Here is a 72,089-nt window from a genome sequence, read left to right on the forward strand (position 1 = left end):
AGAAAGTTTAGTGTAGTGACAAAATGGGATCCCAGAAAGGGGCTTTCTTTCTTTCTTTCTTTCTTTCATTCTCTTTGGAATTGTTTTTCTGCAGTGGACACTCTACTTAGGTTATAAACACACAAAGCCCAGGTACACATTTTAAAATTATTTCTTCACACCTTCCATTATTGACCAGCCCTGTAATAGCTAAGAATCTGCTGTTAAAATACTCTGTCACAGCTTCTTAAAAAGCTCTGAACTAGTTTTCCAGATTTCACTCTGGACGTGGGATTGGTGAGAATTCAGCACCCTGGCAATGGTGAAGGCTATATGTGATGATTCTTGTCAGGTTATACATAGAACCAACACTCCTGAGTCTCTCAGAAGAGTGCCATGCTGGCATTTGCTTTCATGCAGACAGCAGGAGTCCTGGCCCACAAGTCAGAAAGAAGACAAGAAACAGGCTTCCCTGGCTGTTAAATGTGCAGGGCTTTTCTTCTCAGCAGATGCAAACTCCCCATTTTAGAGGGGGTTTGCAGCTCTGGTTGTTTGGAGTATCTCTGTGGATTGTGGTGTCAATACAGTGCTTTGTGGAAGAACCACAGCAAAGGTTCCAGCATTTCAGACTGCATCATTCTGGCCACCAACATGTTATTTTCCCCTAGAATTTGTCTCAGCATTTTCATTAATTATCAAGAGCATTTGGTCTTAAACCTGAAATAAAAGGTCTGCTCTGCTCAGTGGAACAGAAACAAACATCTAAATCTCTTTGAAACATGAAATGATGAAAGATAAATAAGTTTATACCAAATCATTTGACTCTATCATTTCCTGCATATTCTGTGACCTATGAGGTTACTAGGGTAAATACATGTTTTGATTAAACTCCTCCTTTGTTTCAGGCAAGGCATGTTTGAAAATATGCCAGGACCAATTTGCCCAACTGTTGAGAATTAACAGTTCAGCATGAGCTGTGCCAGGGTTCCAATATCAGAACCAAATTTACCAGGTAGGAAACCACAGGAAAGCTACCTAACCTCTCTGAGCTTCAACTGTGACATCTGTATAATGGGGAGAATAAACCATACCTACATTACATGTTTTCTGGGAAGTGTAAATTGAATGATCCATCTAAACCTTGTAGAAGTATCCAGCACACAGGAATGTTGAACAAGTCATAGCAACTACACTCACACCTAGTGCTTAGTAAATGTGTTTGAATGAATAAATGAATCAGTAATTAAGCATGGACCTTAATTCCTCTGTATTTCATCTGTTTTACATCTATTTATAGGTAAGAGTCTCAACTGTGTATTGAGAAGTACTTAATGCTGTGAAACAGATGGACAGAACTGAATTTACTGTGCTTTCAGGCTCAAATCCACAGGCTCAGGTGATCCAAGAACTAGTATTTGCATATTACTTCAGTGCCAGGTTCCAACCACAGTATGTTATGTTAACATTTAACAACCAGGGATTTGGAGTCTCTTGGTTCATCTATCAAGGAAGGCTTCTCAAAGTCTAAAAAGATAGTCCTCAGCTTGTCAGGGTAGTGCCCATGCCTGTAATCTCAGTGACCTGGGAGGTTGAGGCAGTGGGCTCACAATATTGAGGCCAATCTCTGAAATTTAGCAGTTCCATAAGCAATTTAGTGAGACCCTGTATCAATACTACCACTACTCTTACTACAACAAATAACAATAATAATAATAGTAATAATAATAACAAAAATAAAAATAATGATCAAGGGATTTAGTTCTCAGTGTTAAAGTGCCCTGGGTTCAATGCCCAATATCAAAAGAAGTTTTCAAAAGCACAAAACAGCTAATGTTCTCTCAAACAAGATCAGAAATACACACCTATTCCTCTCTAATCCTCAAGGTGATAATTTAGAGTAAGGATTCTGATTTCCATTGTCTAAAATCAGTACCTACAACTGTCTGGACATAAGATGCTGCACATTGCTGTCCAAGGGATAAATACCTCAGAATTCACCTCCTTGTGCAATATGTTTGAAATGCCTTCTACAAATAAACTTTCACATATAATCCTCACTTGACATCTTTTTTTAAAAATAGCATTTATTTTTAAAAAAGTTAATATGTAAATTACAGAAAAATTAAAAATGCAAGAAAAGAACAAAGTTATTCATTTGCAAACTGCTTAGTTGGGCATGCCTTCCAGGTCATGAGTATGCATATCCAACATCCAATTTTGTGTGATTGAGATCAACATGAGTATCATGTTTTCCACATTTGAATATTCAGAAAAACAAAATTCAAAACCTATGCCATTTGACCTCTTACACTCACATAATATTGTAACTCTGACCCAAAAATCTCACATAATGCTCCTCACTCTGGTCTCTGACACTCACAGAATGTTCACACTTGGCCTCTGTCACCAACACAATATCCTCACTTGGCCTCTAACTCTCATATAATATCCTTACTATGGAACCTGACACTCACATAATACACTCATTGTGACTGAAAACACTAATTATTCCCTTATTGTGGCTGCTGACACTCATATATATCTTTAGTATGCACTGTGTCCTTTAGTAGTAACACAATATTCATACATTAGCATTTATAACTAATATAGTAGTTGCCCTGTGGTTTTCATACTGACATATTATCAATCATTTTGCATCCAAAATTAAAAGTTTTCCTGAGTCCTTTCAAATTTGTGTAATATGGAAAATGGTCTCTGAAACTAATATAAAAACGGTCCTTCTGGGCTGAAGTTGTGGGTTATTATTAGAGCTCTTGCCTAGCACATTTGAGGCACTGGGTTCAATAATCAGCAACACATAAAAAATAATGTCCCTTGGTCTTTCAATACTGACATTGTATTCATACTATAGCATCAAAACTGCTGTAATCACTGGACTCTGCCTGTTCAAACTAAAATGTATCCCATTCTATAAAACCTAAACCTAAAAGAATAGCTCCCTGACTTGGGGCCCTTAATATGAAAATGTTAAATTTGTTGTACCCTCTAAAGCTAATAGTTGCCATGTGGTCTTTAATGCTAAATAAATATTCTTACTATTCCACATTAAAGTAATATAATAGATTCCCTGGGATTTTAAAGATGATTATAATATTCATAGTGGCCATCTAAAACACATATAATAGCTCCCCTGTAGGCTTCAATATTAATACAAATATTCCTATTATGGTCTCCAAATGTTATAGAATAGCTGTCCCATGACGTCTTTTTTTTTTTTTTTTTTAACCAATACATCCTTACAATAACATGGAAAACTGACAAAAGAGCTGTTTTGTGGTCTTTACTATTAATATAACTTGCCTGATATTACAACATCAGAAATGGATATCAGAGCCATTCAGATGACTCAGATACTAATATTATATCCAAACTAGAATATCAGATATGAATACAGAAGCTGTGCTGTGATCACTAAATATAATGTGTTATCCCTAGCCTAGCATCTACAACAAATATACTAGATTCCCTCTCCCTTGAAATACTAATATGACATCCATATGATGGCCTATAAAACCAATGAAATATATTACCTGTGGCCTTTAATATTACTATATAGCATCCTTTCCATAAATCCTGATACCAAAATAATAACTTTCTTGTGGCTTTTAACATTCATTAATATCCTTGATATAACAGCTAAAACTAGCAAACAGTTGCGCTTTTTAGCTTCTAACATTAGCATATTTATATTATACAACCTTATGCTAATAAAATATCTGCATTTTTTGCATTAAATGATAAGATTTATGGAATATCATTAAAATTAATGTGTTAAATAACATGTTGATTTTAATCTTAACATGATATGCATACTTGAGCTTCTAAAAATGAACTAAAGGTTTACCTATGAATTTTCATAATACTATGATATCCGGGCTATGACATATCAAACTGATATGATAGCTGCCTTTCAATATTGATGTAATATTCATACTATAGAAAGTACGACTAGTATAATAACTGCCCTAAAGTTTTGATACTATTACATTATCCATAGTACATCATTTAATATGAATGTAATGGCTTCTATAAACCTTGGATATTGATAGATGTGTGCTATAGCATCCATAACAAATATAATAGCTGTCCTGTAGTCTATTATACAAAACTATTATCCATAAAACACCCCAAGATAATACAATATCCATCCTTAGTTATTAATAGTAATGTAATATCCATACTACACCATCCCAAAGTGATATAATCATTTTCCTGTAACCTGTAGTTCTATTATAGAATCCATACTATTATAGAATCCTCATGTCTAGGACTGCTCTTAGTGAGCTTCACTGGAAGCAAGCAGAAAGGTAAGCACAGAGCAATGCCTGGAACCAGAATGCAAGTTCTCAGCATGCTCCATTAGAACCAAGCCATGTCCAGTAGCTGAAATAGTTCAGAAAGCAGCTGGTCAAGCCACATAAAAACATGGTCTTTGTCCCATTTCTTTGTGAGGATCCTGTCACCAATATTGCAAAAGAAATGAACTATCCCTCATCATACACAGGGTTCCAAGCCACCCAGGATTTGGTCCTTTGGATCTTAGGTGCAGCTTTGCAACTGAGACAAGCCAAGTGGCACATACGTCTCACGGTCTCTTTATCAGGATCATCATACCCTGAGTACTCAGCAGCAGATGTGAGGGCATGAGGAGGGACAGATGTAGCCTATACTGCCTTGCTGCCCCTTACTGACCCAAGATCAGAGGGCAAAGTCTGTGGGCTGTGTTTCCAGGGTGTCTCAATCTCACAATGCCATTGATTTTTCTGGGTTCCACACTGTACCTTTAATCATTGCATTTGTTTAATTAGGAATTCAGTAGGGAAACTGGTGTCATAAACATATTGTAAAAAGGACTAATTTTTTAGGTGGGTCTATCTGTCAGAAAAATCATAATTTTAAAGAATTCATGTTCTCGTGACTTTATATTGACAGTTTGGCACACTATACATTTGTCTTGGATGCTCTCCTTAGAAAGGAAATAGTACAGCCCTCAGAGCTTAGTTAGGTACAGGACAACTAGGTACAGATCAATGTTGAGGATATTGGTTGAAAGATGTATTGGAGGCAAGGGACTAACACTCAGGCAGGCTTTATTGATGTGCTTCTTATTATTTAGTTGGCATTAGGGACAAGGGCCCAGATTTCAGCAACTAACCTGGCACCCCAGGTGGGACACAAGAACAGACCCTGCTCCATTTTTTGGAGGCAGACCTGGCACTGTAAGCAACCACACTTCCATGCTGATGATGTAAAGTGAACTTTTTGAAAACTGACTATTGGAGAGTTAGGACATGGTAAGTGTGCCTCAGGTTGAACCAGAGGAGCTATTCATGATTCCCCATCTTGGTCAACTTTGAGTAAAAGAAAACTCAATGCAGTAAAGTGGTTACACCTTGGCCATTTGAGTCTTCCAGGAAAAGAAACAGAACCTGCTTTGCTGGAGGTCTACTAGAAGTGAGTAAGGACTTTTAGGCCAACGGGACCGTCAGAAATGTGATCAATGTTATCTTAACCAAGATTTGTTTTAGGAGAAAATAAATGACTCCAAAACAAACAAACAGACAAAAAATAATAAATAATAACCCCTTATGAAAGAGACATTCATTCTCTTCTATACAGTTGTCTAAATTGTGTGAGTCTGCTTTGCCAGATATCCTACTCTGTCTCTTCTGTCTGTTGAGAAACCTCACACTGATGAATATCAATTTGTGACCAAATTGAGAGTTATAAAACATTAAAATGTGATGTCCATTGCTTTTAAGATATTTTCTTTACCCGAGAAACAGATGACTTAAGATTTTCAACAGGCTTAATTTTCATGAATAATCTAAATATACCTGACTAGAAATATGTACATATCTGAAACTAAATATGTTTGTCTGAGCCTTATCTAACTGTTGTATAAAAGTTTAATAAATGAAAATTCATGTAAGTTCAACTAGTAAGTGCATTCTTTTATATGTTACATCTGGCATAATAGGGCACCACTACCATTTAAAAAACTGTCATGTATCTGTCTGCTTTGACTAAATCTAATTTGAATTATTAACACTCTTCACTGAACATATAAGAGACTTAAGGCTCTCCATGATTTTTGCTAGTACTGCTATACCCTACAAGCCTGTAAATATCTGTAGATTCTGAATATTACTGTAAAAATTAAACCTAGGTAATATGAGGACATCTGTGTTACGGTGACACTCTTAGTTCTTTGTATACTAAGTATACTCATGTTCTTCTAGTATATAAACTTTAAAATATAAAGCTTGGAAGAACATATTACTAAGCTGGTGTTCTCCAAACTAAAATTGTCTACAATGGTAATTTTAAACTTTATAGAAATAATCATTAGGAAATTTATATTATTTAATTTTCTGAAACTGGACCTGTTAAAAGATACATGTAAAATTTGATGTAAATTTTTACACAGGGGTAGAAATTTAAATATATTTTAGAAGATAATGAGAGTCTGATCTATTTAAAGGTCAATATTATGAAACATGCAAACATTTTGCCACTTTCCCACAAAAAAGTGTTAAAATCTCTCTAAGATTTTTTGCTTCATGTTTTAGATATGATGTTGTTATTTACGAAGAGCAACTTTACCTGAGTTGAAGCTTTACCTCCCAGACCTTATTCCATGTTATAATGGCTCCCAAACAGGCTAGAATGAAGCTCATTTAAAGTTACATTCAACACTTTTACTGTGATCTCAAAATAAAAAGGAAATGCAACTGAGTAAGTTTTGGGATTATAAAAAATTATGGTTCTTGAACCATAGCTATGATACAATCTGAATTTGATTTTGCTATTTTAAATTTCATTTTGTATTTCCTTGTAAACTTGTTATCTTTTAGTACCCTACAGAAGTGTAACTTCTAATATAACAACCTGAGTTAACTTGAGATAATAGACCATCATCTACAAAGGACAGACAGGATGTAAGCCTTACTTCCAGTGCTAATACAAATCCCAGTTCAGTAGAAGGGGTAAATTACTATAGAATTATAAATATTGAGGTTATTATCTGTTAGTCCCTCTTTAAGACTGGTGAAACTAGCTTGCTGTGTGTATAAAACTAAAAACTTGGAGACCAAAGTCAAGGAAGTAAAAGGGCTCAGGAAAAAGCAGCCTATGTTTGGCTTTTGTCCCAAAAGGTCAGCTAATACCCAGAGAATTACAGGACCCTTCCAAGGACTCTGAAACTTTGGGGAGTCACCTGATCTGCCAATCAGGAAGACCAAGAAGACCCTAGAGAACAGAAAGCCAGATTGTGGGTTATTGGAGATAAAAATGTCCCTGATGCTTGCAAGAGAAGCCATGCATGGTTATCAAGACCCTGACGTAACCCATCCTGGTGCATGGCACCACTGATAGAGGAAAGGTAAATGAGCTAGGAGACTTCACACGTTCCCAGGTGCAACCTCTGAGAACTCTCAGCTGGTTCTTAAGAATAGATAGGAACAAGGTCAGTTTTGACCAGCTTGGTCTTAAACACCTGAGCATTGCTACATGGACAATTTAAAGGAAAAACAATGTTTTTTTTTAATATAACTTAAGATGTACACTTGTGACAGCCCTACCAAAAGTAAGAAAAACTGGAGGCTGCAAATAAATGGTTCTTATATGAAAACCCTTATTAATTAACTATCACAAAGGACTCTTGAGACAAAACTTTGTCCTATGTTTCAGAAACTGACTGAAATACTAATTTTTATTAATTACTTACAATAGCAGTAATCCTTTACTCCCTTATTTATTGTTATCCTGGCATTGTTGAATCTTGTCCTATGTATACCTTGTATAGTCACATGCCAACTGCTACCATGGAACTCTGGACAGTGATTATGCTGAAAACCCCTAACTGTCCATACCCCACCTGATAGAAGATAAGGACTTTGGATTACTTCCCCTCAACTTCATTCTCTTTCATCAGAAAGCAGTTTGGAGATGTCATCACCAAATTTTCTATAGAAATGGAGTGTAGAAATTGACAGTGGGGAAATGTAACTGTGGTTCCTTTCACCATTTAAATACAGCTCTGAAGCTTATTTTTAAAATGGACATGTTTTCCTTTTCCTCTTCTCCATCTCCCTAACCTGGGGGAAGGGAAGAATTACCTTGAGTTATCTGTGTTTCACAGGAAGGGGGTATCTACCAGGGGATCTAAGAAGTGAATATCTTCCAAATTAACAAGTGAATGTCAACACACCATCAGGGTGACCTGGGAACCCCTCTCAAGGCACACCTGAAATGTAGCCTTTGAAGAGCTCCTTTAGTCTCCCCCTGTTACTCTTGATGGGGGAAGTCATGGCCTTTGGGACAAGAGTACCCTGTGTTTCTTCTTTGATAGCAGGGTGATGGGACTTCTGCTTCCCCCTCACATGTCCTTGTTTTAGAGGTGGCATTGGGAACAAAGTCTAATATTTTGGCAACATGACTAAATGAAATTCCCAGGTGATATCTCAGTGTATAATCTTTAAAGAAACTGCTAAATCTTTTCCACAGAAGATAAACAATTTTTCATTCCCACCAGCAGTTTGAAAGTCTTTTTGCTTTTTCTATAACCTTGACTAATCTTTGTAACTTCTATTTTGAAAATTAATTATTGTAGTAGGTGCAAAATGGTACCTCATTTCAGTGTACATACAATATCATGAAGAACAGGTGTTCTGTGGCCTTTATTATTAATATAATTCACCTATTAGAATATCAGAAATGGATAACAGAGTCATTTGGAAGACTTGAATATTAATATGATATCCAAAGAAGAGTATTCAATAAAAATATAGAAACTTCCTGTGGCCTTTAAATCTGTTATTACTAATTTATCATTAAAAGTAATGTATTGGATTACTCTACCTTTAAATACTAATATAGCATCCATAATATGACCCCTAAAACCAAAGAAATAGATGTCCTGGGGCCATTAATCTTACTATATAGCATACTTTCCACAAACCTTGACACATATACAATATCTTAATTGTGGATTTTAATATTCATTTAATATTCTTGACATAACATCTAAAACTTGTAAACAGATGCTCTTCAGCATTTAGTATTAGCATGATACTATTATACATCCTTAAACTAATAAAATATCTGCATTGTAGTCATTAAATTAATAAGATATTCATGAGATACTATTAAAATTAATATATTAACTTTCATGTTGACATTAATCCTAACATGATATGCATACTTGTGTTTGTAAATATGACATAAAATGTTTATGGTCTTTAATACTAATATGATATGTATAACATTTCCAACTGATAAAAGTATGTGTCCTGTGTTCTTTAGTGTTGATGCAATATTCATATTTAAGAAAGTCCAACTAATATAATTGCCTTGAGGTCTTAATACTATTACATAATCCAGAGTACTGCACTTAATATTAATAAAACAGCTTCCATACAACTAGGATATTTTCAGAAAATGTGTGCTAGAGCATCCATAACAAGTGTAATAGCTACACTGTTGTGTTTTTCACAAAAATGATATCTATGATAAAACATCTCAAGATAATACAATATCTGCACTTAGATGTTAATAGTAATGTAATACTCATGCAACAGAATCCAAAACTGATATAATACCTGCTCTATGGACTACAGTTCTATTATGGAATCCATTCTAGAGCACCTAAAGATGTGCCTTCACTTCCATAGACCTGCAAATGGCTTCCTGTGCAAAGTAGAATTTTTCCAAAATCTCTTCCCATAATATAATGTGGTCACGCTACAAGGAACTCACAGCATACTGTTGCCCAAGGCCTATAGCTCTCTCCCCACTTAGTGAACCTACACCAGCAACTTGTTTCACAGAAACAGAAATCAGCAGGGTTCATAAAATTTTATTTCTAAGGTGGAATAATGGGATGTCTTTTTTCTATCTGCTTCCATATTCTCAGTGCAGAAAGCACTGTTTGGATTCTAGAGCTTTGTGGAAAAATTTGGTGTAGAAGCTGGCAGAGGCCTGAGGACACCATGAAGTGGCAAGGAACTGGAATTGCTGTGATTTATTTCTAAGTGCCTGAGATAGGTGAAAATATTTGGGTTATAAAATTAACTGTTTCACAAATTATCAAGAAGAAAGGATGGTGTAAAATGGCAAAAGAGCTTGTTCAATATCATGGTCAAAACATTGGGAGAGGACTTCATTATCTTCATGTCCTTAGGAAAAGGCTACATTTCTTCTCTCAGGTGACACCAAGACACTTCTTTATTGGAGTGGGTACTGGAGATTGAACTCAGAGGCAACAAACCATTGAACCACATCCTGAGTCCTATTTGTATTTTGTTGAGAGACAGATTCTCACTAAATTGCTTAGAACTTCACAATTTCAAAGGACTGACTTTGAAACTGGGATCTCCTGCCTCAGCCTCCCAAGCTTCTGAAATTACAAGAATGTGCCACCACACCCTGGCCCTTCAAGCCACTTCCTTTTGCTTTATGTGCAGTTGAAGATACATAGTTTTCTCCTATGATTTCAACTAAAATATGGAAACAAGGCACATCTCAGAAAGCAATATTGATTCAATAGCTAAGGCTCCTGGTACAGAGAGAAGGACACACAATTCAGTTTTGAGGACTGGAAAGGGAATAGAAGACCACTCCCTGCAAGGAACAATCACTAACAAAATGCATCTTCACTGAGCTGCCTGTTTTCACTGTTGAATGGAACACAAGGAGGCGATATCTTTCCTTTCCCCTAAGAAAGTTCAGGAATTACCTAACCATCGCAGGATATTAAGAACAATCTTCCTTGTGCACACATAGCTAATTTGCTGGTCATTACCTTCTCACCAAAGGTGGGAGGCAGATGATAGACATCTGGCCTGAAAAAGACTTGAAAATCCACACCCATATACACAATCGCACCTGTGGGATGACTCCCAACATAGGGCATTGCTAACTGCTTTGATGTTCCTTAAAATTTACTGGGGAATGACAAAAATTGGGGGGGGGTGATCACCAAAATAAAAACTGTAACTCTGAATGGTGCTGTACTTCATGCACCCTCAAACTCCAATGAATTTTAAAACTATCCCCAGTTTAAAATTATCCCCAGTTTTTAATCTAATAGAAGTCAAATATATGAAAATTTCTCTCCTTTCATCTCCTGGTCCTAAAGTCATTCATCTTATGGTATTCAGCCAAAGTTAAATCAGTTTCCATGTTATTATACACTACAGTTAATTTAACAAGTGCAGCTGGTGATAGTTTCTCTTTGTTGGGCACTCCTGAATAAGTGCCTCAAAGTTCCAATGCTGGGATCTTTACTTAACTATCCAAAAGAGGAGAAAATAAGAACTCACAGAAAGGGGGTGATGGGTCGTGTTTCCAGTGGGTTTAATTCAGAAGGGGACAGATTCACTGTCTTATCATATAAGTCTCATGAACGAGTATATCAATAAGGCCTCTCTGAATGCTAGTCCTCTGCCTCCAATACATATTTCTACCTATATCCTCAATATCAATCTGTATCATATCAGCCCAGTGCAGGATTTTAAACTCTAAAGGACAGCATCACCAGTTCTAAACACTGAGGCACACCAAGCTCCAAGGTTTTTACTATTCCCTGTGTGACTATAGAATCCAAGACAAAGGTGTAATGTACCAAATTCTCAACAGAAAAAAAACAAGAACAATTTTTTTTAAATAAACAATGATTTCCTCACAGCTAGACCCACCGAGACAAAATAATACATTTTAATAATATATTCATGACCACAGTTTACCTGCAGCAATCCAAATTAAGCAAAAGCAATGTTTAAAGACACAGTACAAAACCCAGGACAGTAAATGGAAGCCCAAGTTTGAGAAATCCTAGAAACAATGCCCACAGACATTACCTTCTGGCCTCAGGTTACCAAGCTGCAGCAAGTCAGTACAGGCTACATCTGTCTCTCCTCAGGTTTTTGCATCTGTACCTGTGCACTCAGGATATGTTGATCATGACAAAAATGCTGAGACTTTGGTGCTACTTGGTTTGTCTCCGGTGCAAGATAGCAATTCAGGTTTGAAGGGTCAAACCCCAAGTGGCATGGAATCCTGTGTATGACTGAGTAATGGTTTCATGAAATTAATTGCTTTATTGGTGATTGGATCCTCCCAGATAAGCAGGACATAGACCATTTTTTTTTATCATGGTTTGATTGGCTACCTCCTGTACTATTTCAGTTATTGGGTGTGTTTGGGTCCTTTTTTTTCATGTGGAGTCTTCTGGGAAACTGCATCTTGGCTTTCAGGCAGTGTTCTGTTTCTTACCTCTCTAATTGCTCCAAAGTGAGGCTCACTAGGAGCAGTCCTGTACAGGAGGAAATTCACTAACACACGCAGATGTATCTTCTTCTTCATGGGCCCTCCACAGAGTCAGCTGTGGCCCCACCACAGTCCAGAACTCTAATGATAACTCAGAACTGAAGTCATGAGGGTCCAGTCTATCCTGTGTCACTGGTAACAGAGTCCCATTCTGACATGTGCTTGGGCGAGAGGTGCTGACCACATACTCACTTGGGGTACAAGTTGAACTTTATTTCCTCTGTGAAGTACTTCATAAAGCAGATCCCCTCTGAGGTGCACAGTATCTTCAAGAGAAAGGTGGATACTTCTATAGATAACAGAACAATATGGCTCTCAGAAAAGCAAAGTGAACCATCTATAGCAGCATACATGTATAGGAATACATCATATTCAGCACTGTGAATATTTTAAAGACATCATGTGAGTTTTCTTTGCTTGCCAATAGTGAGAGAAGTAAAGTCATTACATCCTCACCCACTGTTGTTAGCCTACTATTTTATCTTCGCTGATTACAAAACATGATTTTCTAGTAATGGAATGCTGCACAAGTAGCATTTATGTTCAATTGAAATTCATTTTCATTTCATATGAAATGAAATATATGAAAATTTTTCATATTTTCTATAAAAATATAAAAAAATTCATATTTTTTAAATGGAATATGTGCAGCAAGTGTTCACAAACTATATGGAGTGAAATGAATGTAGACGCAAAATAAAACTCATACCAAAAATAATCCATTATACTCCAAAACTAAAATTTAAGAAAACTAAATATATTACAAAAAAAAAAATGAAAATCTATGTGATTTTAGACTTAATGTTGGGTGTGCATGTGTGTGTGTGTGTGTATTCATGTACTGGGGATCAAACACATGGCCTCACACATAATGGATCATCTCTCTAATACAGAGTGACATATCTGTCCCTTGGTCATTAGTTTTAACACATGCTACCTAAAGCTAATGGGCAGAACAAATATACCAATAACATGGACTTATAAAATTAATATTATTTTCCAACTGAAGTGTTGCATGCCTATGATCTCAATTGCACAAAAGTTGGAGGCAGAAGGATTGCAAATTTTGGACCAGTCTTATGAAGACACTGTGTCAAATAAAAATACCAAAACAAGAACAAAAGAAGATCTAGGGATGAGACTCAGTGATTACTCATCCCTGGGTTCAATCTCCAGTGCTCAAAAGTAGATACCTGAACAAACAACTGAACAAGAAAGTATAAAATCGGAAAATAGTTATACTTGATGATGCCCACTATCTTATCATGCTAGAAAATCATAAATTAAAGCAATAGTGAGGTAGCTTGGCACTGCAATTAGCACTGGTAAACTCTAAGAAGTCATTACACTGAAAAAGTAGAGTATGGAACACCAGCATTTTCAGACATTGCTGGAAAGACACATGATGCAGCCATTTTTGAAGATAGTGTGCCAGTTTCTTCTAAGGCAAAACAAGTTTAATATATGACCCAACTCTGTGCCCATAATTAATCTGCATTTGGAAACGTGCTTTGAAAAACATGTCTACCAAAACTACCATGCAATTATGCCTGTTAGATCTATGATGCTACTTAGATAAGATATTCAAATACCTTTCAGTAGCGGAATGAACAACCAATTCACAATAGAAAGAAATAAACCACAAAGTTACACAGAAACACAGATGCATCCTCTATTGCACTGCTAAGTGCAATAAAACCAACTGAAGAGATAACATGCTGTATGGTCCACCTTTGATGACATTCTAGGAAAGACATAATTATGGTCAGATAAAAAGGTGCACAGGATGAGGCCCAGAAGGGCTCCCAGGGCAACAGACTTTGTCTAAATGGAGTTGGGGTGCAACACTGTCCTTATGCTTGCTTGTGTATAGCAATTCAAAAACTCCTTGACCATTTCTTGTACAGATATTTGTGAAGACTAATTCATTTACCCTGATGGGCATTGATTCAATCTCCAGCTTCTTTCTTCAACTTAGGTGGGAATGGAAAGTTCCAAGATTTTCATCAGGGTTTGATCTTCCTCATGATCACCCTCAGTCTTGAAGCTACAAAGCAGATCCAGTAAGTGTCCTTATTAGAGCAAAAGACGTTCCTATTACCCCAAACATTCTGTAAGATATAGGAGACACTTGCGAGGAATAACTGGTTGGAGCAGATTCCTCAATAATAAATGGTAAGTGTAGCTTATTTGACATCAATGTGATGGAGTAGATTCATCAATATTAATCATTGGTATAGATTTGTTGATATTGGTTTTAGGATAGGTTCATGAATATTAACTTGTTAGAGTAGGTTTGTCAATATTGTCTCATCATGGTGATATCACTCATATCACCTTGATGAGGTAGATTGGTTGAATTGTTTCATTGGTGTACATTTTTTTGATATTGACTATTGGTGTAGATGCTTCAGTGTACATTATCAGTTTTTACTCAACACTGTAGATTCATCAAATTTGAATAAACAGGGAATATTTGTTGGTCCTGACCCACTGCAGTTTCATGAATATCAAATTGTGAAGATTCATCAGTTTGTGACATCATTGTAGATTTGTTGTTTTTGACTCAACTGGGTAGATTCATCATGTGAAAACATCTGTGTAAACCCATCAGTGCAAATTTGTCAATTTCATCACATCACTGTAGATTTGTTGATATCAATTTGTCAATATTGATTCATCAATTTGGATTTTTCAATATCAACTCATTGGTATAGATCCATCCATATTGATTGGTCAGTATAGATTCACCATGACCATGTGGGGTAGATTTATTGATATCAGCTGGTTGGTGTAGTTTTGTTGATATTTTTCCTTTGTGTAGATTCATCAATATCAACTGGTCAGTGTATATTCATTAATATCACCTCTTTGGTGTCAATTCATCATTATCAACTCATTGGAGTAGACATGTTAATATCAACTTGCAGATTCATTAATATTGATTGGTCAATGTAGATTCATCAACAGTTGGGGTATATTTGCCAATATCATCACATCAGGGTGTATTCATAGATATCAACCAATAGAGGTAGATCCACTAGTATCCACCCAGCAGGGTAGATTCATTGATATCCACCCATCAGGTATATTCATTCATATTAACCTATTAGGTAGATTCATCAATATTGTCTCTTCAGGGTAGATTGGTCAATATTGATTGACTCAAAGGGATAGATTTGTCAATATCAACTCTAAGGGTAGATTTGTCCATTTTGATTTGATCGGGGGATTCACCAATATCAACCCATCAGTGTAGATTCATTGATATTCACCCTTAAGACTAGATTCATTGATAGTGATCTGGAGGTGTAGATTCATTTATATTGGTTCTTCAGGGTAGATTTATTAATATCTACTGCAAGGGGTAGATATGTCCATATCAACTTGATGAGATAGATGTGTTGCTACTGACCTGTCATGGTACATTCAATAATATCAACTCATCTAGGCATACTCATCAATATCAACTCATTACTGTAGATTCATAGATAATGACTTAACAGGTTGATTCATTGATACTGTCATTACTGATTTGTCAATGTGGATTTGTTGATATTGATATTGAACTTCAGATTTTTTAATATTGACTCAAAGGGTTATATTTGTCCATATTGACTTGATGCAATAGGTACATACACATTGACCCATTGGGGTAGATTCATGGATATCAACTTGATAGTGTAGATTCATTGATAGCAACCTGTCAGTGAAGTATCATCAATATTGACTCAACTGGTTAGATTTTTGAAATAGACTTGCCAGGGTAGATTAATTGATATTGGTGTATCGATATTGAATTGTTGTGGTAGATTCATCAGTATTGACTCATTGGTGTAGATTTGTTGATATCAACCCATAACAGTAAATTGGTAGATATCGACTCAACTCTGTAGATTCATCAATATTGACCTTTTGGTGTAGATTTGTGAACATTGCCCCAAATGTAGATTTGTTGTTATTGACTTGATGATGTAGATTTATCAATATCTACCAGTTGGTGTAAATTCACTGATATCATCTTGAAGGTGTAGATTTGTCAAAACTGACACATTGGTGTAGCTTGATGGATTTTGACCTATCAAATGAGATTCTTTCATACTGATTTGTCAGGATAGATACATCAATATAAATCTATCAGGGTAGATTCATTGATATTGACATATGGTAGATTCTTCAATATTGACCTGAAGGGGTAGATTACTAGATATTGACCCATAGGGATACATTAATAAATATTGACACATTAGGGCAGATTCACAGATATAGACCCATCAAAAAATATTCATTGATAACCATCTTTTGAGATAGACTCATCTATATTGAACCTTCTGTACAGATTCATTAATATCCACTTGCCAGTGTAGATTTGTCAATGTCCACCCATCATGGTAGAAGCATCATTACCAACCTGTCAATGCAGATTGGTCAATATTGACACATCAGAGTAGATTCTTCAATATCAACTCTGGTTGTTGGATTTATCAATATTGACCCCTTGGTGTAGGTTTTTCAAAATTGTCTTGTCAGTGTAGATTGATCAATATTGACACTTCAGGTTAGATTCCTTGATATTGATGTGTTGATATCAGATTGTCAATGTAGATTTGTCAATATTCACTTGATGGTGCAGATTAATCAATGTTGATTCATCATAGTAGATTCATCAATATCAACTCAGGGGTGTAGATTCATCAACATCAACCCATCATGGTAGAATTGATTATATCAGATCAACTAGGACAATTTGTCAATATTTATTCATGAGTGGAGATTCATACATATCAACTTTTCAGGATCCATTTATCAATATTACCCTGTTGATATAGATTCATATCAACATTCAACTGGTTAGATTTTTGAAATAGACTTGCCAGGGTAGATTAATTGATATTGGTGTATCGATATTGAATTGTTGTGGTAGATTCATCAGTATTGACTCATTGGTGTAGATTTGTTGATATCAACCCAAAACAGTAAATTGGTAGATATCGACTCAACTCTGTAGATTCATCAATATTGACTTGTGAGAGATCCAAGATGGTGGACTAGAGGGAGGTTGCATTCCTTTTTGCTTCATAACTCAGGATTCAAGAAGATAAAAATCTCTTTCTCTGTGAGGCAGTCTCTGCTGCTCATTGATCCCCTGCTGTTAGCCCCATTTGTCCACTGTTATCACCTACCATCTGCCAGCATATTGCCTACTTTTGAGTGTAGATTGCCCACTGACTGCTGCCTATCATCCACCATTTGCCTGTTTGCCTGGCTCTTGCCTGCCATTCACCTACCCATCACCCACCTCCTGATGTCCACCTGCCAATCATCCATTGTTACCCTATGGTCTGCCTGCAGTCTGCCTATGGATTGTCTGCTGACCACTGTTGCCTGGAAGTCCATGTTGCAGTACCCACAGGTTTTGTTACATGTGGCTGCCACCATTTTGATACAAGAAATAGGACCTACATGACCCCCAGCCATACTGAACACACCATGCCTCCAGGACCTGACTAACTGTCCCACTGAAACTTGGCACCTACACCCTTCACTGCAGCTCCCCATTTAACAACACATTTGGAAGCCAGTGCAGCCATCTTGGATTATCCTGGAAGTGAAAGTCACCATCTTTAGGTGGAGTATTACCACCCTGAGACAGCTGTTGGAGACTGGAAGCTCATTGTCAGGTACCTCTCTTTCATCAGGCTACTGAAGACTGAGAGGTGTGAATAGTATATGATTATTATAGTTTAGATTTTTTGTGTCCTTTTAAACATTTTCAAGTATTTGTTAAATTTTCTCACTCTATTTTCTTTTGTTTACCTGTTTCCTCAGAGTCTCTTTCTTCCTTTTCTCATGCTAATATCCAACTTCTTTTAATTCCATTTTCACTCTTCCTATGATCTAATACTTCTATATACTCTAATTTATATCATTAACAGTTACATCCTACACCCCTCCCCATCCACTTTGTCTACCATTAGAAATTGCAGATATCATTGCAAATCTTTTTGACATATTGTAGATAATAATCAAACTCATCCTTTGTTTATTATAACACAGTTAATGTCTTCATAGGGGATATTTGGTATAGTGTTAAATATTTTCTGTACTGGGTGCTGCTAACATTGATTTCCCCCTTAAAGAAGAGGTTTTGGAAAACTACACGATCACTATAAGTCTACAGGGGGAAAAGTGCTATACCCCAAATCTGCACTGCTAGAGAGGAAGATACATGACCAATATGAAAAAACAAGGGAAAAAAGTATTCCAAACAAACCAAGATTCTATATTGATGGAATCCAATGACAGAATAGTAGAAGAAATTTCAGAGAAGGAGTTCAGACTAGACTTAATTAAATGATTTGTGAGGCAAAGGATGAGATAAGAAAGCAAATGTGGGCAATGAACGATCACTCCAACCAACAGTTGAAAGAGCAACTGCAGGAGGTAAAAGATCAGTTTAACAGATAGATATTCTAAAAACAAACCAAACAGAAATTCTTGAAATGAGGAAAACAATAAATCAAATAAAAACCTCAAATGAAATCATCACCAACAGACTAGATCACTTGGAAGACAGAACCTCAGACAAAAAGTTCATTTTGAAAATAATGTTGACCAAACAGAAAAGATGGTAAGAAACTGTGAATAGAACATCCAAGACTATGGAATATCTTTAAAAGACCAAATTTAAGAATTATTGGAATTGAGGAAGGCACAGAAATATAAACCAAAGAAATGAACAAACTATTCAATGAAATAATATCTGAAAACTTTCCAAACCTGAAGAATGAAATGGAAGATCAACTACAAGAGGCTTTCAAAATTACAACAGATCCACACCACGGAACATTATAATGAAAATACCTAACATCCAAAATAAAGATAGAATTTTAAAGACTTTGAGAGTAAGGAATCAAATTACATGTAGGGGGAAACCAACATGGATATCAGCAGATTTCTCAGTCCAGACCTTAAAAGCTAAAAGAGCTGCAAACAATGGATTTCAAGCTCTTAAAGACCATGGTTGCCAACCAAGAATGTTATACTCAGCAAAACTTTCAGATTTGAAGAAAAAAATAAAATCCTTCCATGATAAACAGAAGTTAAAAGTATTTACAAATAGAAAGCCTGAACTACAGAATATTCTCAGCAAGATATTCCATGAGGAGGAAATGAAAAACAACAATGTAGGTCAGCAAAGGGAAGAACTACCCTAAAGGAAAAGTCAGTCAAGGGAGAAACCAAGTCAACTTAAAAACCAAAATAAGCCACAATGAATGGGAATACAAATCATATCTTAATAATAACCCTGAATGCTAATGACCTAAACTCATCTATCAAAATTTTCTGTCTCAAAATTGTTATGATTTTGTCAATCAATATGTTAGGTTAGGAAGAATAGCCCTTTGTGATATGAACTGTAAATAACTCCCTTAGTTGTCTTTTTGAAAAGATTTTTATGATGCTTATTTCCATACATCTTGATTTTTATGTAACAGTGAAATAATTTATGACATGTGGATTTTGGCTCATGCAATAGACAGTTCTTACTAACTACAGATATGTATAGAAAAAAATTTAAGTTTTCTTATTTAATGGTTGTGTTATTTAAAAGTTATATTGTATATCTGGAATTTATCATGGTATATAAAGTGGAGATAGGGATATTACTTTATTTATCCCTATAACATTTATTGAATACTTCTTTTTCCCAGTGATTTGAGATGATGTCCTCTTATATAGTCAATTTCTATGTGTATCTGAGTGTACTTACTTCAGGGCATTCTGTTTGGCTAATAGACCAGTTTGATACTTTTAAATTATTTAAACTTTAAAAAAATGCCTTACTCTGTTTTAGTGCTGGTACCATTTCTATATTTATTTTTTTCACTAAATTTATCATCAGGTGATACAGTGTAAAAGTGTGAAACTTTCATTGAGGTTTTGTTAAATTTAAAATTTAATTTATAAAATAATATGACCCTCCTATTTGTAGAAAGCCTATTTTTTTGGCTTCAGTGGTATTTTAATTTTAATTTTAATAGGTCTCACATTTTTATTGACAAACATATTAATATATATTTTATTACTGTTATATATGAAAATTTTCTTCCATTAAATCTTCCTAAATATTGTTTGAATATATGTAAACTACCAATTTTTATATGTTGATTTTATACTTGGTAATCTAATTTGTTATCTTAATGTTTACAATAGCTGATAATAAAGGAAAAAAATTGTAGTTGCACATGAGTCAGCTACCAGAATGTTTAGTGCAGCATATTTATATAATAATAAATTGGAAACCCAAATAGACCAATAAGTGACTGGCCAAATATAATACCACTACATAGTGGTTTACTGTGTAATCAATAAAATTGTACAGTGTAAGAATAGTTCATACAAAAAATTGATATATCATTCAAAGGGAAAATCAAGTTACAAAATACTATAATAGTGTGATTCTATGTATGTAAAAGAGAAAAATTGTGTGCATTTGTTTACATTTCTCTGTGTAACTTGCAAGTTGAATAAAGGTGACACATCTGGGAGAACAAAAAGGGGGACCTAGCCTTGCTCATGTTAATAATGCTCTCAATATTTCCTTCTTCTCAGTAAGCGCTCTTAATGTACATTTTGAAGATAATACACATCTCTGGTTCTCTGCCTTGGACAGGCACTTGCACCTCAGGATCCACTAACAAAGATTTATGTAAAATACTGAGTCCCACCAGACCTGATATGGTGGGACCCTGCACCTTTGATTAATTGGGGGAGGGGATATACTACTGTTCTTACTCCTACAGGTCCTCTCTGGATTCCTGCCAGATGTGTGAGACTTGACATTCTTCCTGAGTTGTCATCAAGGACTTCATATTCTGATTCCAAAATTGCATTTGACCCTGGCTGAAGAAGATCCTGATTCAAAGGAGGAACCTCTGATAAGAACAAGAGGTCCAAGAGACCCTCTGTCTTCTAATCATCTAGTGACTTGGAGGAATATAAAAATTTTAACAACAACTGCTCAACAAATGCTAGCACAGATGTGTTTACAATGTATTTCAAAAAACTTGGTTACAGCTCTGTTTGCCAGACTTACCCAAAATTCTATAACTATGCTGGCTATTATTGTGTTACTTCTCTGTTATTGTATCCCTACATGCAACTCAATAACACAATCAATAACTTAAACTAACACATACATATAGAATATTTCATCCATCAATGAGCAAATACACTTTAGTCTCAGCAGCACATGGATCTTTCTGTAAAATAGAACATATATTATGCCACAAAACAGTCCTTAGTAAATCTGGAAAATAGAAATACTACCTTGTGTTCCATCAGATCATAATGGAATGAAAGTACAAATCAATGACAAAATAAAAAACAGAAAATATCCCAACACCTGGAGACCAAATAATATGCTACTTAATGTAGCATGGAAAACAGAAAATATAAGGGACCAGATTAAAAAATTATTAGGTGTAAATGAGAATGACAAAACAACATATCAAAATCTCTGAGGCACTATGAAAGCAGTACTAAGAGGAAAATTTATTGCATGCAGTGCAACTCTATTGGTTAGATTCATTAATATCAACTCTCTGATTAGATTTATCAATATTAACTTAACTGGTTCAATTTGTCAAAATGTACTCATTGGGGTAGATTTCTCTATATCGACCAATGGGATTAGACTTGTTGGGAACCCTTTGGTGTAGATGCATCAAAATAGACTTGTTAGGGTAGATTAGTACATATCAATGCCTTGAGATAGAATGTTCAATATTGACTCTTATCATTAGATACATCAATGTCAACCCATCTGTGTAGATTCATCAAAATTGGCTCATTAGCATAGACTCATTAATTGTAACACTTCAGTGTAGATTCTTTGATATTGATGAGTCTATTGATTTGATGATGTAGGTTCATTGATATAGAATTTATGGGGTGGAGCCATCAATATTGAATTACCTATGTACATTAATTGGTGTAGATTCATCTGTTTTGATACATCACTGTAGACTCATCAAATGTGACTCAAAGACTAGATTCACCAATATTTATTCATCAGTGTAGATTCATCTACACTGACTTTTCAGGGTAGATTTGTCAATATTGACGCTTGGAGATAGATTCCTCAACATTGATCCATCAGGGCAGATTGATATTGACTGGACTGGATAGATTTGTTGATATCAACTCTTCAGTGTAGATATGTTGATATTGATATGTCCATATAGACTGGTGTAGATTTATACACAATGACTCATCAATATTGATGCATCAACATTGATTCATTGATGTACATTCACTGATATCAAACTATCAGTGTAGATTTGTTAATATTGACCCATTGGTGTAGATTCTTTGATATTGACAATATGATATAGATTTGTTGATATCAAATTGATGATGTTGACTCATGAATATTGATTCCTCAGATTGATTCCTTGATATTGACTCATCAGTGTAAATTCATCAATAGCAATCACCCAGTGTAGATTTATAGATGTCAAATCAATGGTAGATTCATTGATATCAACCCATCAGTATAGATTAGTGGATACTGACTTGAAGGCATGGATTCATCAATGTCAACTCTTCAGTGTAGATCAGTCGATATAGATTCAATTGGGTATATTCATCAATATCAACTCAACAGGGTAGATTTGTCAATATTGACTTGTCAGTGTTGATTTGTTGATATCAACCATAGGGGGAGATTCACACTGACATTGCAATGTCAGTGTGTGTTTGTTGATATTGACTCAATGGGGTAGATTTGGTGATATCTACTCATTGGTGTTGATTCATTGATATCTGCTCATCATTGTAGATTCATCAATATCAACCCATGGGAGTAGATTGATCAATATCAATCATCAGTGTAGATTCATTAATATCTACTTGTTGGTTTAGATTAATTGATATCAAACCTTAGGGGTAGATTCATCAATATTAATCAGTCATGGTAGATTTGTTGATGTTCATATGTCAATATTGATTTGTCAATTTAGATTCCTTGATATTGACCTGAAAATGTAGATTTTTCAATATCAACTTTTCTGAGCGTACTCATCAATATCAACCCATTGGTGTGGATTTGGTAATATCTATCACCGGGGAATATTCATTAATATTTAATCATCAGGATGCATTCATCCATATCAACCCATTGGTGTAGTAGAAGGAGTAATGGAACTAGTGAAACATTGTAATTACCTAGCATAAGAGTTCATCTATTCCCAGAAAATTTGTGACTGAGATCAAGGTTAGAGCTGAAAGGACTCTTGCACAGAGCCTCCTCATGCAGAGTTTTACCACAGCAGTTAAACATCCTGTGCCCTTGCACAGGAAAATTCCCAGGCACCAGTCATGCTACAGTTATGAGGTCACCAGATAACCCCAATCTCAATCACTGAAAGGCCAACATGGACTCTTAGGCTCCCTGCAGACCTAGCTTTAACTGAATAATAAAATGATGAGGTAGGTCTTTAAGGAGGGAGGGAGGAAATGGATGGATGAATGAGCCAAATCAAGGAGAAAAATGAGAAACAGTTCAGGTCCCAAGCCAGAGCTGTCAGTCAGCTGCCTCTTTTCTTTCTTTTACTGCTTCAGCCTGTGTCTCTCCATACTTTGGACTCATGGGACTCTCTTGTGTAGTAACTGGTAGCTGCATTATATTTATTCACTGGAAGAAGACACTGAGGGTGGGAGAGGCATGCCCAGCACTGGATGGAAGTGATGAACACTTCCACCTTCATTTACAGTCCACTGTTGTATTGGATAAATATGCAGAGATGCCATGGTATCAATGCAGCTATCAAAATTGGCCCTCCCACTGTTGTTACCAACACTGAGATGAAAGTCCATATTCCAGATTGTCTGTGGGAGTCAGAAATCCCTGAATGCAGGGGTTATGGCCTCAGAGGCAGCAGCCCCAGGGCAGAGACTCCTGTTGCTATGCAAGCCGCTCTGGTGGTCTCACAGCAGCCCCTATCTAATCAGATGCCACAGTGCCAGACCAGATCCCCATTCCCGATTCCCATCTTTCAGGAGATACCCTTTGTCCCACCCCTCCACAAAATGCCCCTGATGCTGGAACACACTCTCTCCTACCCATTAGATATCTATCTTGAAATGAATGTCCACTACCATTCACTTCCCACACTGGCCCTGGAATGAACTGTTTCAATGCCAAGCTTTTGCTTCATATCTGTAGCCTCCACTCACTGAAGGTGGGAGATTTAGGTATCAGGTGTATGAGTAGAAAATGGAGCTAACCTCATGGCAGTCATGTTGACACAGAGGGCCCACTTGGATGTTATGTTATTAAAGATTTTTGGAAAAGTCAATCTGTTGTGTCTCATTTGCCAGTAGGAGGGCAATGTCCTTCCCCTGTTTGATGGTGGCACAAGTCTAACCAATACAATGAGAACTGGAGGTTGGCTTTGAAGGGGCACATTGAATCAATACTTGTGGATGAGCTCAGTTTCCTCCATCCAGGATTTAAGTTCATACATGTTCAAGACCCTGGGCTAGGTCCCCAAAGGTAGTGCTGTTCTGCAGGATGGTAAGTTCAATTGCCACAAGAATGACAGTTGCTGAGGGCACACAGGTATAGCAGTCCACAATGGCTATGCCACTTGTCAAACAAGTCATCATGAGGCCCATGAACCTCACCACACTATGGGCTGAATGGCTGATATCTATGATGGATTGAATCTCAGGTGGTTGTCTCTGAATTGGTTCTAATACAAGAACACTGCAAAATGGCTATCATGAGTCTTCACTTACTGATGAAGAGACAGGTTCCAAGGGCATATGCCATTATCTTATATTTTGTTGTTGTGTTGTTTCTGAGCCACTTCTCCAATTTGCATCTGCCATACCCCATGGTATAATTTATCTAATCCTGTCTTGTTCAAACATATGTGGTGGATTCTTTTGTGTGTGCAGAGAGTCATCTGCTTGGTCTATAGATTTGCTTAGAGGAAGGGTTGGTATCTCCTAAAATTATACATAGGAATACATCCATAGCATACAGAGATCCATGGCTGCCCAAAAGTGAAGAGTCCTCTGTCACTTAGTTACAATGGAACACCTTGAATACTTTCTGGAAATGGTCCTAAAAGGAGAGATGAATATGATTATGAACTATTTGGCTCCAGTTTAAAGATGAGAAAGCCTGGATCATGCACAAAACTTTTACCCATTGACTTTGGAAATGAGCAACCGACTCACCATAGTTGCTCTAAACTTTAAATGTAGATTTCCCTGAGAGGAATGGCCTGTTTTTGCTTATCTTGTGGTGTGTGTGTGTGTGTGTGTGTGTGTGTGTGTGTGTGACAGAGAGAGAGAGAGAGAGAGAGAGAAAGAGAGAAAGAGAGTTTGAGAGATTGTGATTCTTGGCTCTTACTAAACATAGGTAATATAGGTAATTTCTTTTTTTATTTTTTTCCTGTGTGGGCTGAAGGAATTAGGTCCAGCAACTGAAAAGAAAGCCCTAGCCCTATCTATGTGACTTCTCTCTTGCAATGGCTTTTAAACATTTTTCTTTTATTTTTGAAATGTAAGTGGAAACTTTTTTCCACTTTCATAAACAAAATCTTATATTGTAAATCAAAATATAAAACAGGAATAAGTGGATGGTCTCTGGTAGAAGAGGGGCAGGGGTTCACTCCTTCCTCACTTTGTTGCTTCTTATCCTTGGTGCTTTCAACCATGCAGATGCCTAAAGTCTGAGACTTCACTAGAACACTGCTTTATGCCCACCATCTGTTAGCCCTTGCTTTCAAAGGAAGATGGAATCCATAAATGGACAGATCAAAGCAGATATTTTTCTCTTATGAACCAGGGGAGTAGGGGGAGGCTTTAGTAAGACATAGTGAGAGAAAAAGGAAATGTTTTATATAGACATAGTATAGTAGCTACTATCACTGATATGAAATAAATAAATCTCAAATGGAGTCAGGAAAACCTTGAATTCACTCACTAAAGAGAACTAAAATTGCTTATGTGTGACCAATATAGCTCCACTAGAACAAAGTAGATTTATATTTCTTAATATGAGAAATCAAAATAGTTTAGGTTCATATAAAAATACATGCTCTATAAATTCTAAGGAAAGCCACATATTTTCTGGTTTGGTTATGAAAGAAACCACATCTTGTTGGTATTGGTAAGCAATCCAATGAGGTGTGCAGCAAACTAAAGTGGTCACTACAAATCAACCAAGAGGTCATTACAAGTATGAGTCCATTATAGTCAAAATCCTCAACTGGAACTGCAGGACCAGCAAGGGGGGTGGTAGAGGTTATGTCCAGCAACTTCAAAGAAAGGAAACTACAGCAGAATGCAAAACAGCCAGCAGCAGGAAGAAGGGTGTCCACTGCTCAGCCTTGTTGCCTCAGACCCTATCCTGAGTGCCAGGTACTCTGGAATCATCTTGAAGCCACTCACATTATTTCTTTGGGTCTTTGCTTTCTACATCACCTGTTTCCTCTCAGACTTGGGGAAGGCTCTTTAAGTAAACATTATTCAAGAAATATATAAATATATATTTAAAGCATTCAATAAGAAAGATCAAGTAGAGTGCTTTGGGAAACTAAGAAATGAGGCAGTAAGAGCTGTCCAGAGAAAAGAGGAAAAAGAATTTAAAATGAAAACCAATCTTTCTCACAGAGCTGAGAATGTGGCAGGTGAGGTTTGACTGTAGCTCAACACAAGGCACAGGCTGGGTGAGTGAGGATGGCATACAGATGTAAACCTGAAATTAACATGAAGTTATAGGGCATGTAAGCTGGGGAGTCTGCTGGATTCGAACAAAGGAAGTTGAGATGCCTATCTCTGCCTGGGAGACATGGTAGTTTCTCATGCAGGATGACAAGGGTATTACAGGCCCCATGCAGGATGGGTTCCCCTGGCAGAACAGGCAGGGGAGGGGATGGCACTGTACACAGTTCATGGGTGATGCTGGCAGCAGACAAGCTTGAGGTGGGAAGAACAGAAAAGATTCTGAAAAAAAATTTAGTTTCCCATGAAAATAGCAACTGGATGAACAAGAGAAGTACATACTACAAGAGTTAAGGTGTTCTTAAGTATATGGCTATAAATAAGAACTTGAAACTAAAAAGGACAAGCTACCTTGTCCTCAAGTATATTTCATATAAATCAGTTACTCAAAAAATACCTTCCAGCTGGGCACAGTGGCACACGCCTTTAATTGCAGTGGCTCAGGAGGCTGAGGAAAGAGGATCACAAGTTCTATGGCAGCCTCAGCAATGATGAGGCACTATGCAAGTGTCCAAAGAAAATACAAAATAGGGCTAGAGATATGTCTCAGTGGTCAAGAGCCCCTGACTTCAATCCCCAGTATCCCTCCTCCCCAAAATATTACTGCCATGTGCAGATATACCATTTATATATGTATAAAACATAACAGTATAATTAGATTTATTGCTAGCACTTTACTTGGTTGTTACAACATGTGTAAGGTTGTGTTTATGAAAAGGGAAGAGGGCATGGAAAGCAGTCAGAAGAATAAGAAATTATCTTCAAGTTTCCTACAGTTCCAGGCTAATTTTAACTATATTTCAACCTTTCCATGAAAGTGAAATAACATGGATGTGCAAGGGAAATGTTAAAGAAAAACATTTTTTAAAGGGTGAAACACAAGCAATAATGACAAGCAGACACATTCATTAGAAAAGATATTGTCTTGCTTTAACTGAATATTAACACTTCTAGAAAAAAATTTAAGGTTAGCCAACACCAAGCTGAATGCTATGTGAACAAAAACACCAGAGTTTCCTTATTTAATGGTAGTAGACTACACTGGCTTGCAGGTCAACTTGGACAAGTTAAAGGAAATGAACTCTATTAGAGAAATCGGGTTTGGTTTTTGTAAATAACTTACACAGCTTTTTAAACATGTTAAAGTGGAAATGTGTGTTCTAAAATAGTTGGAAAAGTAGAGTGCTGATTTGTAAAAGGGTTGTTTTGGTTATTTAAGTAGATTTTAGGTACTTCAGGGTACACATCCATTCCTAAAGTATGTCTGATGAGGGTGGACACCTGACTCTATGGTTAGCTCCAGGAATGAGTACATTCCATCTCCACTGTAATCAAATGCTCTCAAGTTCCTGGTTCTGGAAAGGTAGAACTTAGGGTGTTCCAGATTTACTGGTAGGTCAGCTTCCCATCCACATCTTGGCCAGTCTTGTGGAATTAATTAAGCATTAACTGCAGTGTGGAGGTAACTTATTCATTTGTCTGACATATATTCATGTGCACCAGGAAATATCACCCCCATTTGTTTTGTTTTCTTCTTCTCACAAAATTGTTCTGCAGCTCCAACCTTGGCAGAGGAATTGTCTCTCCCTCCAGGCAAAGGTACTGGCAGAGACTACTCTTATCTGAAGAGTGTGAGAGAAAGCTTAATTCCAAGTTTTTGCTTTTCTTTTCTCATGCTCTTCTGCCTGGGAATTGGACTTGTCATGTGGAAGTGCACAGAATGTCCAGGGCCTGTAAACCCTGAGAGGAACATCAAAAAGGGACCCTTAAGAGCCTGAGAATGAAAGTAGAATTCCAAGGAGGAGCAAGATGGAAGGAATTACTTCAATTTGTTGTGAACCAACAGTTTCCCAGAACCTCTCTGAGCTTCACAAGCACAGATCCAACCCAAAGAAGCACAGCAGAGTTCTCAAGGACTGAAATTTATTGTAAAACAACTGAGCAACCCCCATATTAACCCAAGAAAATAAGAAGGTCAATCAAAATTTCACAAAACCATTTATAAGAAGAGAAAAGAACCTACTATGCCCAATTCTACAGAGCATGGCTGGAAAACACCCATCAAAAGCACGAGTCTATAAAATTGTTGCATAAGAATTGTGACTAGTAGTAACACCATACACAAAATCCAGCTTTTTAAATACCTGCTATTGCTCCTCAGTCACATGAAAATAAAATAAGATATTTTCAGTCACATGAAAAGAAACTAAGATATTTTTTCACCACCTATTCACTCATTTCAACAAATAATAAATAAAGCCTTTCTGATGCTAAACACAATAGAGGAAGGAAATGCAGTGCCAAGGTAAAGCTCTCTTCTGTCATCATCACCTGTACATTTCCAGCTCACATTGGGGTTGACTTCAAACCCTGCCCACTTGTACCAGTCCACTTCATTAACATGCAGACCGGGAGTTTGTCCCACAAGGCTACAACTTACCAAAGACTACTGAAGCTACTACTTTGAATTTCATGACATTAACTCCTTGAATACATGCTTTCTTCTTTAAGAATAGGTTGGTTAATATGCCACATCAGCTATTCATGTCAATTCTGATACCTAACACTTATTGATGGTGGTCCCATGCCCAGGGATGTCTACTATAAATATGCAAGGTAGCTGGGGAAGCAGTGAGAACTCCTACCCCAGTTTTTTACTGAGAACACTAATAGTAATGATGCTTCCATTTTAAGCCTGCTGCTTTTCCAACAACATTCTACTGACATGATTCAACAGAGGAAATAAAGGTTGATAAGCACTGATGAGCTGGAATATCCATATGGCAGATGACTGGATTCTCTTCCAGTCTGACCTCTGTAGAAAGCTTTGGAAGAAAACCATCACTAGACTAAACAAATTACTTTCTAAAGAATTTATACTTTCTAGATCCAAGATGGTGGGCTAGAGGGAGGCTGCATTTCTTTCACTCTGTAACTCCGGTTTCAAGCAGAAGATACCTGTTTCTTAGTAAGGCACATTTGACTGCTTATCAATCCCCTGCTGTTTACCCCATTTGTCTGCTGTGATCACCTGCAGTCTGCCAGCATAATGATGCATTTTTGAGTACAGACTGCTCACTCTCAGGCACCTATCATCTGCCATTTGCCTGCCCCTTGCCTGTCCATTGCCAGCCATACACCTATCCATCACCCAACACATGAGGTTCACCTCCTAATCATCGGAAAACAGTCAGCAAACTGATCACCGACCACCAGTAGAGCACCAGCTGCCTGCTGTTGCCTGGAAGTTCACTGTTACAGCACCTGCAGGTTTGATTACACGTGGCTGCCACCATTTTTAGACAATAGCCAGGCCCCGTAGGACCCCTGGCTGGATTGACTGAGCCCTGTCACCAGGATCTTTCAGTCTGACCAATCCCTCCCTCCTCTGGGGCCCTCACATCAACTGAGTGCTCCCTGCCACCAGAACTCCCAGACCAACTGATTGCACCCTATCACTGGGACCCTAGACTGACTGCAACCAGCCTCCAGGATCACACAACCACACCAAACACACCCAAACTACAGGACCCGTGCCTGACCAACCACATCCCGCCTCCAGGACCTCCTACTGACCATGGACACACCGTGAGCTGCTGCTCCCCATTTGCCAACTCATTTTGAAGCCAGAGTGACCATCTTTGATAATTCTGGAAGCCGGAGCTCCGATCTTTAGGTGGGCAAACCCATCCTGAGACACCTCCTGGAGGCTTGAAGCTCATTGTCAGATACCTCTCATGCATCAGGCTACTGAACACTGGGAGGTTTCATTATTAGATGACAGTTATACTGTAGATTTTCTTTTTTCTCCTTATTAAAAATTTTAAGTTTTTATTTCTTTACTTTTCTTGTTCTCTTTTCCTTTTGTTTATGTGTTCCCTCAGAGTCTCTTTCTCCCTTTTTTGCATCCTAACATCCAATTTCTTTTGATTACACTCTCATGCTTTCTATTATCTAGAACTTCTATATGTTCTTTTCTTATCCCATTAACAGCCACATTCTACATCCCTCTGCATCCTCTTTGTCCTCCAATTGAAACCAGAGACTGTAATGCAAATCTGTTTGTTTTACTGAAGATAATATTTGAACTCATTCTGTTTATTATCACAATTTTGTTATTGTCGTCATAGGGGCTATTTGGTCTAGGATTGCATAGTGTCTGAATTGAGCCCTGGTAATATTGATCTCCACTTAAAGAAAGGGTTTTGGAAACCTAGAAGCCCACTATAAGCCTCTAGGGGGCAATCTGTAATACCCCAGATCTGCACTGGTAGAGGGAAAGATACATGAACAACATAAAAAAAAGGGAAGAAAATGATCGAAACAAATCTAGATTCTACATTAATAGAATCCAATGACAGTATGTTAGAAGGAATATCAGAAAAGGACTTCAGATTATACAAGATTAAGATGATTCTCAAACAAAGGATGAGATAAAAGAGCAAATGCAGGCAATGAATGATAATACCAATAAACTGACAGAGCAAATACAGGAAGCAAAATATCATTTCAACAAAGAGGTAGAAATTCTCAAAAAAAAAAAAACAACAAATGGAAATCCTTGAAATTAAGGAAACAATAAAACAAATAAAAAACTCAATGGAAAGCATCACAAAAATACTAGACCACTTGGAAGACAGAACCTCAAACAATGAAGATGAAATATTTAATCTGGAAAATCAAGTTGCCCAAACAGAGAAGATGGTAAGAAATCATGAACAGAATTTTCAAGAACAATGGGACATCATGAAAAGACCAAATTTAAGAATTATTGGGATTGCAGAAGGCACAGAGATACAAACCAAAGCAATGAACAACCTATTGAATGAAATAACATCAAAAAATTTCCCAAACCTGAAGAATGAAATGGAAAATCAAATACAAGAGGCTTACAGAACACCAATTGCACAAAATCACAACAGATCCACACCATGGCACATTATAATGAAAATGCCAAACATACAGGATAAAGATAGGATTTTGAAGGCCATGAGAGAAAAGCATCCAATTACATATAGGGGAAGATCAATACCGATAACAGCTGACTTCTCAACCCAGACTCTAAAAGCTAGAGGGGCCTGGAACAACATATTTCAAGCTCTGAAAGAACATGGTTACCAATGAAGAGTCCTATACCCAGCAAAAATAACCTTCAGATTTGAAGATGAACTAAAATCCTTCCATGATAAACAAAAGTTAAAAGAATTTACAAATAGAAAGCCTGTGCTACAGAACATTCTCAACAAAATATTCCATGAGGAGGACATGAAAAACAACAATGGAGGTCAGCAAAGGGAGAAACTACCTTAGAGAAAAAACACTCAAAGAGAAACCAAGCCAACTTAAAAACCAAAAATAAGCCAAATGACTGGGAATACAAATCATATCTCAATAATATCCCTGAACATTAATGGCCTAAACTCATCTATCAAAAGACATAGACTGGCAGAATGGATTAAAAAGAAAGACCCAACAATATGCTGCCCGCAAGAGAATCATCTCATAGAAAAAGACATCCACAGACAAAAGGTGAAAGGATGGGAAAAAACCTACCATGCTTAGGGACTCAGTAAAAAAGTGGGGGTTTCCATCCTTATATGAGATAAAGTGGACTTCAAGCCAAAGTTAGTCAGAAGGGATAAACAAGGACATTTCATACTGCTTAAGGGAACCATAAATCAGGAAGACATAACAATAGTTGTCACCACCCACAGCAACAATCCCGCGCATATTTGTTACCACCTGCAGCAACAATTGCATGGGTATTTGATTATCTATTGAAGCGTGTTGGCCTTCTCCTATTAGCATATCAACATTTCTACCAGAAAACCTTGCTACTGTGTTTCTGCAAGCAGTTTCAACAGCTATTTCCTGCCACTGAGCTCTCCAATTCAGATACTGTCCTCCAGATAACACTGCTCTGCATAGCTGTTTCCAATCAGTCATAAATGCCTCTTTAAAGTTTTTCTAATGGTTGATGGTATCTCTATTTTGGTCCTCAAATATGGACAGGTTTCACAAATTTTGGAGTTCTTTGTACTAGGTTTAGCTCTCTCCTACCTTTTTCTCTTGTTCTTAAATTTCCTCCAATCTGCTATTCCTTTTGGGGGTTCTTTGTATTCAAGGGCGTCTAAGCTCTTAGTAAGGTCCTGAATAGCCTTAGTCAGAGGATCCTCCCATGATGGTGCAGAAGGTTGAAAAAGATTTGGCTCTCCCTTATCTTTTTTCTTTGTTTTCCCTAAATTATTTAAGTAATTACTCTCTAAGTCACTACCACTTAATTCTTCCTCACTTTGTTCTCTTTGTTGAACAGTTTCCTTCACCGTCATGTCATTGCCTTTTAATACATCTTTTTTAACCCTAATCATTTGGGTCTTTGAAAATTCCGACCCCATTTTTTCTTACTATCCCTCGCCCTTAAACTGCTCTGGCCAGAGACTTCCACCAGGCTCCTACTTTCCCTCGCCCTATTCCTGCAAAGTTCCTCAATTTACCCACCGTGCCTATTACTGGAGGCGGACTGGGAATTTTCCCTCACCCTATTCCTGCGAGGTTCCTCAGTTTCCCCACCATGCTGATTTCCCTTTCCCCATATGGGACACCATTTGTCGCCGCCCGCAGCAACAATCCCACGGATATTTGTTACCACCTGCAGCAACAATTGCATGGGTATTTATCGGAGGTGGATTGGAAACTGAGCTACTTCTATTATCTTTCTTTTTAGTGTGCTGCTTTCTTGCTTGTTCACTAGTTTATAGAGGAAGAGAGGCTTATTTACTTTTAGAGGAAGTTTTAGAGGAAGACAGGCTTTGCTTAGAGCTTAGAAAAAGAGAGACTTTGCTTATAGGAAGAGAGACTTGTTACACTTTCAGAGAGGCTACTATTATCAGAGGAGCTATTTCTTAAAGGTCTGCTGCTTCTTCTTAGAGGTGCGTCCTGCACCCTGCAATCTTCATTCTGTGAGCTGCAACCTGCATTCTGCAATCTGCCTTCTGTGATCTACCTGCTTCCAGGTAAAGAGAATGTCTTATATACACTAAGACAGCCAATCAGTTTAGGATTAAGTAGCGCGGTTGGAGCATGCACCATGGTACCAATTAAGAATGAGGAACATCTGTTGACCACTAGCGCAGAGGAGACATTAACCAATTTGGCAAAGGTAGATCACTCCATGTTAACACTATGCACCACCTCTTGGACCAATGACAGCCGCCATCTTAGGACAACTAAAACATGTCTCCTACAAATGGTAAATATTTATGCCCCAAACAATGGTGCATCCCTGTACATCAAACAAATCCTTCCCAATTTCAGGAGTCACATAGACCACAACAAAATAATTCTGGGTGACTTTAATGCACCACTGTCACCACTGGATAGATCTTCCAAACAAAAACCAATCAAAGAAAACATAGAACTCAATAACACAATGAATAACCTAGACTTAATAGACTTATATAGAATATTCCATCTATCAATAAGCGGATTCACTTTCTTCTCTGCAGCACACAGAACCTTCTCAAAAATAGACCATATGTTATGCCACAAAGCAGCCCGTAGGAAATGCAAAAAAATAGAGATACTTAGTTGTGTTCTTTCAGATCCTAATGGACTGAGAGTAGAAATTTATGACAAAATAAAAAAACAGAAATTACTCCAATACCTGGAGACTAAATAATATGCTCTTGAATAAAACATGGATAACAAAAAACATCAGGGAGGAGATAAAAAAATTCTTAGAGGTCAATAAGAATGATGATACAACATATCAAAATCTCTGAGACACTATGAAAGTGGTACTAAGAGGAAAATTCATTGCATGGAGTGCATTCCAGAAAAGAATGAAAAGTCAACAATTAAATGACCTAACATTAGAGATCAAAGCCCTAGAAAGAAAAAGAACAGAATAAAAGTAAAAGTAGTAGAAGACAGGAAATAATTAAAATCAGAGCGGAAATCAATGAAATTGAAAAAAAAGAAACAATTCAAATAATTGACAAAACACAAAGTTGTTTCTTTGAGAAAGTAAACAAAATATACAAATCCTTAGCCACACTAACAAAGAGGAGAGAGAAAACTCAAATTACTAAAATCTGTGATAAAAAAGGAAATATCACAACAGACACCATTGAGATACAGAACATAATGAGAAGCTACTTTGAAAATCTGTATTCCATCAAAATAGAAACTACTGAAGACATTGACAAATTTCTAGAGACATATGCTCCTCCCAAACTGAACCAGGAGGACATACACAATTTAAACAGATCAATATCAAGCAACAAAGTAGAAGAAGTCATTAAAAATCTACCATACAAGGAAAGCCCAGGACCAGATGGATTCTCAGCCAAGTTCTACACGACCTTCAAAGAAGAACTCATTCCAATACTTCTCAAAATATTCCAGGAAATAGAAAAGGAGGGTACCCTACCAAACTCATTCTATGAAGCTAATATCACCCTCATACTCAAACCAGTCAAAGAAACATCAAGGAAAGAATATTTTAGACCAATATCCTTGAAGAATATACATGCAAAGATCCTTATCAAAATACTGGCAAACCATATCCAAAAGCCTATTAATAAAATTGTGTACCACGATCAAGTGGGGTTCATCCCTGGAATGCAAGGACGGTTTAATATAAGTAAATCAATAAACGTAATCCATCATGTCAATAGGCTTAAGGATAAGAATCATATGGTTATTTCAATTGACAAAGAAAAAGCATTCAACAAAATACAACACCCCTTCATTCTCAAAACACTAGAAAAAATAGGGATAGTAGGAACATACCTGAACATTGTAAAGGCTATTTATGGCCCATGGACAACATCATTTTTTTTTTTTTTTTTGCGGTGCTGGGGATCGGACCGGGGGCCCTGTGCTTATGAGACAAGCACTTTACCAACTGAGCTATCTCCCCAGCCCCCAACATAATTCTTAATGGAGAAAAACTAAAACCATTCCCTTTAAAAACAGGAACAAGACAGGGATTCCTATTTCACCACTTCCATTCAACATTGTACTCAAAATTCTAGCCACAGCAATTAGGCAGAACAAAGAATTTAAAGGGATATGAATAGGAAAAGAGGAACTTAAGGTGTCACTATTGGCTGATGACATGAATCTATATTTATAGGATCCAAAAACATCCTCCAGAAAACTGCTAGACCTCATCAATAAATTCCAGAAAATAACAGGCTATGAAATCAACACATAAAAAATCTAAAGCATTTTTATATGCAAGCGATGAAACAGCTGAAAGGGAAATGAGGAAAACATCTCCATTAGCAATAGCCTAAAAAAATAAAATAAAATACTTGGGCATCAATCTCAACAAAGAGGTATAAGATCTCTACAATGAAAACTATAAAACATTGAAGAAAGAAATTGAGGAAGACCTTAGAAGATGGAAAAATCTCCCATGTTCTTGGACAGGCAGAATTAATATTGTCAAAATGGACATACTACCAAAAGTGCTATACAGATTCAATGCAATTCCAAATAAAATTCCAATGATGTACCTTACAGAAATAGAGCAAGCAATCAAGAAATTTATCTGGAAGAATACAAAACCCAGAATAGCTAAAGCAATCTGTAGCAGGAAGAATAGAACAAGGGGTATGTCAATACCAGAACTTCAACTATACTGCAAAGCAATAGTAACAAAAACAGCATGGTATTGGCACCTAAATACACAGGTAGATCAATGGTACAGAATACAGGACATGGACAAAAACCCAAATCAATACAATTTTCTAATACTTGACAAAGGTGTCAAAAATATGAAAGGAGAAAAGATAGCCTCTTCAACAAACGGTGCTGGGAAAACTGGAAATCCATATATCCATATACAACAGACTGAAAATAAACCCCTGTCTCTCACCTTGCACAAAAATCAACTCTCAGTGGATCAAGGACCTTGAAGTCAGACCAGAGGCCCTGCATCTTATAGAAGAAAAAGTAGGTCCAAATCTTCAACTTGTTGGCTTAGAATCAGACTTCCTTAACAGGAATCCCATAGCACAAGAAATAAATGCAAGAATCAATAACTGGGATAGATTCAAACTACAGAGCTTTCTCTCAGCAAAGGAAATTATCAGCAATGCAAAGAAAGAGCCTACAGAGTGGGAGAATATCTTTGCCACTCATATTTCAGATAGAGCACTAATTTCCAGAATATATATAGAACTCAAGAATAATCTACAAGAAGAATGCAATTAACCCAATCAACAAACGGGCCAAGGATATGAACAGACACTTTACAGAAGAATATCTACAAGCAATCAACAAACATACGAAAAACAGTTCATCATCTTTAGTAATAAGAGAAATGCAAATCAAAACTACACCAAGATTCCGTCTCACCCCAATTAGAATGGTGATTATCAAGAATACAAGCAACAATAGGTATTGGAGAGGATGTGGGGAAAAAGGTACACTCATACATTGCTGGTGGGGCTGCAAATTAATGCAGCCACTCTGGAAAGCAGTATGGAGATTTCTTAGAAAACTTGGAACAGATCAACAATTTGACCCAGATATCCCACTCCTTGGCCTATACCCAAAGGACTTAAAATCAGCATTCAACAGAGATACAGCCACATCAATGTTCATAGCTGCTCAATTCACAATAGCCAGATTGTGGAACCATCCTAATGTCCTTCATTAATGAATGGGTAAAGAAACTGTGGTATATATATATATATATATATATATATATATATATATATATATATATATATATATATATAATGGAATATTACTCAGCTATAAAGAATAATAAATTTATGGCATTTGCAGGCAAATGGATGAAACTGGAGAATATCATGCTAAGTCAGATAAGCCAATCTCAAAAATCCAACGGCGAATAATCTCACTGATAAGCAGTTGATGACACATAATGGGGGGTGGGAGGGGGCAAGAATGGAGAAAGGAGGGACTGTATAGAGGGAAAAGAGGGGTGGGAGGGGTCAAGGGAAGGAAAAAATAACAATGAATCAAACATCATTACCCTATGTAAATGTGTGATTATGAAAATGGTATGCTGTTACTCCATGTGCAAACAGAAACAACATGTATCCCATTTGTTTACAATAAAAATAAATTTTAAAAAGAATTTATACTTTCTTATTTGAAAGCAATACTGTCAAATGTTTTAGTCACCTGTCAAGACCTGTGGTTCTGGGGTGTGTCATTATAGAAACATTTAGGCCAGTCTTAGTCAACAAAAAAAGGGTTGTGGCTGAACTCTGACCATAAAAACCCCTCAGTGATCTACAGTGGCATGGGGCAGGAGGAAAGGCTGGAATACTTGGGATAAATTACATTCTCAGGTTATTATCATTTAAGAAGACTGTTGGGCTAATTCAAACCTTATCCCCCAGCCTTTAACAATCACAAACAATTAATTTACAACTCACTCTCCCTTCTCCTGGCCCCTTCCTAACAAACATACTGACCAGAAGATATCTGGCCAAAATGAAAGGCCCAGATGGAGTGATGGCTCTCACCTGTATCCTCAGGGACTGGGAAGTATGAGGAAGGAGAATCTTGAGTTCACATTCAACCTCAGCAAATTATTCAGGCCCTAAGCAACTTAGCCAGACCTTGACTATAAACATAAATATACAAAAGTAAGAGGATATGGCTTAGTTTTTTAGCCTCACCTTGGTTCAATATGAGGTACAGAAAAAATGAAAAATTCAAACCAAATGTTCATCCCTCCTGATTGTTCTGTTTTTTTGCAATTCCCTTCAGGAATTAGGAGAGTTTACCTTCCAGAAAGTCACTTCCATTGACTATCCCAGCATCCCCTTCCACTCAAAATCCGGCTACTCTGGTTTTGCTTCTTCTCTCTGAAGAACCCTATTAACAATTCTGCTGTGAAGTCATTGAAAGCATTTGACAACTATGCCATTCAAAGTGGAACACGCTAGCATCCATCAACTTTGGATTTCAGGGTCTGGAGATTCCACACCTTGGTGGAGATTGCTCTTGCTTTGTCTCCCTTATGGGCCTTTCTGGGCCATGGGAAACAAGATCCCATTTAAGGCTGCTATGACATTCTGTCCACTCTCTCAAGGTCCTATTTCTGACAAGGTAGAACTTAGGGACTTCCTGGTAGGTCAGCTTCCTATCTATATCCTGACCAATCTTATGGAATTAATGAAGCATTAATTGTAGTGTGTAGGTAACTCATTCATTTGGTTGACATATATTCATGAGCACCAGGAAATGTGCTGAGGTTAGGGAATTCCATAAGACATGGAATTTAATCTTGGTTCAATTTTATATCACCCCAGGAATTCACAAGACGCAAATGTGCTAAACATGGGCAAACTCCAATAGCATACAGGAAGTGGTTACTCTAGTCCTCAAAGGTAATGTTTCCTGGTGGAATGGCATTTAAGAAAATGTGAAGAGCAAGAGAAACACAGGTAGAGGAAATGGGTGATTTTCCTGGGAGTTAGCAAATGTAAAAAATGTCTTAATGTTACAATGAGTAAAATATATTATTGGAAAAAAAGTAAATATATTTTTCTGTGAATGATATACTCCCTACTGTTTATTTTGCTAATATTTGGAAAAAAGACTCCTCATTTTTGGAGGGGCCTGAAAAACTGGATCCATTTTTAATTTATTTTACTATTCTCACAGTATCATGTTTGCTTTTCTGCTCTCTCCGTTATACTATAATATCTCTGAGGAAAGAAAGTAACTCTGCACCTTACATGGTATCCTCACTGCTTACTATGTAGTCTAATGAGGCCCTTAGTTAATGAATGAAGCTCACAAGAAACATCAAAGGAGAAACCAGATGGTGTACTGATTAAGAATGCCAGCTTTGCAGTCATAGAGTCTCAGCTTGAATTCTGCCTTAACCAATTGTTTGATGGTCAGACTTAGGAAGTTTCCCATCAGTAAAATGGGAATTGCACATGAATACTTATGTTCACAGGATAGTCATCAGGATTATGACAAGACACATAACAAGTGTCCATAGGAAGTATTTAATAAATGTTAAATGAATTTTTTGGTAAGTAAAAATACATAGAACATTTATTACTTAAAACAGTCCCACAATCATTCCAACATATAAATTTTACCTTCAATGCTGGAAATTCTTTGTAGGGAGATAGCCCTTAACTGGGGAGCTTTCACAATGTGAAACAGAAACTTTTCACAGCACTTTGAAGTGTGCTCTGAAAACTCTGTACTTCACTCTGTACAGATGTAAAACTCTGTACTTGATCTGTAAAACCATGTATTCTTTAGTATAATCAAATCTAACACCCAATTAACCTAGTATCAAAGGTCTTTTAGGGCATTCATTTATGTATTAATATAATAGAAATAGTTGAAAATTAAGTAGCATAGTGACTGTGAAGTTAAATGTTCGGATTGAGATGTCTATAGACAAGTGAAGGTGAATCAATATTATATTATACTTTAAGTTTTCAAATAGATGTTCCTCACTGAAATATATTATGCATTGTGACCATTCCTAATGAAAACAACCTGAAATACTCAAAAATCTGCCATTTCTTGAGTAGTAATATCACATAAGAGGAAAATTCCACATGCGCCCTCATGTGATGGGTCACAGTCAAAATGAAGGTGTGCTCGGTGTGGTGGCACTTGCCTGTAATCCCAGGAGCTCAGGAGTTGAGGCAGAGAATTGGGAGTTTAAACCAGCCTATGCAGTCAGGCTTTAAGCAACTTAGCAAAACCCTGTCTCTAAATAAATTATAGAAAGATAAAAGGAGCTGGGTATGTGACCCAGTAGTTAAGTGTCCCTGGGTTCAACCCCCAGTACCAGAAAAAAGAAGGTGTATACAAATATTGCATAAGATTACATCAGAGGCTGGGGATGTAACTCAGTGGCAGAGTGCTTGCCTAGCATGTGCAAGATCCTCAGTTCAAGCCTCACAACTGAAGAAAGCACAACAATAAAGGATAAAAAGAATCCACCCTTTCCTAAATAGCAAGCTAGGTGTATATAAAACATAAATGTTTCATGTTGTGAACTGACTACCCATACCCAAGGTATCTCATTGTATATATGCAAATATTCAGAAATCTGAAACACTTCTACTCCCAAACATTTTTCATAAGGGGTTCACAGCCTAGAGTACAAGTTAGCATTATACATTATTCATATGGAAAGAGTTGAAGCAGTCATGTAACAACAGCAAAAAAAAAACTGGATATGAAAGACCTTTAAACATCCTGGGACATGTGCAATAATCTAGTCTTGGACTACATGCTACCAAGTAAGCTGGTGCTAAAAGACTGGTTCCATAAGATTATGTAGCACCAAATGTTAGGATAAAGCCTCCCACTGTAGTTCTTTTTCGCAATGAAAAGAAACCAAGGGAGATTATATTGATTTTCCAAACTGAATAATGCTTACTGGAGAAGGTGTCAAAGGCAACACAGTCTAGTGCCTTTGTATTGTCCATAATGGAGGGAACACATCTGCCAATATTAACTAATTATGTTCCTACCAAGTCAAAGTCAAGTGCTCTTCTAATACAATGATCCTACCATTATATGTTAATACTTGTCAGAAGAATTAAAATCTATTTTTGAGTAAATTTTATACAGAAATGAAGAGTCCCAAAAATAACATTTAGGGCTGCTTTAATATGTTATGACAGTAACACTTTTGTCTGTAATTGGATGCAGACAGCAAGTCTATTTCCAGCTAAACATTACCCATTCTTTCCTTAATAGACCAGAGTACAAATCATATACAAAATGGGTTTTTTCTAAATGAAAACAGAGTGCATGAGCTTCACCTCCATAAGCTCAGGCATCACTCACTGGGTTTGATCAGCGCTGCTGAAAACACCTTTCACACTCCTTATGTGGGAGCAAGCTGCCCAAGCCTGCATGAAATACTCAGAAGTCAGCCCAATGCTCGCCTTCTTCTGCAGTCTTTGTAGGGCAGTTGTTATCGGGTTTGTTTGTGTGAGCACTGATCAGCTCCAGTTTCTCTCACAGCTTGGACACTGAGAATTTGAGCTATCTTATTTCTACCCACAATAGAGATCAAAGATGGTTTAAGGGGCTGGAGTTGTGGCTCAGAGATAGAGCACTTGTCTAGCATGTGTGAGGTACTGGGTTTAATGCTCAGCACCACATATTAATCAATAAAATAAAGATGCATTGACAATTAAAAAGAAGAACATTTAAGGTAGAAGACCTCACTTGAATCCTGAGTCTCTACTATGTTCCCTCTAAAGGCACTAAAGGAATGAATAAACAAATGCCAAGGATCTTTGTTGTTCAGTGTTGATGTGTGTCTGGCTGGATTTGAGTCTAGATCTTTAAGGCAACATTGTACTCCAGATGATCTCATTTGCTGTGAAAATTTGGCTGATATGAGAAGGCATATATCATCAGCAGGAAAGGAAATGTATCCTTGCTCAGGTAACTGTACAACACCCATTTATTAAATGAGGAGAATATTGTTTTCTAGGAGGTATATCACACTAACTAAATAACTGTCCTAAATATCTCACACTCCTTTGTGACCAGACCACTTGAGGGAGAGTTTTATGCCCATGCCAGCCTAAACACTCTCCTAAAATAACTAATAAAATAACAACAACAAAAAGAGCTGAACACAAACAAACAAAAGCACTCCCCTATACTTCCCTCTGTTTCCCTATGGTGATGGTCAATTGATGGCAACAACTCACAGAAACATAAAGAAGGAGATGTAATAGTTCTAAATCAAAGTCTTATTTGTTTAAGTCTTTTTAAAAAGTTTACACAGTACACTTCATTTTATTCCCAGGAAGATCTAGAGTGGGACATGAATATAAATTTAATTATAAAAAGAGAAAAGTCTGATTTCTATAAGGCTACTTTCTAACTGCTTAGGCTACTGTGAACAGAGAGGCCTGATTGTATGTGTTTTAGAACATCGGTTCATCTCACATTACTTTTATTCAATGTGTATTAATTTTTATCTCTTCTCTCACTACTTCTACCCTAGTAGTTACTGTATAGTAGTTCTCTCTACTTAGGGAGTTCCAATATGAACCCATGTAATGAAAACAAGATATTAATTGAAGAATGGGAAGGACAAATTGTATCTGGTTATGGTGCATACCTGAGGCATGACAAAGGGATTAGTACAGTAGAGTGAGTTAAAAACAGAAAGGGTCTGAAAATAAGGCCAAGAAATTTAGGTGAAAGTGTACACTGGTGATGTTTTCTGATATTTTCTGTTAAACTGTGAACTACTGCTGAAACCACTACTACTGTCTAAAGTAAACAACTGTTACCTTTTCAAGTTCAACACTTCTACCTGGCTCTTAAGTTTTCTTATTCTCTAAGTGAGGCTTACAAAAAATGGCAGAGGCAGAAAATCAATGAGAGCCCAGATTATAATGCATTAAAATATTAAATATATGATTTTGAGGGTATAAAAATGCTAAGGATGAAAAAATAAGATGGAAAGCATTACATCAAAAATGTCTGCACTATGGTTCTACTCCAAGTTTATTTCTTTTAAGCCTCATATCCTCTGAAATTATCAAATGCAAGATGCATCCTGATGACACTGTAGCAATTTTGTAACAATCTTCCTGGCTGTCCCTTTATCTTAGCCCAGGACTTATAATATTAAACAACACTCTCATCAGAGTGTTTCGTAGGATACCAAACTTTCATAGGATACCAAAACATATCAAATATTTCTTATTTTCTCATTATATTATGTCTGGGTAGAACAAAAAAGAAAAGGTACATGATGAAGGGAACTTGTTGACACTGAAGGTATTAATGTACTAAGACTGCCGCCTAAACATGGGAACTGATTTTGAGACTGGATACCATTTTTAGATGATCTATATCTTTGTCCTCCATCATTATTATAGATAATTGAATGACTTAGCTTTAGTCATTTCCCTATGGAAGCCTTCCTGGTCTCTTAGAATTCCCTCAACATACAGTATATATATATATCCTTTATAGCATTTTTAGACTTGTGATTAGCTATCTGTGTATTTCTGTGTTAAAGATTGTTTTTGACTGATGGATTTTGAGCTGCACTAGAATAAGGGTCACATGTCTATGCTGCTCAATGTGGCTTTCCCAGTTTGGCAGAAGATACATACCTAACACAATATTCATTTATTCACTAATATAGTAATTTACTAATTGTTTTGTCTTGAAATTGTAGTACTGTGAGATCAAAGTGTTACTTTTGATAAGAAAGTAGCATGTCACAAGCAAAGAGTTACTGATTCATTTATTTTTACTTCAGGGTAAGCCTCCTGTTATTTAGCTTTATGTTTGTGATTTTTGTGGTATCAATTCTGTTGGTCACTTGATAAAAGACTCTCTTTGCAGAATTGCAGCTTCTTAGAGGTCAAAAAGAACAATAAGAAAAGATAAAAGATAAATGAACATTAAAATTTGAGTGGCATCTAGAATTAAAAAAAAAAACTGGTCAAACTTATCGAAAGTGTTTCAGTCACTTTCAAGAGAAAAGGCAGAGGAATGGGAGTATGGGAAGACAAAACTTTTACCCAGACTAGACTGGATAGGATGTGACTAGAAGTAGTAGGATAGATGAATACTATTACCAATTTACTGTATTTATGTGTGAGGTTGTTTCCATCTTTGGTGGTTACTTGAACTTCTAGTACAATTTCCTGTATTTGATTTTCCATTTTTTATATGCACCTATGTCTTTGCAGTACAAAATCTTTAAAGGGTAGGGCCAAGAGCTATTAAGAAGATAATCTACAGGGTTCCCAACACAATGCAAATAAATGGTAATTAAAACAAACAACAATAAAATAAAAAACAGACTATATTCTAATCACTGACAACATGAAAACTGCAGAGTCAGAGGGCATCAGTGATTTAATAGGTTACTTGCTTTCCTTGTAGGAAAAATGAGGAACTGAATTCAGTGACCACCTTGCAGCAGAGCCAGAGGCCTGGCAGCTCTCAGGCCTCAGCAACCCACTCCTCCCAGCAGATGGACTGTAGTGGGTGTTCCTAAGGCCACAGTAAGGTGAACAAGGCCATGGAGGCTGCCACCTCTCCTGTCTGTGGGGCTCTTTTATAGATAAAATCAAGCTGAAATGCCCATTTGATCTAAAAGAGACACATACCCAAACAGAGTTATTTACTTACCTCTAAATAAGTAAATTCCCTGGGGTTTGGAGATGGAAGGGGGTGAGTACTAGTAAAGGGACAGGGAGGACAGAGCCATCACCAGGCCCTGTCAGCTCCTCACAGCTCCTCAAAGCATGGCTAGTCCCCAGCCCAGTTACCAGGGCATAGAACTAGCTGGTGCTGTGTCTAGAATTGCACCTGGTCTCCAGAAAATCCCTTTACTCTTTCATCCTCTAGACTTGCTGGGAAGGGAAGTGACATACTTGAAAGAGGCTAAAGAGTCAGAGACACATACAAAATGAAATAGGATAAGGAAAGCAAAAGGAAATTTTGGTTAGTGGACGATTCAATCAACAGTTTCACACAAGCAAACAGGTGTTTGGTTAATCAACCTGGAAAAGTAAACCACTTAAATTGTTATACACTCTTTGCCAGCAAAATTTTGCATAATTTATGGAGCCATTAAATATTTTAGCCAACTTCACCACTAAGGGACCTTGAAGCTCTTTGGAGAGTCACTGAGTAATTGAAGGATCATAGCAAGTTATTTTTCTTCCATGGAGAGACACAAATCTCTTGTTTGAAAACAGGACTGAAGTTACATTTTAGATGTTTCTACCAAAGTCACTTACACATTCCTCACATTCAAAGTTCATGAGAACAAAGAGAAATCCACTGAACACACACATCACTCTAAGGACCAAGGTTCTGCCCTGGAGGAACATGCAAAATAGCTGAAGAGTGACACTCAGGACCTTTGAAAAGAAAAACACTTACTGATAGTAACACTAACAATGCAGCAAGGATGGGGGTGGAGCCCAGTGGTTGAATGCTTGCCCTGTAGGAGAGGCCCTGGGTTCCACCCCCAGTGAAGGGGGGGTGTCACAGAGGGAGGAGGAGGAGAAACATGAGGCACCTTTGAGAAGCATCAGGCACAGGGCAAGACAAGATGAAGGAGATCTAAAGAGACCATGGGAAAGGCAAGCATCTGAGGCAAAGAAAAGGGGTGGGGGTTGGAAAGCCACTGCTGTCAAGCAGACCAGGACAGTAAAAAATAAAAGTCAAGGTTCAAATTGGGAAGCATGCACAATTTGTGAAATAAGGCAAAACAGGTAGGGCTGGACAAAGGAAAGGACTTGATGACAAAGCCAAGGGATTTAGGAGCAGGTGACAGTCAGTAGGATCCCACAGCTGAAGACTGCCAGGACAGAAGGTGTGAGCAGCAGCACAGCAGTACTGGAAGGGCTAAAGATGGGAGGAGGAAAATCAACAAGTAATGTCTGTCGCCCACCCAGAGGCCATCCCAGGCTGAACTCAGATGCTGGTGACTGGGAAAAAAAGGAATAGCCCTGTGAGACCTGAAGGCACAACTGATACAATGTGCCTGTGAAGGGAAAGAGATGAGAAAAGGGTTTTGGGAGAACAGCAGCACTGCCAAAAGAGAAAACTGAGATGGATGAGGGAGAGAGAAAAAGGGAGGAGCTGAGGAGCCAGGTGGTTGAGTCTGCCCAAGGGAAATCAGAAAGGGGACCGGGTGAAGACATGGACAGGAGTCAGTGGAGCCTCTTCTATCCCATGCCCTAACATCCTCAGTGGAAAACAGATCCTGGAAGCCAAGCCCTGGACTCCCCTGTGGACCTTCAGTCCTGCCCTCCTCCCACACAACTCAGCCAGGGAGCCACTGGCCTAGGGGAGGGGTTTCATGTGACAATGTCTATGTTTTCTATCATAGAATTTTAAAATGAAACACTCTAACCCAAGCACCTCAGAATGCTGCTTCCCCTTCCAAGCTCCTAATCTGTGGGGCATATCCTGTGCCCACAGAGCCTTCCCATCCTTACAGGTACAATCAGTTGTGGTGTCTGCACTGACTCATTTCTCCTCACCATGCCAGGTGAGTAGCACTGGGAAATGTGTTTGGGTGGCACTAGATTTGAAGCCATCTTCATGGATGAGACCTTTCATGAAATGTTTTGAGATTGACACTGGGAAAAGCAGTGTGATAAAAAGAACACTAATTCAAGAATTGGATCTCTGCCACAACTCCAAACTGTTCTTCAAGGTCTTGGGTTCCTTCCTGAGAAAAGAGGGGGCAGGTGCTATGTCCGACTGGCCACTGCTCGTGTTCCACTTCTGGGCTAACATCTAACAAAAGTACCTCAAAATGCTGCAAATGCCTACTAGAAACCTCCAATTCATTCCTTAACAAAAGTGAGTTAATGGAGGGCTGGGACAGACTTGGCACAGTGATTGACTGGCACACACAGGTCCAATCCCCAGTATTGAAAGCCAAAACGTTAACAAGACCTTTAACATGACTTTTTAATGCTACTGACCCCAAAACAAATGATAAAATTTTCATAAAATCAACAGAAATGCAATGGACATGTCTGAGCCCTGGTTACCTACTGAAGTAGAAATTTCCACCTGCAGTTTTCTATCATTAAATCCTAAACTACAACTAAACTCTTGGTTAAAGTAAACCAAGAGCACTTATGTTGGGCAGGTCCATTTCTCCCAATCCTTCTCCAAAGGGTCACATAGAAACTAGGACTCCTAATTTATTAGGACCCTAATAAAATCACCTATTACCAAATGCCACCCCCACTTGTCCCTCCTCAGACCCTGCTGTGCAGTGATATTTGAAGCATTCTTTCTGAGGCTCTCACTAATATTTCAGTGAGAGCTATAACTCTGTTCGCACCTGTATTGCAGCCCTCCTTTCTCACCCCATGAACACTCTTATCACATGACTGCTTCTCCTCAGTCTTCCTCCATAAGAAAAGAGGTAACTGAGTGAATGCTGAGGATGGACAATCACAGTCAGAATAGTTGCAGCTGCACCAGACAAAAATCCTAATGGCTTGGCAAAGAGTCTGGTTTTGGAAGGAGAAAAGCAATATATTTTTTGATGCAAGATGAAATTTAACAACTGCCTAAAACAAAAGCAATTTACAAATGGCTTAATTTTTAAAGACTGGGAGCAAATCAAATTTGAATTTTGAATTCTGTAAATTCATGCATGCAGTTTCCAAAGCAAACTTCACAATTCTGAAAATAGTAAAGTAAGGGAAATAAACAAGTTTGAAAATTAGACTATCAAAATACCTATTTATTAAAACTAGTGTTTGAAGAAGAGATTGGCAGAAAGGTTTTTAAATCACTCTTCTGGTTCTGGAAAACAACCCACCCTGCCCTAGTCCCCCCCTTGGAGGGCAGACATGCAGCTTCATTCCTGGCTGCCCTTCCGTCCCTACTATCCCCACACCTCTCACCCCTACCCCACCAGCCCAGGCTTACCCAGGGTCAGGCATCCCACCTAAGGCTGACAACAGGCAGGTTGGCCCACAGCTTGTAGTTCAGATCTGGGGGGAGAAGTGGACCAGATCAAGTTTCTTTCAAGAATGTAAGGTAGGAAATGTGACAAGAACTGTTCACTTAGAAACTAAAAGAACACAACAAGAAATGTCACAAAGTAGAACTGGGGCCATAGGGGTTTGGGCCAGCTGAGAAAGCACATGAGCTGAAGCCACAGGGGAGGGGAAAGAGTGAGCAACACAGCCAGTTGGTTATGGGACAGAAAAATTCTGGCATATGGAGTGAGGTGGGGTCCCATGGGGTGAAGTTTCAGGGACAACTGCTGCCCCTAGAGCTGCCAAGAGTCCCCTCCACCACGAGGCTCCAGCCTGTCCCACCTGGAAATACTCAATGTCTGTGTGACTCCTAAGGCACCACATGTGTGGCTGCTAACAGAACTCCCTTTCACGAGGGCTGGAGCAGCCTCTGTCCACACAAACCCTCACCAGCAGACAGATGTGGACAGCAGAGGGCATTCAGACATATCCCTCATTCACTAGTTAGGGCAGCACCACTTAGATACATTTAAGGGAAACACAGGACTTCTTTTAAGAAACACCCATACACACAAACAAAAGTCTCACCACTGCCAGAGAAAAGCAAAAGAGAACTTTCTGGGGTTCTGTCTTGACAGAGGTGTGGGTGACTCTTCTTAAAGCTGATCAAACTATGTGGTTAACACATATCCAATCCACTATATGTAAGTTGCACCTCAATAAAACACTCATGACACTTCCCCTTGATCCATTAGAAGGACTGGAGTTTTTCTTTTGACTTTAGGGTGTGGGGTGCTAACTGGCAACGGAACTCAGGGCCTTGTGAATAACAGGCATGGGCTATGTCACTGGAGCAAAACACCAGTCCATTATTTTGTTTTTCAAGATTGTACTGATCTATACAAAGCTCACAACATAATGCAGAAGCAGCCAGATCGAAAACACCCAAGTTTCTATTTATATGAAGAACTCAAATGTGATAGTCACCTTCAGCATTAAAATCAGGTTAGTGGCACACTTTGAGAGGGTGGGGAGCACGGACCCAAAGGAACCAAGTGCAACTTCTAATGGGGCTGCTATGTTCTGCTTCCTGACCCTGGGGTCAGGAAACTGATGTGTTCAGTGTCACATTTCCTCAGGGTGTGTGATAGTGAGAGCCTTTTCCTGTAGTTATCATATGTTCCTGAATATATATCATACCTTAATAATAACAGAATAGAAGGTAAGGAATATCATATAGTAACCTACAAGTGACTAGAACCATTTTTTTGTTCAGTAAAATGTTTATTTTTAGCCAAACTTTTAGGCAAGTAACAAAAAAGAAGAAAATGAGACTTCAGTTATGTCATGTGTGAGATTCGACTCAGATTTGTGTTAGGTGAGAAACTCGTGCAGCGGTTGCCTAACAATATCCATGGTTTCCACCCTCCAGTGCTTCTCCTGAGACTACCAGCAGTCACTCACAATCACAGCAGGCCTCCACATACTGGAACCCATGCACCACATCCCCGTGCCACTTTAACCAAAAAGAAAAAAAAAAAAAAAAAGAACAAAATTCATAGGAAGTGTTTAGTCAGAATCCCACTTCTCTGTTTTTAAAGGGAGAAATAATGTGAATTCATGTATGATCCTGGAGTATGTTTTTAAAACACAAAGGTGCAGATTTTCAGAGGCTTATTTTAAAAACATTATAAGGCCTAACCCCCCACAAGCAGCTGCAAAAGCCCCACCCCCATCTCTTGGAACCACACCTCGGCAATATGGCTCATATCCTGCTTCTCTTCCAGAGTGTCAGTTTCCCGCCAGTGCAGCCCCACACCCAATCACTCTCCACCGCCCTGCCTCAATCCCCTAGTGACAAAGCTTGCCAATCACCTACTGCCCTGTCCCATACCCTAGACTATGAGACTTCTCTCCACTCTATAAAAGTGTGCACATTCTCTAAATAAAGTGGAACTTCTCCAGTGGACGGACAGTTGGTGTCCCTCATTCTTTCGGTGGTGCCAAAACATGGGAGAGATGGGTGTCTCTCTGGCTCCATTTCTCTTCTTTGTGACACTGCTAACACTCCTCCCTCATCCATCTTTCCTGGCACTGGCTTTCTTCACTCACCACTGACTCATCCTTTTGGTAAGTCCCCAGGGGGGAGGAGGAGCCACTGTCATTTGGGCGATCATGGGACTCTTGACCGTGATCATCCGGCAACATCCCAATGACCAACGAGAAGGGAGGTCACACCCCGCCTAGGCCTTCAGAGTCACAGCGGACTCCAGGGCTCCTCCTAAGCCAAAACATTCCAAAATTGGCATTTAACTTAGACACTGCCAATCTTAACACATGACTCAATCAGGACTCATACTCCTGTCGCCCAGTTTCACTTTTAAAGACTCTCGGAAATTTACCTTCCCTTGCGCCACTTCTTCTCTCCACCGTTCCTCTTTGCTGCTCTCCTCCAGACTGCGGGGTCTTCACAAATCCTTGTACCAGGTTCCTTCAGGCTCCAGGCTTTTGCCTTCTGAAGAATGAGGGCCTGAGTGAGGATCCACACCCTCCTTTTCTCCCGGTTCGTTTTCGAACCACTCCGGGATTGATGAAACCTATCGGGGATGCCCTTTAGGATCTCTTCTCTCCCTACCAGCCGAAGGATTCACCTTTCTTTTTCCTTCTCTCTCTCTTTCCCCTTTCTCTCCCCTCCCTGTCTCTCCTCTCCTTTTCGGCAATGGGAACGTCTTCTTCCTCCCCCTTGGGGGACTCCCCCCTTCAATATCTTCTAAAAAACCTTAGTACCCTGTCCCTCAAGCCAGAACTTCTCATCAAATTTTGCACCCAGGATTGGCCTCACTATCCCTTAGACAATCAAAGTGTATGCCCCCCCAATGGTACACTAAACCCCAACATTCTTTGAGACTTCTCCTATTATTGCCAGTGCCAGGAAAAATGGAAGGAGATTCCCTACATCCTAGCTTTCCACCTTCTAGCCCAACATCCCTAACTCTGCTCCTCCTGCACTCCATCTCAGGCCCTTTTAGCCTGCAAACCTCCCTCCCCCCCCCCCCAGGCCTCAGAGACAGACTTTGACCCTGTTGATGAACCCCCTCCTTATAGGCCTCCACCTTCTGCTCCCACACTTCCTCCTGCTGCTCCCTCTGGTACCCCAGTATCTTCCCCAGCTTCCTGTCTGCCCCCACTTCCTCCCACCACTGACCCTTTTAGCCCTCTCTTCACACGCTCCTGTGGGCCTCTCCATACCCCCCTCAATATTGCCCCTCTCTGTGAAGTGGCTGGCACCTAGGTGTGGTCCGGGTCCATGTGCCATTTTCCCTGGCAGACCTGACACAATTAGAGAAGAAACTGGGTTCCTTCAGTACTGACCCCACCACTTACATCAGGGAGTTTCAATGGGTCCTCCAGGCTTATAGTCTAACACACCATGACATTTTCTTGCTCCTGCCCAATACCCTCCTACCTGAAGAACATCGCTGAGTCTGGGATGCTGCTCAAACCCATGTCAATGACACACACCACACCCCAAACACCCACCCAGCCCACATGCAGTCCCCGAATAAGACCCACATTGGGATTATAACACTGCCCAAGGAATTCAAGCCAGGGACCATTTTGCCTCTTGCCTGGTTATGGGTCTTAATAAGGTTGCCTGTAAGGTTATCAATTTTCAAAAGATTCAGGAAATTATCCAGAAGAAGGACAAAACCCCATCTGAATTCCTAAACAGTCTTACTCAGGCCCTCCAACAATACACCAACCTAGACTCCAACTCAGATGACGGCCAACATGTCCTTATGATGTATTTTTTGGCCCAATCCTACCCTGACATTAAAGCCAAATTTAAAAAATTGGAACAGGGCCCAGCTACCCCTCAGACCGAAATCTTATCAGTGGCCTTCAATGTTTTTCATAACCAGGAAGAGGAAAAGGAGTGCCGCAAGCAAAGAGCTGATCAACCCAATTTCCAAATGCTGGCTCGGATCTTAAAACATACCCCTGGGCATTCTCCTGCCACATCCAACCCCAAGCCTCCACCTGGGGCATGCTTTAAGTGTGGCAAAGAAGGACATTGGTCAAAAGCCTCTCCCTCTCCCAGGCAACCCACCACACCTTACCCAAAATGCCAAAAGAGGGGGCATTGGTGTTCCAATTGCCCTTTTGTTCCAAGGGGCGGATGGTCAAGTGGCCCCCAAGCATCCAGAACACAGCAACCATCCATGGTAGGGTTGGCCGATGAGGATTGACAAGACCTTGGGTCCTCCTCGACCATGTCCATAACAAGAAGAGAACCCAGGGTCATTATTATGGTGGATGGCTGCCCCACCTCCTTTCTCCTGGACACTGGAGCCACCTTCTCAGTCTTGAGGGAGTTCCGGGGCCCCACCACACTTAGTACCTCTCCTATAGACGGGGTAGGAGGAAAACAAATTTTCCCCCACAAAACTCCCCTCCTAACTTGCTTTATTCAAGGCAGTAATTTTTCTTTCTTCCACTCTTTCTTAGTTATGCCTCAATGCCCTGTCCCTCTCATGGGAAGGGATATCCTCTCCCTATTAAAGGTGTCTATCACCATACCATTTTCATCCTGCCCCATGACCCCCTTCCTTTTAGTCCTCCTTTCTGAAACCAGGGATCCCATCCCAGAAAATTCCCTCCTCACTTTGACCTACCCCGTAAATACTGCAGTATGGGACACTAGTAGCCCCTACAATGCCCAGTGTCCACCTATTACTATTAAACTACATGACCCCACCTAATATATACATCAGGCCCAATATCCCCTAAGCACCACCACACTCGTTGGACTTCAACCCATCATTGAAGATCTCCACAGAAAACAGTACATCCGTCACACGCATTCACCCTTCAACACCCCTACTATCCCAAGTCCCCTCATCATCCACACACTTCTCGGTCTTGGATTTAAAGGATGCCTTCTTTACCATTCCCCTTGACCCTTCCTCCCAAGATATCTTTGCTTTCACTTGGATGGACCCACACGCATGGCATTCCAAACAGATGACATAGACAGTCCTTCCTCAAGGGTTTCGGGATAGTCCCCACCTCTTAGGACAGGTTTTGGCCCAGAATCTCAAAATCTTCCATGCATCCCATCCACAATCTGTCCTCCTGCAGTATGTGGATGACCTCCTACTCTGAAGTCCATCCTGGGAACAATCTCAAATCAACACTGCTTCACTTCTCAACTTTTTAGCAGAGAGGGGTTACCCCCTTTCCCCTTCCAAGGTCCAAATCTCCCTCTAAACCATGACTTACCTAGGTTTCCAGCTCTCCCCACAGAGAAAGGAAATTACTCTTGACAGTAACAGCTCCTCACCACCCTCCCCATCCCCAAAACCAAAGCCGAGATCCTCTCATTCCTGGGACTGGTCGGGTATTTCAGGGCCTGGATTCCAAACTTCTCCCCCTTGGCTCGACCCCTCTATGACCGAGAAAAAGGGGACCCTGAAGAACCTCTATCCTACACACCTCGACTCCCCTTCCTCAAAATTAGACAAGCTCTAGGTGAATCCTGCACACTTCATCTCCCAGACCTTACCAGACCTTTTTCCCTCTATGTCCACGAAAATAGTGGTCAAGCCTTGGGGGTCCTAGGACAGATCTATGGCCCTTCCTTCGCCCCTGTGGCCTACCTTTCCAAACAATTAAATCCCACTGTATGAGGATGGGCCCCTTGCCTATGAGCCCTAGCAGCTGGGCACCTATTACAAAAGGAAGCCTACAAATTAACATTTGGGTCACCTCTCACCATCCTTTCACCCCATCATCTCAAGGATCTGCTCTCCTATAAAGCTGTCCAGTCCCTTCCACCATCCGGACTCCTAGCCCTCTTGTCTTCCTTCCTGGAGAATCCCACCATCTCCTTTCTCCCATACCTGCCCCTAAACCCTGCCACTCTACTCCCAATACCATACCATCCCAACACACCTCTCCATAATTGGTTGGAGACCCTCCAGAACTTTATACCGTGTCAATCTTTCATTTTCGAGGGCCCCCTCCCACACGCTTACTTCACATGATTTACAGATGGGTCTTCATTCAGGGAAGACCACACCCATTATGCAGGTTACGCGGTAATCTCCCTTGATTCAGTCATAGAGGCCCAATCATTACCAGCAGCTACTACTAATCAGCAGGCAGAGCTCATTGCTGCCACCCGAGCTTGCACCCTCACCAAAGGGAAGAACCTCAACCTGTACATGGACTCTAAGTATGTCTTTCACATTCTCCTGCCCATGCAGCCTTATGGAAAGAAAGAGGCTTAATTAACACCAAAGGGAATAAAATCACAAATTCAACACTAATCACCAAACTCCTAGAAGCATCTCAACTGCCCCATTCATTAGGGGTCAATCACTGCAAAGCCCATCAGAAAGACAACTCCTCCATAACTCAGGGTAACCATAAAGCAGATAACATGGCACGGGCTGCAACTGTGTCAGGGACCACCGATACCCTCCTCCCAGCCTTACCCCAGCAATCAGAAATCCCAACTTCAACTACCCCTGAGGTCACCCTTCAGGAAGACTCTCAGTTACAACTTCCCATGGATAAACTCTCCCTCTTCCTTCTTCGCCATGATCTCTTTCACTCCACCCCCATCACTGTCCCATTTTTTTCAAACCTTCTTCTCACTTACCCCAGCAGATAAAACCCTATTCCACAATATTTCCCTCTCTTGCGCCATTTGCCAGAGCACCAACCCCAACACTCCCCTCAAACCTAAACCTTATCCCTCACACCATGCAGGTGCCACACCCCTGCGGCTGACTGGCAGGTCAATTTTACCAATATGCTCCCTCTCCGACATCACAAATACCTCCTAGTATTTGTGGACACCTTCCCAGGATGGGTGGAAGCATACCCAACAACCAATAAAAAAGCCTCCACCATGGCACACTCTCTCCTAACACAGATCATTCCCAGATTTTGAATGCCTACTTCCATCCAATCTGATAACGGACCAGAGTCCACAGCCCAAATAATCTAGGGAGTATCTAAATTCCTTCCACTCCCTTGGCAATACCACTGTCCCTACCAACCAAAAGCATCAGGGAAAGTGGAAAGAAACAACAGAACATTAAAAGATATTTTAACCAAACTTTCTATAGAGCTGCACCTTGACTGGGTTCATCTTCTACCCCTTGCCCTGCTTCAACTTAGAGTACTCCTAAAGCTTCCCACCAACCTATCCCCATTTGAGGTCATGTTTGGAAGGCCTCTCCTACCATCTGGAATCACAGCCATTCCAGGGCCCATACCATCCATTATAGCCCTACCCTTACTCTCCCACCTTTGGGCTGAACTATGGAAACATCAAGATTGGCTACTCCCAGACCCATCAGCCACAAAAAATGATCTTATACTACACCCAGGCCAATTGGTCTTTCTCAACCCCCTCAACTCAAAGCCCCCCTAACTCCTAAATGGGAGGGACAATATCCCATCATCCTATGCACCCCAACAGTCACTAAGCTTTACACATCCAGTAACCATGTAACACCATGGGTTCATCTTTCTAGATTGAAGCCTTATACCAGGAACCCATCCTCAGCAGCCACAGACCTTGACCAGCTACAGGATGAACCAATACACCACTCTTTTCAGTGCACCCCTCACCCCTCCAACCCTCTTAAGCTCTGTCTCTCCCGCTTCCCAACCCTGTCCCCCATTCAGGAAGAATGACTCCCCTCTTAAGCTTCCTTCTACTTCTACTCCCTCTCTACCCAGAGGGTTCTCAAAAACCATTCTTTGTCTGGAGATTTAAAGTGTGTGAAACCTACATGGACAGGCAAACCAGTAACCTCTTTCTTCACATCTATGATCCCTATAATCCCAAGTGGGCTTCCCCTTGGAGGTCTGCTTTCTACTGCGTCTGGTCCTCCAAACCCTGGGTCTTCTCCATTTCTCAGGAACACAACCTTGTACACAGAACTCTTTCCCTGGTTTCTGTCAACATCTAACACAAAGAGGAACAGCTCTCCTCTGCCCTGAACCACCTCTCACTCCTCTATCAACTCCCCTCGGTCACCCATTTATACCTGCTCAGAGCTATATCATCTCCTTCACTCACCACATGGACAAAGTCAGTTATTGGGGCTGGTCTCTCTGGGGGAGCTCTAGGACACACCCTGTGGGCAGTAAAAGATGTTAATGTCTACCTTGAAGGAGCACTCACTTCCACCGCTGACTCTCACTCTTCCCTGCAATGGCAGGTAACCTCCTTGGCTAAGGTAGCCCTGCAGAATTGCACAGCATTAGACTTACTCACTGCAGAGAAGGGCGGTACCTGTCTTTTCCTTAGAGAGAAATGTTGCTATTACGTTACTTAGCTTCTAGCCTACAGACACACACAAGTTCTAACCCTCTCTCTGCCTATATCCAAAACACCCTCCCCACTTGGATGTGGCCCATTCTAGGCCCCTTAGCTGTAATCTTAGTGGCCTGTCTCTTCCTACCTTGTATTGTGAAATTCACCCAAACCCAGGTGGGAATAATCTCTAATCAAACCTTTAACCAGCACTTACTTGGGAATTACTGGCTTCTAGCCACTGAGGACCCAACCAACTCCTCGCGAGAACATCTCAGGAGCTGTTAAGCTGACCAACCCCTTCTGTCACCAGTGGCAGCTATTCCTGGAAACCCTTGTCACGGATGCCTGGATGGTCACCTCCAGCAACTCCCTCTCCCAATGGGAAGACCAACTGCAAATTTTGTGGTTCCAAGGGACTTTCGTGGACTTCTCTCCCAGTGAAGTGGCTGCATTTGGCCTTCTGTTATGGGGACTAATAAGTGGTCTACTCCTCAAACCCCTCCTTTCCTCTACCTTCCCCACAATGACAGAAGACAGGAAATAGTTAAACTCAGAGCTGAAATCAATGAAATTGAAACAAATATACAATACAAAAAATTGACAAAATAAATAGTTGGTTCTTCAAAAAAATAAACAAAATTGATAAACCTTTAGCCACACTAACAAAGAGGTTGTTATTTTCTAATTATAATTTATTTTCATTGAATTTAGCTATCATTTTATTTATTTCCAATCTTCTGCTTTTGCTGTTATTTTCTTCCTTCCCAATGGCTTTGAGATATACATTATCATATTTGTTTCATAAATTTCTAATTTTTAATAAAAAAGTTCAATATATTGAACTTCCCTCTTAGTACTGCTTATGTAATGTCCATGAAAACTTTGTATGTGCTGTTATTCTCATTTATTCCTAAGTAATTTTTAAAATTTGAACCCTGATATTTTCTTCTATACATCAATCAATCAATAGCATATTAGTTAATCTCCAGGTGACACATTAGCTTCTACTTTCAATTTTACTTTGATTTCCAATTTAATATCCTTATAATCAAACAGATTGCAAAAAATCTCTAATTTTTATTTGCTAAGAATTACTTTGTAGTGTGTGTGGTCTATTTAAGAGAAGAATCTATGTGTTGCTAAGAAGAAAGAAAGTATATTCAATCTTTGATGCATGAAATATTCTACATATGTTTGTTAGTCAAATTATTAATTGCATTTCTACAACTTCTTTCTTTACTTTTTGCTTGAAGGATCCATACAGTGATGAGAGAGGTGTATTAAACTTACCCAATGACATTGTGTTGTGATTAATTTTTAGTTATGGAATTTGAGTGGTTTTCTTGAATGTATATAGATGCTCCATTGTTTGGGACATAAATATTGATGACTGTTACTAATGTTCATATAAGTTTCCATTAAAAAGCACTAAAAGACATTCTTTGTACCTTTTGATTAACTTTGGCTTGTTGTCCACTTCATCTGATATGAGGATAGAAACTCCTACTTTTCACATGATCCATGCAAATGATGCAATTTTCTCCTTGTTTTACCATCAGTCCATGGAAAACTTTGATTTTTATCTCAAAATACAGAGAAAGGGAAAATGCACTTATAAAACTCAAAAAAAAATTTCAAGAAGACTGAACAGAGGAGATAGCTTTTTTGCCTGCTCTGTTTGAGAGAAAACAAGAAATCAGACAGGCAGTTCTCAGAAATATGGGTGAACAACAAAAGGACAGACTTTACTTGAATTAAAACTGGATTTTCTGAGCACACCAGGAACTCAGATGTTGGATTCAATAAAATAAGGAATAAAATCCCAGCAGCAGAGTCACTGCCATTGCCATGCAGGCAAAAACACAAGCAAGGGTGGTCTGTCCATTAGAAAAGTGGAGTGATAAATTCACTAAATATTCCACATTTTTAGGAGGCCTGAGGCATGTCTGGATATGGAGTATTTGAGAACATTGCCCTACTAAGCTGAAATGCATGCTGCACACCAACTATGTGTAGGAAAAAAAATCCACCACCTCTTGAGGTGGCATGCAGAGGACAAAGAAAGGTACCATTTTGCACCTGCAGCATGTAGGACAGTAGCCGAGGAAACACATTTCTAGCAAACTCATGTTTGAAGCTTTCAGCCCCAGCTTTTAAAGATGTTTCTGGCAGGGAATACAAAAGAGCAGTGGTAGGAGATATTGATCTTGGATTTTAAACCATAGACCACAAAATGCAAAGGCTAAAGATGATGTAGGGGACAAAATTTAGCTCTTTCACCACATGAGTGGAACACACATGAGATCCCCTAGAGTACAGTTTTCTAGTATGAAAGAGCAATTACTGCTCCCTCAAGGTGTGCTGTTTTAAAATCTTCAGAGAAATTGCCATTCAATGAAGATCCTACAGCCTGCCTAATGCTAGACACAATTTTCAGAAATTATGCCAATGGAATTATGTTTCTCACTCCAACAGTGCATAGAGTGAAACTTCATGCTCCTCATAACCCTGCATAAAACTGTCAAGAAGAGAAGCTGTGAATCTTTTGAACTACAACAGAAAGAATTTGTAAACTTCATGGATATTATTTCTCCTTTTTTTCTTTTCTTTTTTTCCCTATTATGCTATGTAATACATAGGAATAGATTTCATGTACATCTATCACAGATCCTACTGTTTTTAATAATTTTCATTTTCCAAGTCTGATGAGAATAAGAAATATTTCCAGAGTCTTGTGATCTGTTATTTTTCCTCTTCCCCCCACTGGAAAAAATAACGGAATTAATCAAACAACATTACCCTATGTAAATTTATGATTATACAAATGGTATGCCTTTAACCCATGTACAAACAGAGAAACAACATGTATCCCATTTGTTTACAATAAAAAAAAAATTAATAAAAAAAGTCTTGTGATCTAGTGGAGATGATTTGACTTTGGAATTAGACACAGCTCATCCTGAGTCCCAGTGCACCTGCTTATTAATTGTGGGAGTAGGTCCACAGAAGTAAACAGAAATTACAGCTTGGCCATTACATCTAACCCCAAATTGCCAAATAAGTTTGAATTTCATGTATTTAAACAATAGTGTCAGACCAATGAAGAATGCAGGCTGCATCCCTAAACCCTAATAAACCCATGTTGTTTTTTTTCTCCTGTATAATATCTCCAATGTGAAAAACCTGCGGTCATTATGAATTGAGAAAGAATAATCAGCTTTTGGACACTTTCTGGTTGGAGCTTCCTCCTCCCACTCAGGGACTTGTTTCTTCTAAATTTGTGCCTTAGGAGAAATATTATTGGGGAACTGTATCCCTTAACACTATCATATAAAGAGATATATCAGGTTCTTTAAGTCCCTCACATCAAGGGACCCATAACCCTCAAACCTGGAATATGGCTACTGTGAAATGAGGTATGATGGAGAAAGTCAGACTTGATCATATATTTCCAAAAACACATGTACTTCATTTGTAGTATTTTATAAGTCACATAAAGGTAATATTCTGGAAAGGCTGTGCTATGCTATTAATATCCACTTGAAATCTTTCTTTTTATGCTATCAATGTGAACACTAGAAATATTTAAATTACATTTGTGCCTTAGGTGTTGTTTGCAGTAGATAATGTTGCTTTAAGAGGTTGATCCCATTTAAAGTTTAGTCTGTCTCCTAACAAGAACAGAGAGCAGAAAAGTTAAATAACATTTTATAGTAATTGTCATATTATATTCATTCATGAACAAAATACTGGAATATGAAATCCATAAACTAAAATGACCTTGTGCATAATGTTAAATGGAAGTGTTCTGCTGGTTAGACTAGATTCCACATTTATAAGGAAATGTTCCCTTAAAATAGCAGCAGCCTGAAGCTTTCGGGAGCAATTCCCAAACCTAAAAAAAAAAAAAAAAAAAAAAAAAAAAAAAAAAAAAAAAAAAAAAAAAAAACTGGTACCAAGAACATGTCATTCTGGTCTTATTTATGCCTGGATTGGGTATTATTTGCTGTCACTCACAGATAATGCTCCCTGATTCGAGGGGGAGGTCTGAGGCCCTGTCCAATCAGTAATACTTAGAACTGTCCAATACTGTTTGCTGCCAGGGAGTTGAGAGTTGACTTCTGCCATCTTCCCTATTTCCCCTGAGATCACCATATCAGCCATTGAATTCTAGGTTTCACTCTCCTATTTCAGAGTCCCAGTTGCTCTGCTGTGCAGGGGCTGAAGATCTCTAGGGACAAGGACTGGCTCCTGAGCACCAGGAAAGTGTGAGTGGGCAGTGACATCATGAGTCTGGAAAGAGAGACTGTTGGAATGGCACAACTGACTGTGCAGGAACAGAAATTGGCAGATCTGTATTCTCCACAGTCTCTGGAGTCGGCAGTTCTGACCCCTCTTGTGGGCAGTGTACCCTCATTCCTGCTGGCCATTCAGGTGGGGAGGACATCAGTGGCAGAGATGCTCTATCACTTCCTTATCCTTTAAGGGCACCCTCAACCTCTAACTCTAATACTATTTGGCAGGTGTGTGCCTGTGGCTTAGCAACTACCAAGATGCTGGTGATTGACACGTGGACCCTTCATCTTGATCAAATCTCCACATGCCATTTTTTGGCAGGAGAGGAGCTGTGGCATATACAAATCTTGCTTCCTCCTGATCTTGCCAATTTTCATTTTCACTTTCTTTTTTCTTTCCTTTACTTTTTATTTTTTTCCTGGAAGTTGAACCTCATGATAATTTACTACTGAAATATATCCCTAGTAATTTTTATTTTTTATTTTCAGACAGGGTCTATGTTAGTTAGTTGGTGACATTGGCCTTATTGTGATTTGATTTATTTAGATTTTTCTATTGCAATTAAGTGTATGATTTTTACATATATATGGATCCATATATGGATTTATTTTATATTGTGACTTCTTAATGATTATTAAAATAGTATACTTTCATAATATACATTAATGCCAGGTCATGTTAAGTACTCCTTTTGTTGTTATAATTGAAAAATTTCTTAGCCACAATTCTGTATATAATTTTGTGGATGAATTTTAGAACATTATAATTTGGTTTCTTTTTTTTTTAATTTTAGACAAATGGGATACATGTTGCTTCTCTATTTGTACATGGAGTCAAGACATACCATTTGTGTAATCATAAATTTACATATGGTAATGTTGTTTGATTCATTCTGTTATTTTTTCCCTTCCCCCCACCCATTCCACCCCTCATTTCCCTCTATACACTCCTTCCTTCCTCCATTCTTACCACCCTCCTTATCCCAAAACCTAAACCAAACCCTAACCCTAATGCTAACCCCTCCCACCCCCCATTATATATCCTCATCTGCTTATCAGCGACATTATTCATCCTTTAGTTTTTTGCGATTGGCTTATCTCACTTAGCATGATATTCTCCAATTTCATCCATTTACCTGCAAATGCCATAATTTTATCATTCTTTAGGGTGGAGTAATATTCCATTGTATGTATATGCCACAGTTTCTTTATCCATTCATAAATTGAAGGACATCTAGGTGGGTTCCACAATCTGGCTATGGTGAATTGAGTAGCAATGAACATTGATGTGGCTGTATCTCTGTAGTATGCTGATTTGAAGTCCTTTGGGTATAGGCTGAGGAGTGGGATATTTGGATCAAATGGTGATTCCATTCCAAGATTTCTGAGGAATCTCCATACTGCTTTCCAGAGTGGCTGCACTAATTTGCAACCCCACCAGCTATGTATGAGTGTACCTTTTTCCCTACATCCTCGCCAACAACTATTGTGGCTTGTGTTCTTGATAATCACCATTCTAATTTGTGTGAGATGAAATTTTAGGGGAGTTTTGATTTACATTTCTCTTATTACTAAAAATGGTGAACATTTTTTTCATATATCTGTGATTGCTTTTACATCTTCTTCTGTGAAGTGTCTGTTCATTTTCTTAGCCCATTCGTTGATTGGATTATTTGTATTCTTGATGTAAAGATTTTTGAGTTCTCTATAGATTCTGGATATTAGCGCTCTATATGAAGTATGATTGGCAAAGATATTCTCCCACTCTGTAGGCTCTCTCTTCGCATTGCTGATACTTTCCTTTGCTGAGGGAAAGCTTTTCAGTTTGAATCTATACCAGTTATTGATTCTTGCTTTTATTTCTTGTGCTATGGGAGTCCTGATGAGGAAATCTGATCCTAAGCCAACAAGGTGAAGATTTGGCCCTACTTTTTCTTCTATAAGATGCAGGGTACCTGGTCTGATTCCAAGGTGCCTGATCCATTTTGAGTTGAGTTTTGTGCAGGGTGAGAGATAGGGGTTTATTTTCTTTCTGTTGCATATGGTTTTCCAGATTTCCTAGCACCATTTGTTGAAGAGGCTATCTTTTCTCCATTGCATATTTTTGGCACCTTTGTCTAGTATGAGAAAATTGTATTTATTTGGGTTTGTGTCCATGTCCTCTATTCCATACCATTGATCAACCTGTCTATTTTGGTACCAGTACCATGCTGTTTTTGTTACTATTGCTTTGTCATAAAGTTGAAGATCTGGTATTGCGATACCCCCTGCTTTGCTCTTTCTACTGAGCATTGCTTTAGCTATTCTGGGTTTCTTATTCTTCCACATGAATTTCATACTTGCTTGCTCTATTTCTGTAAGGTACACCATTGGGATTTTAATTGGAATTGCATTGAATCTGTATAGCACTTTAGGTAGTATGGCCATTTTGACAATATTAATTCTGCCTATCCAAGAACATGGGGGTTCTTTCCATCTTCTAAGGTTTTCTTTAATTTCTTTCTTTAGTGTTCAGTAGTTCTCATTGTAAAGGTATTTCACCTCTTTTGTGAGATTGATTCCCAAGTATTTTAATTTTTCGATGCTAATGTGAATGGGGTAGTTTTCCTAATTTCTCTTTCTGAAGATTCGTCAATTATGTATAAAAATGCATTGGATTTATGAGCATTGATCTTGTAACCTGCTACTTTACTGAATTCACTTAGGAAATCTAAAAGTTTTCTGGTGGAATTTCCTGGTTCCTTTAAATATATAATCATATCATCAGCAAATAGGGTAGTTTGAGTTCTACTTTTCCTATTCTTATCCATTTAATCTTTGATTTATCTAATTGCTCTGGATAAAGTTTCAAGGATGATGTTGAATACAAGTGGTGAAAGAGGGCATCCCTGCCTTGTCCCAGATTTTAGGGGGAATGCTTTCAGTTTTTCACCATTTAGAATGATATTGGCCATGGGCTTCACGTAGATTGACTTTAAAATGTGAAGAAATGTTCCCACTACCCCACTTTTTTCTAGTGTTTTGAGCATGAAGGGATGCTGTATTTTATCAAATGCTTTTTCTGCATCTATTGAAATAATAATGTGATTCTTAACTTTAAGTCTGTTGATATGGTGAATGACATTTATTGATTTCCGGATGTTGAACCAATCTTGCATCACTGGGATAAAACCCACTTGATCATGGTGCACTATCTTTTTAATATATTTTTGTATGTGATTTGCTAAAATTTTGTTGAGAATTTTTGCGTTGATATTCATTAAGGATGTTGGTGTGAAATTTTCTTTCCTTGATGTGTCTCTGTCTGGTTTATATATCAGGGTGATATTAGCTTCAAAAATGAGTTTGGGGGTATCCTCCTCTTCTATTTCATGGAATACTTTGAGGAGTATTGGAATGAGCTCTTCTTTAAAGGTTTTGTAGCACTCGGCTGAGAACCCATCTGGTCTCAGACTTTTCTTTTTTGATAGGCTTTTGATGACCTCTTCTATTTCATTGCTTGAAATTGATTTATTTAAGTTGTCTATGTCTTCCTCATTCAGTTTAGGTAATTCATATGTCTCTAGAAACTTATTTATGTCTTTGAGGTTTTCTGTTTTATTGGAGTATTGGTTTTCAAAATAGCTTCTAATTATGTTTTTATTTCACTCGTGTCTGTTGTGATATTTCCTTGTTCATTCTGAATTTTAGTAATTTGAGTTTTCTCCCACTTTCTCTTTGTTAGTGTGGTTAAGGGTTTATCAATTTTGTTTATTTTTTCAAAGAAACAACTATTTTGTTAATTTTTCTCATTGTTTCTTTTGTTTCAATTTTGTTGATATCAGCTCTGATTTTAACTATTTCCTGTCTTCTACTACATTTGGTGTTGGTGTGCTCTTCTTTTTATAGGGCTTTGAGCTGTAGTGTTAATTCGTTTTTTTGTTGATTTCTACTTCTTTTGTTTAATGCGCCCCAAGAAATAAATCTTCCTCTAAGTACTGCTTTCATAGTGTCCCAGAGATTTTGATATGATGTGTCTTTGTTCTTGTTTACTTCTAAAATTTTTTTTTTATTTCCCTCCTGATGTCTTCTGTTATCCTTTCCTCATATAATAATGTATTATTTAATCTCCAGGTATTGGAGACATTTCTGTTTTTTATTCTGTCATTTATTTCTAATTTCAATCCATTATGATCTGATAGAGTACAAGGTAGAATCTCTCTTCTTTTACTTGCGAACAGAAGCTTTGTGGCATAAAATATGGTATATTTTACAGAAAGATCCACGTGCTGCTGAGAAAAAAGTGTATTCGTTCTTTGTTGGATAGTATATTCTATGTATGTCGGTTAAGTCTAAATTGTTGATTGTATTATTGAGATCTATGGTTTCTTTATTCAATTTTTGTTTGGAAGATCTTTCCAGTGGTGATAGATTTGTGTTAAAATCACCTAGTATTATGGTGTTGTGGTCTATTTGATTTTTGGAATTGAGAAGGATTTGTTTGACATACATGGATGAGCCAATGTTCAGGGCATAGATATTTATGATTGCTATGTCTTGCTAATTTATGCTTCCCTTAAGCAGTATGTAATGTTCTTCTTTATCCCTTCTGACTAGTTTTGGCTTGATATGCACATTATCGGAAATGAGGATGGATACTCCAGCTTTTTTGCTGTGTCTGTGTGTATCTTATGTTTTTTCCCATCCTTTCACCTTTAGTCTATAAGTATTGCTTTCTATGAGATGAGTCTCTTGCAGGCAGCATATTGTTGGATTTTTCTTTTTAATCCAATCTGCCAGTCTATGTGTTTGTTTTATGAGTTCAGGCCATTAACATTCAGGATTATTATTGTGATATGATTTGTATTCCCAGTCATTTGACTCATTTTTGTTTTTTGACATGATTTGGTTTCTCCTTTATTTGACTATTCCTTTAGGCTAGTTCCTCCCTTTGCTGATTTGCCTCATTGTTTTTCATCTTTTCCTCATGGAATATTTTGCTGAGAATGTTCTATAATGCTGGCTTTCTTTTTGTAAATTCTTTTATCTTTTGTTTATCATGGAAGGATTTTATTTCGTTGTCAAATCTGAAAGTAAGTTTTGCTGGGTATAAGATTCTTGTTTGGCATCCGTTTTCTTTCAGGTCTTGGTAAATGTTGTTCCATTTTAGGGTCTGGATTGAAAAATCTGCTGATATTCTTATTGGTTTTCCCCTGAATGTAATTTGATTCTTTTCTCTCGTGGCCTTTAAACGTCTGTCTTTATTTTGTATGTTAGGTATTTTCATAATAGTGTGCCTTGGAGTGGATCTGTTGTAATTTTGTATATTTGGATTCCTATAAGCCTCTTGTAGTTGGTTTTCCATTTCATTCTTCAGATTTGAGAAATTTTCTGATATTATTTCATTGAATAGATTGTTCATTCCTTTGGTTTGTTTCTCTAAGCCGTTCTCATTCACAATAATTCTTAAATTTGGCCTTTTCATGATATCCCATAATTCTTGTTGATTCTGTTCATGATTTCTTACCATCTTCTCTGCTTGGTCAACTTTGTTTGCAAGATTAAATATTTTGTCTTCAATGTCTGTGGTCCTGTCTTCCAGGTGTTCTATCCTATTGGTTATGCTTTCTATGGAGTTTTTAACTTGGTTTATTGTTTCCTTCATTTCAAGGATTTCTGTTTGTTTTTTTCAGTATCTCTCTTTATTGAAGTAATCTCTTGCTTCCCATATTTGATCTTTTAACTGTTGATTGGTGTGATCATTTAATGCTTGCATTTACTCTTTCATCTCTTCATTTGCTTCCCTGATTGTTTTAATTATATACATTCTGAACTCCCTTTCTGACATTTCTTCTGCTGTACTGTCATTGGGTTTTATTGATATAGTATCTAGGTTTGTTTCAGACATTTTCTTCCCTTGTTTTCTTATATTGGTCAGATGTCAGTGGGGCTCTGAGATATTGCAGATTTCCTCTATTGTCTTCTAGTGTCCCTGTAGATTTCCAGTGTAACACCTCCCAGCCTTCAGTAGCCAGAATTCTTGAAATAACTTGATAATGCTGTGATTCCAAAGAAAGCTGCCTCTAGCCCACTACTGGTTCCAGGGCTTGTAGCTGGCTCTGTGTGGAAAGGCTCTCACTGGGTGGTCTGCTCCAAGAAGCTAGCCTTGAAAGGTGCCTCCCGCCAGAGGGAGCCAGGGTGCTTGGGGAAGTCCCTGGCTGCCCTGTCCTGGTCTCTGAAGCTGCCTGAGGGCCAGAGTTTGCTGCTGGCAGGACTTGGAGCTGGTTCTGTTCAGAAAGGTTCTCACTGGGTGGCATGCTCCAAGAAGCTGGCCATGTGGGAGGAGCCCACAGCTGGAGTGAGTAGAGCTACCTGGGGAAGACTCTAGCTGCCCTGCCCTGCTCTGATAAGCTGCCCCTATCCTGTCCTGCTGCATAGGCCGAGCTTCACCCAGTGGGGGAGACTCACCCTGTGACTCTATTTTAGTCCAAGTCTCTCAATGCCTCCCCTTCTTGAATCCTGGGTTCTGGAGTGGCTGGAGATGTAGTCACCCTCTAGTCTGCCATCTTGGATTGCCCTGTGGAAAGAGTCTGTGGCCAGAGGGGGCAGGGCCGCCTTGAGAAGTCTCTGGCTGTCCTGCCCTTGTCCCGGAGGCTGACTGTGGGTCGGAGCTCTCCGCTGGCTCCGGGACTTGTGGCTGGCTCTGTGTAGAAAGGCTCTCACTGGGCGGTCAGCTCTGAGAAGCTAGCCTTGAAAGACGCCTCCAGCCAGAGGGAGCCAGGCTGTTTGGTGAAGTCCTGTCCTCTGTTTTCTTATTTCATTAAAAGTAAAGCATGCTGATTTTTTACTATTGCATTGTATTTATACATAATATTTGACTTCATTTTGACATAATCATACAAGAAAAGAATATAATTTGCTGCATTTCAGTATTCAGTAGTTTCTCTTTCCCTCTCCTCTTGTGTTCCTCCTCTTTCGTTTATTTATAGTTTCATAAATTACTGCTTTACAGATTTGCATAAATGTAGAAACTACTATGATGTATTCCTATAGGTATATAACAATTTCACAGGGATATATTGTAGGTTAATTTGGGGGAAATTTTTTTCTTTGTAAGGATTTGTTTTATCATCTACCTATGGGATGTGTGAGTTTTTATGTGCTAATGATATTTGTGGTCTCAGAAGTTCTACATATTTTTTCTAAACATATGTACTTGTGAATTATCACATACATATTGCACATATATAAAATTTAAACATGGTGTTTTATACTATTTCTTAAACTTGGTGTACTATAAAAATGTGACTAGCTCCTAGGAACCATTTTTTTCCTACAGATTATTTATCACTTCCAAGATTTATATTCTCTTTAACCATGCCCCTGAAATTGTAGGATTGGTGTTTGGGTGAGAAATGTGTTCTTACATGTTTTCATGGTCACAAATGCTATAATTTCTGTTATTCTCTGTGACAGTGAGCATCATATATCTTCAATAGCAAGAATTCCCACAAATAATAATAAATTCTTGAGTTTATAAATATTCACTTGTTTTAAGTCATCATCAATTTTATTTAGTTGTTTCTATGATGGAATTTTATTTTATGTTTCTCTAAATATTTTTAATATTTCTTTAGATTTTCAATTTCTCATGATTATTGAAATTTATCTATAGAGATCCCTTGTATTAATTGGCAATTCAAGGTATTTGCCTGCATTTCTTTTTTTGTTTCTGGCTTTAAGGATAAGAAAATGTATCCAAAATGGCAGATACATTTAGATTTCAAGAAAAAAAGAATTTGTTTTTAATTAATAAATTAGAATATTTACATTTTTATTCCCCTGGGTTTTTGTTGTAGGTCTCTTGTATGTTTTGTATTTGGAAGTTATTTCAAATAAAATTCTGGGGCTTATCTTTGGAAATTCTAACAGAAAACATAAATAAGGAAAATCTCACTTCCCTATTGCTTCAGGAAAATGAATATTTACTCAAAATCATTGGTTAAGTAAATTGTTGAATTACACATTCACTAAAACACCCACTCTTCTTTCTTGAAGATTTTTTAAAAAGTGATATTGACCGTGAATCTTTCATTCTCCTATCTGGATTTTGGACTTCGTTACAAAATGTACAGAATAAGATTTGGAAACTTCTAAAAATATGCATCATCATTTATTGTTTTCTGAATGATATGTTATAGAGAGCAATGAAAGGACATATATTTTTTAGAAATAGTTACATAGTTTTTCTTCAAAATTTCTTATAAAACTTTTAAATTTATTTCTTTTCTGAGTCACACTCAGACTCTGAGTCTGTAATGTGCTTTTTTGTACCCTGTAATCCTGAAGCAATTACCTCATAAGGAATCTAGGTTGATAGCTCAGTTTTTGAATAGTTACTTAACATGAAAGAGGGAAAAAATTGTTTTGCTTCTGGGATGTCTTGTTTGAATACTTCATTCAAAATGGAGAGAAAATAATATTTCTTCAGATACATCCTCTACATCACGAGCAAATTATTGAGGAGCTTTGAAGGGATTCCATATGGTTCTATCTCTGGGTGGTTTTCTTTGCAGCTGAGTTGACATTAAATATCCAGAAACCTGTGTTTTCTTATCTCTAAAATGGAAATAATTTTAGAGGGCACTATGTATCTTTCTTGTCATGTAGGCTAGTAACACATGTATGCGCTGTGACCACAGCTGACAAACCACCTGGAAATTGCTGTGCCAATACTAATTATTTATGTGCCACTCACATAAATTTTCTTTCAAAAACTTGTGAAAACCTTTTCACTGTAGGCACCAATAACATCTACACTGGCAACATAAAAAGTTGAGCCTTCATTTCTAAACTTCAAATTCCTATTCTCTAGTGCCTCAAGGTGGTATAACTAATTGTTTTCTTGAACTGATTTTACTGTGTCTCCCTAATAAAAGAGTTGTCTGTTCCATGCTTCTATCACCCACATTCAGCTATGTTTAGAAAATGACATAGAAACCTGTATTTTTTTGCTTTTTGAAAAGGAGGGTTGACATTATTTCTGGCTGGTGTCAGTCCTTGTTATAAACTGAATCAGGATATCCCCAGGCCTGAGAAAAGTCACCCCATAAATAATCAAGTATATAAAAAGGTGTTGTTTATATGTAATACATGTGCATATTATATATATAGGCTTAGGCTAGTCTCTTACCTGATTTTTGCTTAGGTGAGGAACACAATTTCTTATCCCTATTTCTTCTCAGGTACAAAAAACCGGAGAGACACTTCCCTGAGTGAAAACTGAGCTTTAAGCAGAAAGCTTCCAGAGTTAGGTTTTCTCCCTCCAAATGCTGACAATGGTCCATTCCATTCCAGATACCAGAAAAAAAAAGCAAAATACATTAAAATATATATATATGCACACACACACACACACACACACATACACACAAACACACACACATACTCAGAAATCCTGCTTGTTTTAAATAAGTGTCACTATCCAAATTTTAAAATAATAAGAAATGTATGAGTCATGTGGTGTATTAGAGGTGTTTGGACTTTAAATTATACACAACTTTTTTTTGTACTCTGGATTGAACCCAGAGTCAGTTAACCACTGAGCCACACCCCTAGCACTTTTTAAATATTTTATTTGATGACAGGTTCTTGCTAAGTTGCTGAGGCTGGCTTTGAAATTGCAATCTGCCTATCTCAACCTTACAACCTGCTGGGATTACATGTGTGTGCCACCATGCTAGGCAAGAAAATTTATGTTGATTTCAAGCCCATTTGCTTATTTATGGTCCTTCATCTTAGAAAGAAAAATATGATGGACTGGAACTTATGTCTAAGACCAAATTGCAAAATAAAGTGTTGATCTTTAATCCTGAATCCTCACTGACCAGTCAAGTGGAGAATATGTCAGCAGTAAACTCCAGAAATTCTGTCTTGTTCCTAAAGAATATCTTCAACCACTTCTGAGCACATATATGCCAGCATTCCGGCACATGCCCAGCTTGTAAAGTGGATTGTGGAGAAGGATATTCATCAGAATCATGACTTCATTTATTGTTTTCTGGCATAAAGAGGGCTATGGTCTGTGACTGTAGGTGTCTCAGATCTTCTTTCTTCCTGAAATTTTTCTCTTTTTTTTTTTTTTTTTTTTTTTTTTTTTTTTTTTTTTTTTTTGGTGGGATGGTGGTACTGTGATTTAAACCAAGAGGTCCTTTACCACTAAGCTACATCCCTGGTACTTTTTATTTTTTATTTGGAAGAGATGCTGAGTCTGGCCTTGAACTTGTGCCCACTCTCATGAGTTGCTAAGATTACCAGTGTGTACCACCCTGGCTGAATCCTCCTGGATGTTCTAAATGAATGGGAAGCAAAATGTGAAATACAGAACCCTGTCTCCCAGCCTATGGCTTTATATATATATGTCAATAAAATCCTAAAATTCCACCTCCCTGTCAATATTCCCAATGACAACTTCTTCTCTGATCATTATTATTAATAATTTTTCCCTATTACATTTCAAATGAGTACAATATTTTAATTAATTAATTAACAAAGAAATGGGCAGAACTTTATAAACAACTTTTTTCTGGCTGAGTGCAATGGCTCACACCTATACCCACAGAAACTCAGTTGGCTAAGGCATGAAGACTACAATTTCAAGGTCAACATCAGGAATTAAAATTGAGCATAGGCAACTTGGAAAGACTTTGCTCAAAATTTTAAACCTTGGATTTGGTGTGCAGCTCAGATTTAATATGCCAATGTGATAAATCTCCAGTACCATAGAAAAAGTAAAAAACAAAGGCTTTTATTGTCATTGTTATTTATGAGTATTTCACA

Source organism: Sciurus vulgaris, assembly GCF_902686455.1.
Source record: "Sciurus vulgaris genome assembly, chromosome: 7".
NCBI classification, from domain to species: Eukaryota; Metazoa; Chordata; class Mammalia; order Rodentia; family Sciuridae; genus Sciurus; species Sciurus vulgaris.